Here is a 72,089-nt window from a genome sequence, read left to right on the forward strand (position 1 = left end):
ATTGTATATTTTTTATGATTCTGATGATCATGATGATGGAAGCAATATAAATGAGATAATTGTATTTTAATTCCATCTCAGTGTCTCGGACTCTGTTGATTTAGCAGAACTTTGAGCTCATTCACCTCTGTATTATATCTTATTGTTTCTAAAGCAGGGGTCTCCAACACAACACTCTGAGTAGCTCACCTAAAGGTTCATAGAACATGTAGAAAATGGATAAAAATCAAATGAACTCCGTAAAATAAAGTATTGTTAGTTTTTTGAACTGTGCCTGTCCTCTGACCACGATTTTAGCTTCACATTTTCACATTTTCTATCATGCAGCACAAAGACACAGGATGAGTGTATTGTAGACATTTATTATTAGAGCATGTGGAGTTTAGTAAAGTACTGATTATTATGGTTTAATACAATTGTGTGTTTTATACATTGGGGAAGAACCATATATGAGCGTGATGGTCAGACATCCACAGTCTTTTGTTCATATAGTGTATAGACAGTCATTTCCTCTGCAGTCTCATTATTCACACTCGCCAGTTTATTAGTAATAAGTAATACCTTAGTAATTAATATAATTAATAAGTAACCACAATCTTCTCAGTCCTGAATATTGCTGCAGTTGTCAGTGTGTACTTTTTATTTTGTGAAATATAGCAGGTGTTAATGCTGATCTTAGATCAGTGGACCATGTGTCATTCAGTCTCAGAGTGAAGCTGCAGTGTTTCTCAAAATGTAAATGTACAAATAATTTCATATCTTCTGCAGGAACATGTAACTGAATTCACTGATCATATTTAAAATGATCTAAATATATACCTCAGTCTTAAAACAGGTAAAAAGTCTAATCGCTTTGTGTAATGATGTTATGAGGAAGAAAAATATGATGAAGGTGCAATGTTCAGAATTCTTTGTAGCAGGGTGGGAGGAGCTTTGTCTCCACAGCTGCGTTAAATTGTTAATTAGTGGCTCTTTGTTCAGTGTGGTATCCATACAACTCTGGTCTCATGATTGCTTGAAAATAAAATGATAAGGATCTGGATTATTTGGAGCTTCTGTGTTTTAATGGGCACACCATCCTGGTAGCACTTTGCCTGAACTAGTCTCTATCCTTTTCAGTAGTTTACAAGGTCCTTCGAGCCGGATCCGGTTGCTAGTATGGATAAAGATGATGTGGTGAGACCTAAACGGAGGGTCAGACCTCCTAAATGGCATCAAGATTATTTACTCACTCATCCAAGTGTACCAGCCTGTACAGAAGGACAAATGCATTCTGATCATGTGTCTGTGGAGAGGACAGAAGGAGCTTCCATATCTGATACTCGGGCTGAGATGAGAATTCTGTCTGAGGATGTCCAACAAATTAAGGGAATGTTATCAGAACTGGGACAGTCAATGAGATCTATGCAGCTAAGATGCCAAAGTTCTTCCTTTTCTATTAGTTCAGATTACAGTTCTACTAAAGCATCTCCTGTGATTAACCAGACTAAGGAGGATGATACTAATCAAGTTCCTCTTGTCCTTGAATTGGGTGAATGTCTAAAACAACATGAGGCAAATAGAGATATTGATCCATCCACATTACCTCCTTGACTTACTGTAGTAGACAAAGTACTCTCCCTCCTCCACCACAATCTATGTTGCCTACACCATTGCCACCATATGGAAGAGCGACATTAGAGACTGGTTCCTCACAGTGTCTTAATTTACCTATGGTAAATGAGTCTGCTAATTCTGTTCACTTAAGGGCACAGCCTTCGGCGAATCCTGTTGTCATGAATACAAGTCAAGTTCAGTCTGGTAATGGTCTCCCTTGGCCATCTTTACATCAACAGCCATTAAATCCAGTTCATCTGTGTAATGATCAAGCAATACAGAGATATGGGCCTATTTCTAGTCTGATGCAGAGTAATGCATGTTTTCCATGGATGCTCCCAAATTATCCGGCCCCCTTTCCTTATTTTGTGTTGTATCCACCTTATGGTTCATTTGTCCATCCAAGTCATGCTTTTCCAATGTCAGTACCCTCATATAGTCAAGCTCCTTCTATGCCACCAGCTCAGATTACAGCAGGTGCTCCTTTTCAGGGGCTTCCACAGACGGCTACTAGCAGTAATAATCCCCTATCTCAGATGTTGTCAGGTCCTCCACAATAGTCCAGATTGGACATTCAAATACAAGTCAACCTATATCAGCATGTGTTCAGACATCTTCAGCAGTGGGCCCTCCAAGAGTCTCTGCAGTGGAAAGACCATCATTTCCGTATTTCAAAACGGATGATCCTCAAGAATTTGTAATGCTAAATATGGCATTGAAAAATTTGCTGCCTGTTGAACACTAGTTGAAACTGAACAATATAAATATCATATTCTTTTGGATCACTTAAAGTTGGATTCTGCTCGTCATTTAGTTATTGCATATGCTCATGATCCTCAGCCTTACACCACCGCCCTAAAAGCCATTCAAAGAAAATATGGTCAGCCTCAACACTTGGTGTTACGGGAGATAGCTTCTATTCAGAGCTTACCAGCCATTCGTTCTGGAGATTCTACTGGATTCAGTCAGTTTGCACTACGAGTCCAGGCCTTAGTAGGCATGCTTCAGTCATGGGGGCAGAATGAAGGAGCTAATGAATTGGCATGTGCTTCTCATGTTCACCAACTTTTAAGTAAACTTCCAGCAAATCATGTGTCCAACTTTGCTAGACATGCTCGAGCTGTTTGGCCAGATGTCCCTTATAATTTGGTGGATTTTGCAAAATGGCTAGAGGAAGAAGCAGAATGCCAAAGCTTGGTGGTTCAAGTATCTGACCAGTCTAAAGGAGCAACAAAGTTTCAAAGTAGAGATGGGAGACCATTGAAATCTTTATCTTCTACAGCTACCTTCTTGCAGGGTATTAATCAGGAGGGAAATGGGAAGCCGTATGGAATAGTTCATCAACTTGACAATTCAGATAGCAAGCAACCAGTAGAAACCAAACCCTTTTGTGCCTTTTGTGGAAGAAACCATCATTTGAATCTGTGTCCGGAGTTCTTACAGTTTGATGTAAATGCAAAGAGAAAATGGATCTTGGATAACAATCGTTGTTGGAGATGTGGACGGACCCATCATTCCTCTAACTGTAATTTGAAGAGATATTGTCCATCCTGTAAAGAACGTCCTTTAGGAGTCCTTCATGAAGTTAATGCTGGTAAATCTGACTCAGGCATATTCTACTTAAGTAAACCGAGTGGCTTAAGTTCTGTGCTTTTGAAGGTGGTGAAAATCATTCTGAGTGCTCAAGGAAAGACTTTAGAAACGTATGCCATTCTTGATGATGATTCAGAAAAGACCATGCTTTTGTCTCCTGCTGCTGAGATGCTGGGCCTGAATGGGGCGGCTGAGTGTTTGAAGCTGCGAACAATTCGACAAGGTATTGAAGAGATTGATGGAGCTAATGTTACCTTTTCTATCTCTCCAGCAACTCTGAAGCACAGGAAATATCAGATTAAGGCAGCATTCACAGCTAAGATGTTGGACTTACCTGAACAGACTTATCCTATCCATACTCTTCAATGATGTTATCAACATCTTAAAGACATCCCTCTGGAAGAATTCCATCAAGTTAAGCCTCTGTTACTTATAGGTGCAGATCATCCGCATTTGTTATGCTCTACAGAAAGAGTGGTGCTAGGCCCTCCCGGAAGCCCAGATGCATTGCATACTCGTCTAGGATGGGTATTACAAGGACCCATTTCATTAGTGTAAGAGACAAATTCTGTCTCTCAGTGTCACTTCTTAGCTTCTTCATCTAAGGATCAGCTACACATGGATGTAGAAATAATGTGGCAAGTGGATGTAATTCCATATGTCCAGATGTCAAAGAATACTCACAGGTCAAGGCAAGATCAGGAGGCTCTTGAGTGTTTGGAGAAGAGAACAGAACGAGTGCTACTCCCTTACTTCGAGCTAAACATGCACCTAAATTGAATGCCCCTTTGCAATCAGTTCTGCCAGCATTACGTCGTACAGAGAACCAGCTCATAAGAAATCCAGAACAGGCTGCAATATATAACCAAGAGATTCAAAGGTTAGAGCAAGCTGTTTATGTGAAGAAACTGACCAATGGAAATAACTTCTTCTGATGAATCTTGGTATATTCCACATCATTTAGTTGAACATAATGGAAAACATTGTTTAGTCTTTGACTGTTCCTACAAATACAAAGGTGAAAGTTTGAATTCTAACTTATTACCTGGTCCTACCTTGGGTCCTTCTCTTCTGAGAGTTCTGCTTCGATTCAGAGAACATCAAATTGCAATTAGTGGTGATATTCGGACCATGTTTCATCAGGTTCGATTATTGCCATCAGACAAGCCCCTGTTACGCTTTCTATGGAGGAATATGAACAGAGATCTTCCAGTTGAAGTGTATGAATGGCAAGTTTTACCATTTGGTACTACATCTAGTCCTTGTTGTGATATTTATGCCCTTCAAAGACATGTCCAGAGCCTATCAAATACCCATCCAGAAGTTCAATCTTCAGTTCTTACCTCCTTTTATGTGGATAATGGTTTGCAGAGTTTCCCTACTGTCTGTGAAGCAAAGGAAATGATCACAAAGCTGTGTTCTGTGCTGCTTGAAGGAGGCTTTGAGATCAGACTGGCAAATCTCCTAATAAAGGAGCTTTCTGTGCCCATTCAGTCCAAGTCACCCTCTGGTCTGAATCGACTACAGTTTTAACCTGGATCTTCTCTGAGTCTTGTCGTTATAAGGTGTCCGTGGCTAACCGTATAACAGGGATTTTGGAGAATACTACACCTGAGCAGTGGCAATATATGGATACTGGAAATAATCCAGCTGATGACATTACTAGAGGGAAAAAACTTGTAGAGCTAACTCCCACTAGTAATTGGTTCCAAGGTCCCCCTTTCCTTACATTATCTCCTCATCAGTGGCCAAAGTCCTTATGTCTATATTCCGATGATGTGTCAATTGAATTGAGAAAATCTTTGTTTTTTGGCCAAACCCAAGTTGACTTGACTCTTTTTAAGTTGAATCCCTCTTAGTTTAATACTTGGGCAGAGCTGATCACACATACAATCAAGGTCTTCTCACCTGGCTCATCGTCAGAAAACAGACTGAGTCAGACTCAGGCAGAGATATTACTCCTTCGTTTTGCACAACAAGAGGATTTTTCTGAGTAGTACAAGTTACTCAAATCAGGTCAGGATGTTCCTAAACAGAGTCGAATTGCTGAATTAGCCCCTGAATATGACCCTGTTGTACGCCTTATAAAAGTGGGAGGTCGTCTTCGTCAAAGTAAGGAGTTGGAGTTAGATGTGATCCATCCCATCATTTTGGATCCAATTACTTAACTTTTAATTTAGATTTAGATTCAATTCTGTGCCATCCAGGACCACAAAGAGTCTTTGCCCAACTTCGAAGGAAATATTGGGTTCTACGTGGACGGCAGGCAGTAAAATCAGTCCAATGGTCATGTCAAGAATGTAGGAAGTGGAAAGGTTCTCCTTCAATCCCTAGAATGGCTGATCTTCCTCCCTCTAGACTCCGTCTCTTTAAGCCTCCATTTTGGTCAACAGGAATGGACTGCTTTGGACCCTTTAGTGTTAAAGTGGGCCGTAGACATGAGAAACGTTGGGGTCTTCTATTCAAATGCCAAAAAGCACAATGTATTCATCTTGAGTTGCTGTCTGGTTTGGATACAGATAGTTTCTTATTAGCCCTCCAGCGTTTTATAGCTCGCAGAGGTAGGCCCTACGAACTCATATCAGACCAAGGAACTAATTTTCGAGGAGGGGAGAGAGAACTTAGAGAGGAGTTTAATCATCTCTGCCCGGCCCTTCAGGATTTACTTTCAAAGCAGCAGGTTCTGTTTCGTTTCAATCCTCCATATTCTCCACATTTTGGAGGTTGTTGGGAAAGAGAGGTCTATTAAAGCAGCTCTACGAGTAACACTGGGTACACAAGTGTTTCCAGAAAAGGTTCTACATACTGATTGAAGTGGAAGAGATATTAAACTCTAAACCTCTTGGATATGTCTCTTCTAATATTTCAGACCCTGATCCAATAACTCCAAATATACTCTTAATGGGGCGGCAAGATGCTACCCTTCCTCAGGTGATTTATGCAGATTCTGAGCTTCTCACACGTAGGAAATGGAGGCATAGCCAAGTTCTTGCTGACAGATTTTGGGCAAGTTTTATTAGAGACTACCTACCTGGTTTACAGACTTGCCAGAAGTGGAAGGAAGATGGAAAGTCTATTCTGTGTGATGCTGTAGTGATGGTAGTTGATCCTCAACTCCCACAAGGACTTTGGCCTATAGGAACTGTCACAAAGGTCCTACCAAGTTCTGATGGTAGAGTAAGAGTTGTGAATGTGCTTATTGATGGTAAACACTATGTACGTCCAGTCAGCCATTTGGTAGTTTTAAAGGAGTATTTAAATGATTTATGACTGTACAGAATTCTCTATGGCCAAATATGTTTACATATTTGGAGGCGGCTGTTGAGAATTCTTTGTAGCAGGGTGGGAGGAGCTTTGTCTCCACAGCTGCGTTAAATTGTTAATTAGTGGCTCTTTGTTCAATGTGGTATCCATACAACTCTGGTCTCATGATTGCTTGAAAATAAACTGTTAAGGATCTGGATTATTTGGAGCTTCTGTGTTTTAATGGGCACACCATCCTGGTAGCACTTTGCCTGAACTAGTCTCTATCATTATCAGTAGTTTACATGCAATGTATACACCATTATAAATCCACAAGGTTATTTTGATATTTAATAAAAATGCTGGACTCTAACAGGAACATCTACAGGATGTGTAAGAAGCACAGCTCAAAAGTCTTCACAGTTTCACCACAAGAAGCCATTGATGTCCCCTTTGCTCTATGACAGACTTCCATCACTGATATCAGCACATTTTATTCTTCACACAGAGCCACAGACTGTCAGTCACAGTCCATACAGAGACGCAGTAGTTTCGTGTTTTTTGCTAGTTTTATAGTTTAAAGATGCTTCAACGTTCATCTGAACGAGTGGAGATGGTGACGGTTATCTACAAGATTGCAGAAACTGTTAGAGGTCACGACCCTGAGACAGAGAAGGACAACTGTGACACAGAGAGACACCTAGAAGAACAACACACAGGTACAAATTTTAAAGTTTGTAAATTTTAAATTTTAAAGCAAAAGTGTTTTATAAAGTATAGAAGCGTTCATTTAGGATTTTATATGTTCCAGTGAGTGGAGATGATGGTTGATATCTGTGAGAATGTAGACATGGTGAGAGGAACACAGAGAGAAATGAGTAACTTCCTCTCTTTATTCAGCTTGTTTTTAGCCTTACTTGCCTTTGTATTTAATATCACGTTTGTGTTACTTTATCTGCATGTGTTTCGACACAAGACATAATCATTTAAATCTTTTTAATCATTTAAAACGGACCCAAATGCAGGATAGCGTAAATAAAGGGATTTATTAAATAAAACAAAACAGGAACACGGACTCAGGGCAAGACCACAACAAAAGACACCAGAACAAAACCAAGGATTCCGTGCTGCCTTAGGCAACGTGGCTTAACTAAATACTAATAATAATTTAGACACAAGAGCGCACCATCACCTGCAGGGGGCTGTCAGGTGCCAGCAACAGCAGGCGGATGTTTGTCGTGCCCTGACACTCAACATCAAGGTCAGGGACAGAGTCTGGCTGTCTACGAAGAATATCCACCTATGCCTACCCTGCAAAAAGTCCCCGGTTCATTGGCCCATTCATTGTCGTGAAGGAGGTCAATCCGGTAACCTATGAGCTCCAACTCCACTCGCACTACAGGATTCACCCAGTTTTCCACGTTTCATCTCTCAAATTATATCACTCACCTGTCTCTCCTTCTCCCCTCACAGGACCTGGCGAAGAAGCCCCCCCTCTCAAAGAGGATTACACCCTGTATGCCGTCCAGCAGCTCCTGGAGTGGCAGGGTTAGAATACCATCTGGGTGGCAGGTTAGAATATCTTGTTGACTGGGAGGGATTCAGAGGAACGTTCATGGGTCCCCAAGGACGACATCCTGGATCCCGAACTCCTCCGTGACATCCACACTGCCCACCCCGGGAGGGGGGGGGGGCTGTCATGGATTTGCCTGGTTCTCCCCACACACAGCAAACCAGATCCTCAACACCTGAATTCTAATCACCAGCACCTGGCACCCCTCAAAACTACTAAAACTACACCCCTCGCTACTACTACATGCTGTGTCTACTAACCTGACTCTCTCTTTTCTATCAGTAGTTTCCCAAGTTCGTTGTCCACCAAAGGGTCTAGATATCGTTGGTTTGCAACCTGTGATCCGGCGTGTGGAGCTTCACCTGGACTTATCCACCCTCACTCACTTCATTCACTTCTGCTTTTCAATAAACTCTGTTATTTTACTTTATATCTGCCTCCGTCTTCTGTCCCTGACATCGTGTTCCTCCAAGATCTTAGAATGAGGCGAATCGCTGTAATATTGCTAAACTTTACAATAGAAAAAAATGAATGAATAATTCTTCATTAACACTAAGCTACTAGCACTAACTACTAGTTAATTACTTACATCTAGGTAAATCCTAAGTCTGAAGAGGTCTCACAGTCTAGTGGAGAACTAATATGGCCCTTTTCCACCTAAAAGAACCGGGTACTGGTTCAGAGCTAGTGCTGGTGCTGGTTCTTAGTTGGTTCCACTGGCCAGCCTTCTAAGAACCGTTTTGCCTTTCCATGGGCTAGAGAGCAATCACAGAGCCAAGTCTTATGTCACTGTTTACGTCTCATATTTTCCAGCAACTTTAGCGCAGCAGCAGCAAACACAAACACAACATCAATAATGGCGGATGTTGCTTTATTGTTAATGCTCATGGCTTTGCGAACCTACATTGGCATCCAAACGCGGTGAATCCAACTTGTACGTGCAGCTCCATGTAATCTGTATAAACAGAGGTTGTAATCAAGAATATCGTAAAATACCCCAGCCCTGCCCCCAGTCCCTACTTAAGGTACATTATCAAAGGTGCTAACAGTAACCCCGCCCCCAGTCCCTACTTAAGGTACATTATCAAAGGCACTAACAGTAACCCCACCACAGTCCCTACTTCAAGTCAAGTCAAGTCAAGAAGCTTTTATTGTCATTTCAACCATATATATATGTTGCAGTACACAGTGAAATGAGACTTTTCTCCAGGACCAGGGTGCTACATAAAACAAAACCGTAAAAACGTAAATAGCACCGAAGTGGCCGTTGCGTGCTACTGCCGCACTGCCATCTTGGATACACCAATGTATATTAAGGTACATTATCAAAGGCGCTAACAGTAGATTGAATTCCAGTTTTTATATCATGAGTGATAAGATGAAGAGCTGGGAGGAGAGCAGAAAAGACTGCAAGGCCAAAGGAGCAGACCTGGTGATCATAAACAGTAAAGAGGAACAGGGGCCTGTTTCAGAAAGGAGGTTCAACCAACTTTGAGTTTAAACTTGAACTCTGAGTTGATTTACCCTGAGATGGGAAACTCTGAGTTTTTGGTTACAGAACAGCTGAAATGAGTTAGTTTTTTCAACTCTAAATTGATTGACTCTGAGTTAAGCGCGTGCACCACAACTGTAAAAACCATTATCAATGGAGCACAGATATAACGAGTCACCATGGCAACAGCGTCAGACAAAAAAAAAGTCTGCATATTTCTCACCAGCAGAACTGGAAGTGCTTATGCAAGCATATGGAGAATATGAACACGTATTTATGAAAAAAACCTTTATAAAAAATAAAACCCTATATACCTTTAAAAGGTATATTTTTAATGTAAACTTCTCCCACTAGTTACACACTTTGTTCAATTCAAGGATAATTCATGCAATTGTATATTGTTTATTTGAAAGCATTAGAAATGCAGTTTCTTGTCTCTCCTTATTGTTCAAGTGGTTGAGGTTCATTTGGGATTTAGAAAGTAATTAATAAGTGAGTAGAACAAATTAGTAAGTAGACCAATACTTTCTAGAGATAGTAATTATTACATTAATCTAATTAGACTTGTTGGAGATGTCAGTTGTAGTTAGTAATTAAGAACTAATTTAGAGTAAATTCCCAACTATTATAACATTAGAGGTGAAACCAGAAGAACAGTATTTTATTTTATCAGGAAACACAAAAATGGTCAAGCGCTTAAGAGCGAGGCACACTTTCCTGTCCGCTCTGCAAACAGTAGCCTTACTAATATGTTCTGCATCCCCGATGTTATACACAAAACTACAATTCGCAAAGAAATATAAGGCAACGCAAAGCATCTATTCGGATGTAAGAGCACAGCCGCGATGGCTGATGTTTCTGATGTAAGGATGGATGAGATTATGGACTGTATTAGTGAGTGAGTGAGTGAGAGAGATAACAAGGGATAACATGTATACAGTAGCAGTGGCGCAACAGGATCCTGGATTCTTAGCAGTGGGATGGTGAACTGGCTGATCTCCTTTTACCTAAGCAGAGAAAAACAGGAAATAGTATTTAAGGTGACTAACAAAAAAAAAAAAAAAATCTCATCATATTCAGTAGCGGTCACGAACGCAGGATAAAAGGGACCCAAACGCAGGATAGCAAAATACACAGGGTTTAATAACGAAAAACATGAACCATAACACAGACTAGACCAGACAAAGACAAACAGTTGATTCCGCGCTGCACAAGGCAACGCGGCACAGTTAAATAGACAATGATGATGACGATAGAAAGGAGGAGCAGACAAAGGCGGGGCAGACACGTGACGAAGTACATAAACAAAAGGCACATGGCCGAAGTCTGGGCTAAGTCCTGACAGTGCCCCCCCCCAAAAGCGCGGCTCCCGACGCCCCAATCAGTCTTAATAGTCCCAACGGAGTCTTTTGGGGGGCGTCCACAGCCGCCAAGGGATAGCCGAGCGACGTCCACAGCCGAACAGGGCGGCCGAGCGACGTCCACAGCCGAACCGGGCGGCCGGGCGCAACCCCCGACGCACCGCGGCCAGACCCACCTCTCGGGAACCAGGAAAAGGGGAGGGAGGGCAGGGAGAAAATAAATCCTCCACAAAACAGAAAAATCCACAGAAAAAAAAATCCATGGGACGGGCCTGCAACACCCCCTGCGAACAGGAAGAGGTGCGACGTCCTCCATGGAAACCAAAAGTGAAGCGACGCACCCCACCGGACAGATGCGGGACGATGTCGCAGGACACCGAAAAATAAACAAAACTCAGGCTGGTGACATAGCCTGCAAACAGGAAGTGAGGCGGCGCCCCCTGCGGAGAAACCGGAAGCGGAGCGGCGTCCCTCACCGGAAAAATGCGGATTTTTTTTTTTCAAAATTTTATTTTTTTTTTCTGACCCTCCCCCCTGCACTCAGTGGCAGATGAGTGCTTCCAAAATGACTCATGAAAATAAATAAACTTGATTGGATAAAGTACACAAAGCCCCACAACATATCAGATGCTCTAAAACGTTAAGCATCCAGGTACATTGACTTAAATTCAGAAAATAACACATACGGCAATATTTCAATACAGTGTAATTTCAATACAGTGTTATCCATACCCATTTAGTTTACAGGCTCTAACATGTACTTTGGGGAAGAACCATATATAAACCTGATGGTCAGACGTCATTTCCTCTGCAGTCTCTCATTATTCACACTCTCAGTTAGGAAAAAAACACTCAGCTTGTCAGTTTATTAGTGAGTAACCACAATCCTCTCAGTCCTGAAGATTGCTGCAGTTGTCAGTGTATACTTTTTATTTTGTGAAATAGAGCAGGTGTTAATGCTGATCTTAGATCAGTGGACCGTGTGTCATTCAGTCTCAGAGTAAAGCTGCAAATGTAAAAACTAACAATTCCAGATCTTCTGCAGGAACATGTAACTGAATTCATATTCAAACTGATCTAAATAAATAGCTTTGTGTAATGACGTTATGAGGAAGAAAATATGATGAAGGTCAATGTATACACCATTATAAATCCACAAGGTTATTTTGATATTTAATAAAGCTGCTGGACTCTAACAGGAACATCTACAGGATGTGTAAGAAGCACAGCTCAAAATTCTTCACAGTTTGACCACAAGAAGCCAATGATGTCCACGTTGCTCTATGACAGACTTCCTTTACTGAGAGCAGCACATTTCATTCTTTGCACAGAGGTGCAGACTGACAGTCACGTCTATACAGAGACGCAGTAGTTTCATGTTTTACTGCTAGTTTTATAGTTTAAAGATGCTTCGACGTTCATCTGAGCGAGTGGAGATGGTGGTGGAAATCTACGAGACTGCAGACAGTGTTAGAGGTCACGTCCCTGACACAGAGAGACACCTAGGTACAAATGTTAAAATTTGCAAAAGTGTTTTATAAAGTAGAGAAGCGTTCATTTAGGATTTTATAAGTTCCAGTGAGTGGAGATGATGGTGGATATCTGTGAGAATGTAGACATGGTGAGAGGAACACAGAGAGAATTGAGTAACTTCCTCTCTTTACTCAGCTTGTTTTTTAGCTTTGCTAGTCTTTCTGTTTCATATCACCTTTGTGTTACGTTATCTGCATGTGTTTTAACACAAGACATAAACATTTAAATCTGATTTCTGCAATTTATAAACAGATTATACTGTCGATAACACGTAAACCATTGAGACAACTGTGAAACCAATTTATCTTATAGCTGTAAACTGTAATCAAAGGCCTCAGCAGACAGGAACATTTCCTTATTTTTGTACCATTATAAAATTATTATATTATTACACATACATGTTTTCGTAAGCCAGTCAGCTTATTCAAAACCAGCCCAAAGCTCCGCCTATCACTGCATGCATTAGTGGAAAAGGAGGAGTTTCATACCGACGGCAGGATAGAGTTACTAAGATGTTCTCCAGCTCAGTGTTTATGTTAGACTGTAAATGTTAGATAAGTTTGAGATACTAAAACCTGAGCCTTTGGTGTTCATGTACCTGTAGGAGGAGACACTGCATGGAGCAGGTGTTGCAGACTGACTGCAGTGTGGTTGGTGCTGCTTCTGTTTGTTTCCTTGCTGACTGCTGTCACAGTTCTGTGGATCAAATTCAGCATTCTGACTAAAGACAGAGACCAGTTACAGTCCAGTTACAATAACCTGACTAATGACAGAGACCAATTACAGTCCAGTTTCAATAGCCTGTGTAACACAGGTCAGAGTTGAACTGCTGGTGGAAAATAAAATGTAATTTGCATTAATTATATTTTCAATTTAAACACTAACAAAAGTAATATAATTTATTTTAAAAGTTGTTCTGTTGCACTATTAACAAAGGAAAAATAGTTTAAAAAATAAATAAGGAAAAAACCGCTAACATTATAGTCTATTATGACTGGCGCCGTGCATGACGTCACAGAGGTAAGACGGAAGTAATTACACGGAGAGCACACGCATCGCAGGTCGCGGGTGTTTTAATGTGGATTAAAAGTGTGATGATTGGCAAGATTGAAGTGGATGTTAGTCGATTGTGGACTGAGTAGCATCCGATGTGATTTAGTGAAATTTCCCGGATTTGGTCGAGTTTTTTGAGGACTAGGAAAAGCTGTGATCCTGAGACGGCGAGCCGTCCAGTTTGAGAACCCTAAGGGAGACGAGAGAGAATTCACGATTCATCAAGTGATCCGTGCCTTATCTGCTCTTACGAGGGGTATTCACCCAGCTTTGTCGGTATCTCTCAGTAATTACCTCATTGCATATAACTGATTGCTGCACTATTGAACATTTACAGCATCAACAATTGCACACATTACACCAAGACTTTTGCATTTGTTGGATTTGTCATTTGGATTCAAAGGACTATTTTCCTTACACACATTCATATATTTTTGTTCCATGGGTTGAGAACTATTCACTCAGGATACCATTTGACATGTTTGAATAATTTCCATGTATATCTTTATTTCACTTGATGTAATCGGTTGTGTATCTGAAATTGTAAATTCCTTTGTGGGTAAAATGTTCTAATTTAACAAATTTTGTAGGGAACAAAGCTCCAAAAAAATATACTAGATTATAAAATAACGTTAAGTTTGAATTACTTTAGTTGTACATTAATATCCAAAATAGCAATTGTAATACAAATATAAACAAAAATAAAATACAATTAGGTCAAGTAACCATAAAGGAGCTCAAGACCTTTAAAGTTATTTAAAGGAAAGAAGGGAAAAACTATTTTTTTTGTTATACTGTTATTGTTTCATTGTCATTTTATTTTTGTTTACATTCCAGATTTATACCCATTTAAACTTTTTTTCTTTAAGTAAATCAAACCATCTTGGTGAAAGTGATTTTCCTGGTCTGTCTGTCTTTGTGATTCGCATTCACTTTTCCTTGCCCTCCTTAGCGAACCTAGCAATCTGGCCTATAACTGTGTGATCCTAACATTGATAGCCTTACCGGCTATAGTAAGTGGCGAGCCAGCCAGGAGGGCATTATACTCAAAATTTTTCAGAAACCCTAAAGACACGAGACCAGGAGAATAACTTGGTATTTGAAAGAGGTGCAAATAGTGTCAACATGGAAGTAGTTGAGCTTGAAAATGTCATAATTGAAAACTCAGTGATAATTAGTGGACTGACAAACTCAGAAATTGATGAAGACCTGACTGAATTCTTAATCAAGTATGGTCGTGTTCATAGACACATTCGCATAGACAATCCCAAATCGCCCTATCATAAAGAAGTTGTTGTAGAGTACAGCAGTAGTTCTGCATTAGTGACTCTTAAACCACTTTTGCCTTACACTTTTGTGAGTCCCCACAACGTTGCTTACCACATAAGGCTTCTGTCAAATGTCTATACGTTAGCAGTAACTGAACATGCAACCGCCCATTATTTTGATGAACTGAAGAGAATAGCGAAGCTCAGTGGCAGAACTTTTGATGAACTTGTGAAAGAGCAGCTTCTCTCAGCCACTGTCTCCGTTGCTGACAATCTCACTGATTCATCCAAAATGACCAATCCTTCTTCCTCCGACATTCCTTCTCCACCAAACCAAACTGATTATTCAGGAGAACGCAACTCTGATACAGTCCACAGAGTGGTTACAGGAAACTTTTCACCAACATTGGAAGCAAAGGATGTGAACCCAACTGAAGTCCAAAGGATGGTTGTAGAGCACATTGTGAAAAGTGATTGCGTTTCACCCTCTAATGCATCGTTCAGGCTAAGGGTATTCTCAGGCAAAGTTCCCCGTCCTGCTGGTGAAGTTGATTACGATACTTGGCGGTACAGTGTAGAGTTAATTCTTCAAGACCCTTCACTTTCTGAATTGCATCGGTCTAGGAGGATATTAGACAGCCTATTGCCGCCAGCATCAGAAATTGTCAAGCAGTTAGGTGCAAAAGCCTTACCAGTTGCTTACCTTGAAATCTTAGACTCAGCTTTTGATACGATAGAGGACGGTGATGATCTCTTTGCAAGGTTTCTGAATATGCTGCAAAACGCGAGTGAAAAGCCGTCCTTGTACTTACAACGGTTGTACACTAACCTTCTCAAAGTGATAAAAAGAGGCGGTATTTCTGCAGATGAAGCTGACCGACAACTTCTGAAACAATTCTGTCGAGGCTGTTGGGATGACACCCTAATAGCAAATCTTCAGCTTGAACATAAGAGGAACAGACCACCCCCATTCCCTGAGTTACTCTTGCAGTTGCGCAGTGAGGAGAACAAACACTTTGCCAAGGAAAGTCGCATGAGACAGCACCTAGGTGCACAGAGACAAAAAGCCAGTTCCCATATTGTCACTGCTAACCCTCTTGAACAAAGTGAGAATGAAAAGTCAGAAGGGACTGAGGTTGCTGAATTAAAACGGCAGGTTGCCAAGCTCCAGAGCCAGCTCGCTAAACAAAGGAGTAAACAGACAGGACAAAGCGTATCGCAGTCGAACACTGTCCTTGAGCTCAAGCAGCAAGTCACAGAGCTCCAGAGTCAAATGTCTAAGCTCAAAGTGCAAAAGAACCCAGAGCCAAAGAATAATCCAAGCAGAATGAAGCACACAACAATGAGATCTGCCAGAGAGAACCCCCATATAGCTGACCACAGGCTACATCACAGGCCCAGGCCAGGCTATTGTTTTCAATGTGGTGAGGATGGGCATGTCGTTTCAATTTGCGAAAATGATCCAAATCCGTTTCTGGTAGCTGATAAGAGGAAGCAGTTGAAGGAACGCCAAGCCCTGTGGGACATTCAGCATGGTCCCAGTGTTTCGGAAGCTTTAAATGCCAGCCAGTCCTTGTAGCGAGACGTACAAGGGCTGTCAATTGTCAAGCAAGTCTCAAGAAGCCAAACAATGTGAGCTATCTCAAGTCTTATGGAAAACGCCATCCGGTTGGCCTACCCAAAGGATTAATTGGCACGAAGTGCACTGCTCAAGTGAACATCGAAGGGAACCCTTGTTCTTGTCTACTTGATACAGGGTCCCAAGTAACGACCATTTCCCAGTCTTTTTATGAGCAAAATTTACCTGGATTAAGCATAACCTCCTTGGATAATCTGTTAGAGGTAGAAGCAGCAAATGGTCAATCAGTACCTTACCTGGGTTATGTTGAGGTGAAGGTCACATTTCCCAGAGACTTCCTTGGGTCTAATGTTGAAGTCTTGACCCTTGCTTTAGTAATTCCAGAGACTGGTGGTATTGCCCAGCCAAAGGTGCTAATAGGCACGAACACCTTGGATCTTGCATACGACAAATATCTTGAAGCCAATGGTTCAGTCTGTAAAGCCATTCCATTTGGCTACAGAGCTGTGATTCAGACCATCGAACACAGGCGCCAACAGAAAGAAAACAGTAACATGGGAATTGTTAGGCTGCCTGGTGCTGACCCTGTTGTTGTTCCTGCCGGTCAAAATGCTGTTCTTGAAGGAGTGGTGAGTGTAAGAGGACAAGTAGCAGAGAGGGGGGCTGTGATGGAACCTCCTTCGTGTTCACCTTTTCCTGGAGGGCTGCTAGTTGCCAGCTGTTTACTAAACCTACCTCAGCACCCATCACAGAAAGTTCCAGTGGTGGTAAAGAATGAGACAGAGCATGACATCATCATCCCTGGCAAGAGTGTGATTGCAGACATTCATGCTTTGCAGAAAGTGATGCCGCACAACTTTGTGCAATCTGATTGCTCAGCGTCAAGTGCTCGTATAAAACCCATTGAAGACCTCTGTTTTGACTTCGGTGATTCCTGTCTGCCAGAGGAATGGAAGAGGAGAATCACTCAGAAACTGTGCGCTATGCCAGACGTTTTTGCATTGCACGACATGGACGTTGGACAGACAAACAAAGTAAAACACAGCATCAAGTTACATGACGAAACCCCCTTCAAGCATAAAGCCAGACCGATCCATCCCAATGATCTTGAAGCTGTCCGCCGACATCTGGAGGAATTGCTTGAAGCCGGTATCATTCGTGAGTCAGAATCATCTTTCTCTTCCCCTATCGTTGTAGTAAGGAAGAAGAACGGTGACATAAGGCTTTGCATTGATTATCGGAAGCTGAATATGCAAACCATCAAAGACGCATATGCCTTACCCAATTTAGAAGAAACTTTTTCAGCACTTCGAGGTTCAAAATGGTTCTCAGTGCTTGATCTCAAATCTGGGTATTACCAGATTGAACTAGAAGAGAAAGACAAACCCAAGACTGCCTTCGTATGCCCGCTGGGTTTTTGGGAGTTTAATAGGATGCCGCAGGGCATCACTAATGCTCCCAGCACATTCCAAAGGCTGATGGAGAAGTGCATGGGTGACATCAACCTTTCAGAAGTCCTAGTGTTCTTGGACGATTTAATTGTCTTTTCAGATACTCTAGAAGAGCATGAGCGACGTCTTCTTCATGTCCTGGGACGTTTGAAAGACTATGGGCTAAAGCTTTCGTTGGAAAAGTGCAAGTTTTTCCAGCAGTCAGTGAAATATCTTGGTCACATTATCTCAGAAAATGGTGTGGAGACAGATCCTCAAAAAATAGAAGCCATTAAGACCTGGCCAAATCCAAGGAACCTGAAAGAGTTGCGTTCCTTTCTGGGTTTCTCCGGTTACTACCGACGATTTATTAAGGACTATGCGAAGCTGGTGAAACCACTGAACGAGCTGACTGTGGGGTATCCTCCTCTTCAGAGGAGTTGCAAGGTGCAAAGAAAGGAAAAGACCTACTTTGATCCCAAAGAGCCTTTTGGAGGGCGATGGACAGCTGACTGCCAGCGAGCATTTGAAACACTCATTACGAAACTTACAGAAGCGCCGATATTAGGATTTGCAGACCCTGGTTTGCCATATGTGCTGCATACAGACGCGAGCACTACCGGGCTTGGGGCAGCACTCTATCAGGAGCAAGAGGGAGTGCTTCGAGTAATCGCATATGCTAGTCGAGGGTTGTCAAAGAGTGAGGCCCGATATCCTGCCCACAAGCTGGAATTCCTTGCTCTGAAGTGGGCTGTTACTGAAAAGTTTTGTGATTACCTTTATGGAAGCAGTTTTAAAGTGATCACCGACAGCAACCCCCTCACGTATGTTTTAACATCAGCCAAGCTGGATGCAACCAGCTACAGGTGGCTGTCTGCTTTGTCCACTTTCTCCTTCACCCTCCAGTATCGCCCTGGGAAGAGCAATCTCGACGCAGATGCACTCTCAAGACGACCTCATGGTGATCTGGTGAATGATTCTGTATCGCAGAAGGAGCAAGATCGCATACGGCAGTTCACCTTGTACTATTCATCTGAAGCGGCTAATTCCACCCTGGTTCCCACTGATGTAATCCAAGCAATCTGTGACAAGCACTCATTATGTCAGGTTGGTAACAACAGTTGTATCACTCTTGTCGAGTCACTCTCTATGTGCCCAGAAGCGATTCCCAAAGATTATGAGCTGATGGAAGGATCTTCAGTTGTTCCCTGTATGTCAGAACAGGAGTTAAAGGAAAAGCAGAGAAATGATCCAGCCATGCGAGAAGTAATTTTTTACTTGGAATCAGGAGACGCTATCCTACCTGCACTGAGACATGAGCTCCCAGAACTTACTTTCCTGTTGAGAGAATGGAGAAAACTTGAATTGAAGGATGGTGTTCTCTACCGTAAAAGAACTGTTGGAGATTGTACAACTTACCAACTCGTCCTTCCACCGGAGTTGAGAGCCATGACCATGGAAAGCCTGCATGACAACATGGGTCACATGGGAATAGAACGGACCCTTGATCTCATCCGGTCCCGATTCTATTGGCCCAGGATGGCTAGTGATGTTGAAAACAAAATCAAGACCTGCAGTCGTTGCGTATGTAGAAAAGCTTTGCCAGAAAGAGCAGCACCCCTAGTGAACATTCAAGTTACCCGGCCACTAGAGCTAGTGTGCATGGACTTTTTGTCATTGGAACCCGACCGGAGCAACACCAAAGACGTCTTGGTGATAACTGACTATTTCACCAAGTATGCGGTTGCGGTTCCAACTCCAAATCAGAAAGCTAGAACAGTCGCCAAGAGCCTGTGGGAGAATTTTATAGCTCATTAAGGTGTGCCTGAAAAGCTCCACAGTGATCAAGGACCTGATTTTGAGTCCAAAACCATTAAAGAACTCTGTGACATTGCTGGAATTAAAAAGGTCCGAACCACACCGTACCACCCAAGAGGGAACCCAGTTGAGCGTTTCAACCGCACACTGTTGGGGATGCTTGGTACTTTAAAAGCTCAGGATAAAGTTCACTGGAAAGACTTTGTTAAACCCCTTGTGCATGCTTATAACTGCACAAAGCACGATACAACGGGTTTCACACCATACGAACTTATGTTCGGACGGCAGCCAAGACTGCCGGTAGACTTGATTTTCAACACCACGATGAACCGTGACAGTCCTAAGTTCCATTCTCAATATGTTCAGTCACTAAAAAGTCACCTACAGGAGAGCTACAAGCTAGCTCAGAAGAATGCGGCCAAAACCGCAGAAAGGAACAAAGTCCGTTTTGATCGCAGAGTGACTGAGTCATCTCTTGAGGAAGGTGACCGTGTGCTGGTCAGAAATGTGAGGTTACGTGGAAAACATAAACTGGCTGACAGGTGGGATCCTGTAGTGCACGTTGTAGTAGGTCGTGCTGGTGAACTACCTGTCTATACAGTGAAACCTGAGAAACAAGAAGGTCCCTTACGAACATTGCACAGAGATTTATTGTTACCTTGTGGGTTTTTGCCTTCATTTCCAGAAGATGAGGTCGGCATGACGAAACCTCAGGAAAAACGTTTAACCAGACGAAGCAGAGTTGAGGACACTGATGAATGTTTAGAGAACTGTCAAAGCTCTGATGAGGATGACTATGCACCTCAAATCTCTGTAGTTCCAACCATTACCTCAGAAAGGTTCATCCAGGAGTACGATGTTATAAGGAAACCTACAGAGGTCCCTCTTAACTGGGATTCTGCAAACCGAATCTCACCTAACGTAGCACTTGTCCCACGTGATGATTCAGAGCCTGTGAATGCAGGAGATGTGTCGTTGGGGAATCCATCTGAACTTGAATACCTTCCCGGCACTGAATGCTCACCTGAAATGCAGAACTTACCAGAAGTTGAATCCTCATGCAGTCCTGCAGAACCTGTAAAGGAAAACCTGAAAGAAAGAAAGCAAGTACCTCAAGTAGAAGAGCCGACACTTGATGTACTTAATGAAAACCAAAGGAAACAAGACAATGAAACGCATTTGCAAACTGAAGAAACTACACCCGATGTTTCAGTGCAGAACAGCAGACTGAGTTCACCTGACCCTGATGAGGATGAAACAGATCAAGATGAGAGTGAGGATGAAAGTCATCTAAGAAGGTCTAAAAGAGTGAAGCAGAAGTCAAAAAGACTAACTTATCCAGAGTTGGGAAACCCAATGATATCAATCATTCAGTCTTTGCTTCAGGGGTTGAACACTGCTTTCGTCGAATCACTTACAGAACAACCCAGATCAATTAGACACTCCAAACCCTAAAACTTTAGGTTACAGCCATGCAAAGGGACTTGCATAGACTAAGGGGGGAGGGTGTAACACAGGTCAGAGTTGAACTGCTGGTGGAAAATAAAATGTAATTTGCATTAATTATATTTTCAATTTAAACACTAACAAAAGTAATATAATTTATTTTAAAAGTTGTTCTGTTGCACTATTAACAAAGGAAAAATAGTTTAAAAAATAAATAAGGAAAAAACCGCTAACATTATAGTCTATTATGACTGGCGCCGTGCATGACGTCACAGAGGTAAGACGGAAGTAATTACACGGAGAGCACACGCATCGCAGGTCGCGGGTGTTTTAATGTGGATTAAAAGTGTGATGATTGGCAAGATTGAAGTGGATGTTAGTCGATTGTGGACTGAGTAGCATCCGATGTGATTTAGTGAAATTTCCCGGATTTGGTCGAGTTTTTTGAGGACTAGGAAAAGCTGTGATCCTGAGATGGCGAGCCGTCCAGTTTGAGAACCCTAAGGGAGACGAGAGAGAATTCACGATTCATCAAGTGATCCGTGCCTTATCTGCTCTTACGAGGGGTATTCACCCAGCTTTGTCGGTATCTCTCAGTAATTACCTCATTGCATATAACTGATTGCTGCACTATTGAACATTTACAGCATCAACAATTGCACACATTACACCAAGACTTTTGCATTTGTTGGATTTGTCATTTTCATTCAAAGGACTATTTTCCTTACACACATTCATATATTTTTGTTCCATGGGTTGAGAACTATTCACTCAGGATACCATTTGACATGTTTGAATAATTTCCATGTATATCTTTATTTCACTTGATGTAATCTGTTGTGTATCTGAAATTGTAAATTCCTTTGTGGGTAAAATGTTCTAATTTAACAAATTTTGTAGGGAACAAAGCTCCAAAAAAATATACTAGATTATAAAATAACGTTAAGTTTGAATTACTTTAGTTGTACATTAATATCCAAAATAGCAATTGTAATACAAATATAAACAAAAATAAAATACAATTAGGTCAAGTAACCATAAAGGAGCTCAAGACCTTTAAAGTTATTTAAAGGAAAGAAGGGAAAAACTATTTTTTTTGTTATACTGTTATTGTTTCATTGTCATTTTATTTTTGTTTACATTCCAGATTTATACCCATTTAAACTTTTTTTCTTTAAGTAAATCAAACCATCTTGGTGAAAGTGATTTTCCTGGTCTGTCTGTCTTTGTGATTCGCATTCACTTTTCCTTGCCCTCCTTAGCGAACCTAGCAATCTGGCCTATAACTGTGTGATCCTAACATTGATAGCCTTACCGGCTATACCTGACTAAAGACAGAGACCAGTTACAGTCCAGTTACAATAACCTGACTAAAGACAGAGACCAGTTACAGACCAGTTACAATAACCTGACTAAAGACAGAGACCAGTTACAGACCAGTTACAATAACCTGACTAAAGACAGAGACCAGTTACGGGAAGATAGAGACAGATACCTGAGAACATTTTGTAGTTCAAGTAAGTAGCTGAATTTTGTTTTAAATTTTCTGTTCAACAGTTAAATGCCCTCAGTGGAAATCTACATACCATCTTGAATCTGTAGAATAATGATTTAAACTCACATCCTCTCACATGTTCCTCCAAGATCTTAGAATGAAGTGAATCTCTATAATATTGCTAATACTTTACAATACTTTACAAGTCCCTGAACTTGTAGGTTACTTTGAAATAAGTAACAATAGATAAATACTAATAGATAACTGATATCTGTTATAATGTTATTTACGGCTGATTAAATGTTTTCCTCATATACTATTGTCTACGTGGACAAAACGAAATCATGACTTGATAATAAACATGATAATAAAATAATGTGTTTTGATCTGTAAATCTTCTCCACTGGTATCTGTAGGTAAACAGAAGTGTTTCAGTTTTAGTTCCAGTTTTTATGTTATATCTAATGAGACGAAGAACTGGGAGGAGAGCAGAAAAGACTGCAAGGTCATAGGAGCAGACCTGGTGATCATAAACAGTAAAGAGGAACAGGTGAGAGAGAGAGAGAGAGAGAGAGAGAGAGAGAGAGAGAGAGAGAGAGAGATACTTGATTTTTTTTTTTTTTTGCTTTTTAACTCAGCTTTATTAAATAACCAATAAGTTACAATAGACAGTTAAAAACCAGCAGCATTTTTAAAAAAGTTTTTTTAGTGCAAAAGGGTGTTAATAACCAGTTCAGCTTCATCAATAAAACAGGTAACATTTTTTATTGTAAATCGGGATTTTTGCTTCTCCGACAATAAAATTAGTCACTTCCAATTTCTGTTTTTCATAAATAAAACATACTTTGGAACATACTCTCAGGTTTATCATCAATAATAAAATCAGTTGAACAGTGACCGTAGCCCGATCACTGCTCTCATGTCTTTGAAATCCAGTACTGCAGCGTCCACTAGTCTCCTCAAAGTTGTGACATTTTGGGACAGTGTGAGGACTGCAGAAGTGTCTTTAATGTCCAAAACCCTTTTATAAAAATAATACATTTTAAAAACATTTAAAACAGTTGGATCCATTAAAAATAAAGTGAAATCACAACCAAAGCCACTGATTTTTTGCAGAACAAAACTCATAAAATCTCTCCATATCAGCTAATCAGATTCTATAAGGTATTTTTGTATTGTTTGAAAATGAAATGAGGCGATTCTGCTCCTAATGTCAACTAAGCCCTGAACTCCTTCTTCCTTAGGGAGGAAGAGAACACTGAGGAATCCAGTGTAATTTTTCCAATACAAAGCTGAATAGTGCTGCTTGAATTTTTTTCAACAAGGCCCGTAGGGGGCTCCAGGCAAGCTAGGCGATGCCACAGTGTTGAGGCTACTAGACTGTTGGCCACCAGTACCCTTCCACTTAGTGACATGTTTGGTTTAAGCCATTCCCAGTTTTTTAGTTTACTTTCTATTTTTCCTAATTATCCTACCAAGTTTTTCTTTTCATCATTTAAATAAATCCCTAGGTATCTGAATTCTTTTAACCAATTTAGTCCACTTGGTAGTTTTGTTAAGCCTAGGGTCCAATTTCCTAATGCAATGGCTTCACATTTTCTCCAGTTGATTTGTGACGAGGAAACTTGGCTAAAATCAGAAACAATTTTTTCTAAAACCTTAATTCCGTTTTGATTCTGTACTAATACCATAACATCATCTGCCTACACAGATAAAACATGTGGAGCACTAAAACCATTAAGAATAAAAACATTTAAAGACATTTGTAATCTGTGTAAAAATTGTTAGTTGAGAAAGTGTACAACACCTGATAAAGAACAGCCTTGTCTGATTCCCCTATTTACATTAAAGGGAGCGCTTAACCCTCCATTGATCTTGAGTACACTTTCAACATCCTGGTACATCAACTTTATCATTGCTATAAGACTGGGCTTGAGACCAAAAGCCTCCAGAGTTTTCCAGAGGTATTGATGCTCAACCCTGTCAAAAGCTGAATCAGTGAAATCAGACCAATTGCCAATGAGCTGGAGACGTCCAAAATGTCCCGAATCAAAGAAACGTTATCAATCATGGATCTATTGGGCACACAGCATGTTTGGTCAACGTGTATTATAGAGTCCATGTCATCTCTGAAACGGTTGGCCAGCGCTTTGGACATTATCTTGTAGTCTTTGCAGAGCAGTGACACTGGAGGCCAGTTCTTAATGTCCTGTAGATCCCCTGTCTCGGGGAGAAGTGTGATTACCGCTCTTCGGCTGCCCAGGGGTAGAGACATTTCTTCACAGCTTTCAGTGAGAACCTCCAGCAGATCTTCTCCCAGTTCCTGCCAAAAGAACTTGTAGAATTCTGCTGGTAGGCCGTCTATTCCAGGTGCTTTTCCCCCCGGCATGGTGTTCAAGGCGGCCTGCAGCTCTTCCAGAACCATGGGACCTTCCAGTGCAGCATTGTCCTCTGGGGAAACCTTTGGGAGTCCTCTGTGAAAGCTCTCTAACAGCTCTTCATTGTCTCTGTATTCACTCTCGTACAGATCTCTGTAGAAGTTTGTGGCATACCGTCTGATGTCATTACTGTGTGTTATGTGTTGCCCATCCGTTGTGCATAGTGTGTGCATGAATCTGCTCTGTCCGTTCTTTTTCTCCAGTCTGAAGAAGAACTGTGAGGGGGCGTGTAGTTCATTGCTTCCTTTAAAACGTGAACAGACGAGAGCTCCATGTGCCTTTGTGCCCAATAGATCCACCATAAATGCTTTTTTTGCTTTGAGGTTCTCAAAATGTCCTCGACTTGGTGATGACCCTTGTGACGTTGGCAGCGTACTACTGACAGAGCTTCTGGTTCAAAACCTTCCCATGGTCCCACCATTGTCTACAGGAGGAGAAATCTCTCTTTTCTTTTCTAAAAAGAAGTCCAGAAAAATCTAAAAGACTCAATAAAATTATCATCATTCAGTAAAGAAACATTAAAATGCACTTCTAGGTTTACGATTTGCAATAAAAACTCTGGTCTGAAAAGGTCTGGTCTGAAAAACTAACAGGTGTTATTTCACTAGCTTTAAAAACATTGAAATTATGTTTTAAACAATAAAATCTGTTAAATAAAATTTAGCTAACGAAATAAAATTGATATTAATTTTAATAAAATTATGGTTGTGGCTGAGTCCACAAAGCTTTGTTTATCAGGGAAGTGCTGGTTTATTCTAACTCCTTTCATATTCTTTGTCTTTTGGAGAAACCTTTTGATTTCTTTTGCTTTATATATACCTGTTTGTTCGCTATTTTGTCTTCATCTCTTTCTGTTTCCTTGTTAGTATCTTGTTCACTGCCCGACTCCATCACTGCTTACTGACTGCTTATGATTTGTTTTTCTTGTCCCATTTCAACTAGCCCTTTCTTCCTGGTCTGTGGGCCACTACTACCTGCTTTAGATTTTCTCTTGGATTTGACCACAGTGAAACTAAATCTTCTGTGATCAGATCTGTGTTGTCTGTAGCTACAGACTCATCAACATGATTATTGATGGTCTTTGGGTTCTGTCCTGTATTGTCATTAATGTCAACTTTTGGATTCTCTTTTCCTGTCTCCATCTGTTCTGCTTCTGGCTCAGTTATTTTCTCTTCTTCTTCTTGACTTTCTGTGTTACTTTTTTGCTGTTTTATTTCTTCCTGACGTTTTTCCTGTACACTGCCCTCTTCATTGTCTTGTTTGTTTTTTCTTTGTTTGCTTTTAGCATTTCTGTCTTCTGGTTACCTTTAACCTCTTTCTCAGGACAGTTCCTGATTACATGTCCCTCCTGACCACACAAAACACTTTCTATAAATAACGACTTCCTCTCCATTTACATTTATTTTAAACATGATGTTCAGGTCTTCATGCCTGCTGTTTAAAATCATGTACACGTCTTCTATAAGACATAATGTGCCTCAGCTCGGGGTCTTTACAGCCTGCTGGGATCATTTTTATTGGTGACACGAGTTTTCCAAATCTAGACAGTTGATGGACATTAGACACGATAACTCTTTTTGTGGGGCTACTGAGGAGAAAATCTTTGACCAGAGTGTCTTTTATTACAACCCCTTTTGAGAGAGAGAGAGAGAGAGCGAGAGAGAGAGAGAGAGAGAGAGAGAGAGAGAGAGAGAGATTTGACCACAACCTCAACATCGTGAAGCTCATGCACAAACATTGCTCTTCTCACCGATTAGCCTAGCTACCACTGAAGAGCACTCTACAGTTTACGTGACAGTCGGTAAGAGTTTAAACCCCCTGCTTATGTGTCAGGTTTAAAAAAGCCATGATGCCAGAACCAAAAAAACAAGGCTTCCGCTACAGCGTCTCTCTCTCTCTCTCACACACACACACACACACACACACACACACACACTCTACTCGCTACACACCACTCAATGCTCACTCAAATCACACAACATACTGTACAACATAAAGAAAATAGCAAAAAGACTGAGTTTTCACTCACACCTTCACTACGCGCTCACATGCTCCGTCCACGCTCACACACTCGCTTACACGCGCATGCGCATGGAAAGAGAGAGAGAGAGAGAGAGAGAGAGAGAGAGAGAGAGAGAGAGAAAACCTTTTTTATTCTGCTGTTTTTTATGTCATTTAAAGGAGTTCATCATTAAACAGCTGAACAACCCTGAGACTTGGATTGGTCTGAGTGACACAGTAAATGAGGGAGAGTGGAAATGGGTGGACGATACACCACTGAACACTGGGTAAGAAAATATTTCCCTGTTTTTATCATGTAATACAAATGAAATCATCTTAATAATGTTCTCCTGCTTGAACAAAGATTATTCCTTATTATACTTGTATTTTTTATTGTTCCACTGTGCATTTCAGTAAACAGAGGCTGAAAGGATTCAGTTCAATGTGTGAACTGAAGGAAATTGAATCAGATCTGATTCTCTTAGTTTCAGGTCCTGGGCTGGAGGGGAACCGAATAATGTAGGTGACGAGGACTGTGCTGTGATTTCCGGTTCAAGTTCAACTGGCACTTGGAATGACCAGAAATGTTCTGCTAAATTTCCCTGGATCTGGGAGAAACATGTTTCTCAATGACGTGTATCATTTTAAATGAAAAGTGCTAAATCTATACAATATCAAAGACAATATTAAATGATAATTGAGTTTCAGTCTCTGCTCTTGTTTCCTCTGTAATCATTCACAGATACAGAGTGCACAAATACTTTTCTTTATCTCATAGATGTATTGTATATTTCTTATGATTCTGATGATCATGATGATGGAAGCAATATAAATGAGATAATTGTATTTTAATTCCATCTCAGTGTCTCAGACTCTGTTGATTTAAGTTTGAGCTCAATCACCTCTGTATTATATCTTATTGTTTCTAAAGCAGGGGTCTCCAACACAACAGAGTCATAGGAAGCCTAGTGGGAGCGCTCTCCTGAATACTGACCCACCCACTTCTTGGTTTTTACATTCATAAGCATGCTTACTCAACGATTCAATGCAAATCGTTTGCTATTGTATTGTTAGTTTTTTGAACTGTGCCTGTCCTCTGACCATAATTTTAGCTTCAGAATTTGCTTCTAAGAGTTTCTAATCACATTTCTACTGCTAATAAACATATGGATTTTCTGACATCTGCTTCTGGGGGTTCATTATAATATCATGCAGCACAAAGACACAGGACGAGTGTATTGTAGATATTTCTCATTAGAACAGGTGGAGTTTAGTAAATGTGGCAAAAGCGCAATTTCAGCAAGTCTAATTGGAACAGTACAATATGATAAATGTCATTATTGACCATTATTGACAATGGTATTTTGCCCCAGGAAATAGTTTATTCTTTTGAGTTGTACATTAATCCAAAATAGGATTTATCCAAAATAGACAAGACAAATTTGTTCCCACTGGTCATGCAGGGACAGGATTAACAAAAATAAACCTAAATAAATCTTTATTTATACATAAAAATTTTCCACAATATTAAAAGCACAACATGATAACAAAAACCATAATCTGTTCACTTACATACACATAAACACAGAGGCCTGTGGGCTAAAGCCCAACTCAATGCTATGTCACTAATCCCCAATACAGGGGACAGGCTGGAACTTACCACGATGGCTAAAGGCTGCTCTAAAAGGAGGGAGGGAAAAGTGTTAAACAGCACACCACCAGTGAACACACCAAATACACACGGGAAAATGCCATAGGTTCCGCAACAGCATGAAGATAGGAGAGAGGAACTCCACCACCGAAGAGTCAGCCAGCCACTCGCTTAGCCCCAGAATCTATCCCACCCAAGGGGGGGGTCGAGATACGAAATACGAAATTTACATAAACTTATGGGGTTAACTTAAGGCTTACACTATGAAGTGAAGTCAAAACGAGAGAAAAGTGAAGAAAATAATCCATGAGAACTTAGGTGGAAGATCCACGCATACACACACATCTCTTGAGAGTCAGGAACAAATTTTGTGCAATGTTAAAAGACAGGAAATCCATAAAAGGGAAAAGAAAAAGAGAGGGTAGTGTAAAAACTAAAAATTATAGGAAACTGGGAGGAGCTATGCAAAACAGGTAGGAGGGTATTAAAATCTTCAAACCAGAAATAATAAGAAATTGGCTAAACTATGTAAATTAAGTAACGGGGCATAAATAGTGATAGCCTGACTGAGATTTTGTGTACTCGACTGCAGCATGCCTGGATGTTGGATTGTTTGGCTGACTTTGATGCTGAGGAAATATTTCTGAGAAGTTTACTTTGAAGATCTCTGTTTTGGCTGCATTAAAGTTGGGACTTTCCTGATCTCATTCAAGCTGGAGAAGTCTGTTTTATTCATCTAATTTTGACTCTGTTTAGCAAGAAAATGTTTTATTGGTAATTGGCAGATCTTAGAAACCACCTAGTTGATGTGTCACCTCAGAGGAGGACTCTGAGTTCTGACAAAATCCACGGATTATCTTGACTCTGTGGAATAATGATTTAAATTCACATCCTCTCAAGTGTTCCCCAAATTTCTTAGAATGAGGCGAATCTCTGTAATATTGCTAAACTTTACAGTACTGTCCCATAACTTGTAAGTCACTAAGAAAGAATTAAGAAAGAATGAATGAATAATACTTCATTAACACTAAGTTACTAGCAGTAACTACTAGTTAACTTCTTACAACGAGGTAACTCCTGAGTCTGAAGAGGTCTCACAGTCTACTGGAGGAACAATAGATAACTAATATCTGTTTTAATGTTAATTACGGCTGATTAAATGTTTTCCTCATATACTATTGTCTACGGGGACAAATAGAAATCATGATTATACAATAACAATAATAATAAAAAGTATGCATTTTGATCTGTACATTTTCTCCATTGGTATCTGTAGGTTAACAGAAGTGTTTTAGTTTAGTAGTTTAATTTTCAAAGTAACGTTTATCACAGATGGCCACAGTTCATCTTTGAATAGATAACATTTCCATTAAAAAGAAAAAAAAAAGAATAAAAACAAACAAACAAAAAACATTAAGACAGCGTACAATGTACAAATTGCAATTGGTCATCAGTAAGCAAACAAAGTGCTCTTTGATAACACCAAATTTTCTTTAAAGTTGCTAGGTTTTTCATTTTCTTATAAAAGAGAAAATCGACCACAATTTTGAACTTTAGTAGTGCTGTGGTTACCATAACAAAATTGTGGCTTCCTTTTTGTTCAACCTTGTTTTTCCTGCTAATGCAAATACCCATTTTTGCTTGTCCTAGGGTGATGTTTAAAAGCTTACATTTGGCTTGCCAATTGCATGTATATTTTACACCAAGGATAAGGTTTGCAGTGAAAAGGATGTGTCAAAACAACCAAAAATCTTTTGTACAAAAGTAAAAAGAGGCTGTAGTCTGGAACATTGCATAAAAGTGTGAAAGACAGTTTTATCTCAAGGCAAAAAAAAGAAAGATACTCAAGACTGGTCTCTGGACACAAAATAGAGACAAAGGAATTGATGGAGACAATTCTATGTAAAATTATCCATTGTAAATCTTTATTTCTTTTATGTATTGGTGGCTTTCCACTCTGGTTGCTCCTCCTAAGTGAGGCAGAGGACCAGAAACAACATAACAACATTCTAATCTCTAAAAAGTGACCAGTGATTTCCTCAAGGTCTGGAGACAATACGAGTTCAGGAAAACGATCCTTATTGTCCAGCACATCCTTCTCCTCATCTGAATGAACAGAATTCCACCTTTACAGTAGTCGTGGTTATGGTTAAATACTATTGTGTGTTTTGTATGTAACCCCTTTTTCACAGGTGGGAGTCACCTGAAACCTAGACCACCACGGCCCATAGCTAATACCACCTGACTAGCTAGTTACTAAGGGATAACATATAATATGTATAGCAGTGGTGCAACAGGATCCTGGATTCTCAGCAGTGGGATGGTGAACTGGCTGATCTCCTTTTACCTTAGCGTAACAACACAAAAAAACGAAATAGCATTTAAGGTGACTAACAAGAAAAAAATTAATCATATTAATTATGTTCTGCAATAGTTAGGCTGCAGTTTCAACAACAAATTCTCAGAAATATAACCCCCGAGCAGCGAACATAACATTCGTAAGGCTTACAAATCAAGGTAAAAAAAAAAACAACAGTGATGTTTATGTCAATAAAACAACAACCTCAACAGTACTCAAAGCGATTGTTGGGGCCCGTTGGTGCACTTTATCCAACTCACTTAGCTGAAGAGTTCGGGCAGTAACAATGATGACGTAGCTTCCTCTCACTACTTATGATCCCCAAAATGTCTGTCCACAACATACATATACGTGTATATATATATATATATATATATATATATATATATATATATATATATATATACACGTATATTTATATATATTTTTTTTTTTTTTTTTTTTTCTGACCCTCCCCCCTGCACTCAGTGGAAGATGAGTGCTTCCAAAATGACTCATGAAAACAAATAAACTTGATTGGAACACAAAGTACACAAAAGCCCCACATCATATCAGATGCTCTAAAACGTTAAGCATCCAGGTACATTGACTTAAAAGCAGTAAATAACACATAGGGTAATAAAACTGACAAAGTTTAATACAGTGTTTTCATACCATACCGGCTCTTACATGTACTTTGGGGAAGAACCATATATAAACCTGATGGTCAGACGTCATTTCCTCTGCAGTCTCTCATTATCTCCTACTGTCATGGATTTTCCTGGTTCTCCCCACACACAGCAAACCAGATCCTCATCACCTGAGTTCTAATCACTGGCACCTGGCACCCCTCATTACTTCACCACATAAAATATGCTCTCTAACACACACATTGTCCAGTCTCATAAATTCTAGCTACTACTACATACTGTGTCTACTAACCTGACTCTCTCTTTTCTATCAGTAGTTTCCCAAGTTCGTTGACCACCAAAGGGTCTAGATATCGTTGGTTTGCAACCTGTGACCCGGCGTGTGGAGCTTCACCTGGACTTATCCACCCTCACTCACTTCATTCACTTCTGCTTTTCAATAAACTCTGTTATTTTACTTTATACCTGCCTCCGTCTTCTGTCCTCCAAGATCTTAGAATGAGGCAAATCTCTGTCTTCTTCTTCTTTCGGCTTTTCCCTTCAGGGGTCGCCACAGCGAATCATCTCTCTCCACCTAACCCTATCTTCTGCATCCTCAACACTTGCACCCACTAGCTTCAAATCCTCATTAATTACATCCATATACCTCCTCTTTGGCCTTCCTCTTTGCCTCCTGCCTGGCAGCTCCATGTCCAACATTCTCCTACCAATATACTCACTCTCCCTCCTCTGAACATGTCCAAACCATCTTAATCTCGCCTCCCTAACTTTGTCCCCCAAACGTCCCACATGGGCTGTCCCTCTGATGTACTCGTTCCTAATCCTGTCCAATCTTGTCACACCCAAAGAGAACCTCAACATCTTCAGTTCGGCTACCTCAAGCTCTGACTCCTGTCTCTTCTTCAGTGACACTGTCTGTAAACCATACAGCACGGCCGGTCTCACCACTGTCCTGTACACCTTCCCCTTTATTCTTGCTGATATTTTCCTATCACACAGAACTCCTGACACCTTTCTCCACCCACTCCAACCTGCCTGCACTCGCTTCTTTACTTCTTTCCCACTCTCTCCATTACTCTGGACTGTTGACCCCAAGTACTTAAACTCCTGTACCTTCTTCACCTCTTCACCCTGTAACCTTACTGTTCCACTTCCCTCCCTTTCATTCACACACATGTACTCAGTCTTACTATGACTGACTTTCATTCCTCTTCTCTCCAGCGCAAACCTCCACCTCTCCAGGTTTTCCTCCACCTGCTCCCTGCTCTCACTACAGATCACAATGTCATCTGCAAACATCATCGTCCAAGGAGACTCCTGTCTGACCTCCTCTGACAACTGGTCCATCACTATAGCAAACAGGAAGGGTCTCAGAGCCGATCCCTGATGCAGTCCCACCTCCACTGTGAACTCCTCTGTCTGACCTACAGCACACCTCACCACTGTCCTGCTCCTCTCATACATGTCCTGCACCACTCTGACATACTTCTCTGCTACTCCTGACTTCCTCATACAGTACCACAGCTCTTCTCTTGGCACCCTGTCATACGCTTTCTCTAAGTCTACAAACACACAGTGCAACTCCCTCTGACCATCCCTATACTTCTCCATCAACATTCTCAGAGCAAAAATTGCATCTGTTGTGCTCTTTCTGGGCATGAAGCCATACTGCTGCTCACAAATTTCCAACACCTTCCTTAACCTAGCTTCCACTACTCTTTCCCACAACTTCATTGTATGGCTCATCAACTTTATCCCCCTGTAGTTGCTGCAACTCTGCACGTCACCCTTATTCTTAAAGATCGGCACTAACACACTCCTTCTCCATTCCTCAGGCATCCTCTCACTTTCTAATACCCTGTTGAACAAACTAGTTAAAAATTCCACTGCTGCCTCTCCTAGACACTTCCAGACCTCTACCGGGATGTCGTCAGGACCAACTGCCTTTCCACTTTTCATCCTCTTCAAAGCCTTCCTGACTTCATCCTTTCTAATTTTATCTACTTCCTGTTCCACAGAGTTCACCCCTTCTACTCTTTTTTCCCTCTGATTTTCCCCATTCATCAGCTCCTCAAAGTATTCCTTCCATCTCCTCTGTACACTCTCCTCACTTGTGAGCACCCTTCCATCTCTATCCTTAATAATTCTAACTTGCTGCACATCCTTCCCATCCCGATCCCTCTGTCTAGCTAACCTGTACAAGTCCTTCTCTCCTTCTCTAGTGTCTAACCTAGTGTACAACTCGTCATATGCCTTCTGCTTGGCCTTAGACACCTCCCTCTTCACTCTGCGCTGTAACTCCTTGTATTCCTGTCTATTCTCTTCAGTCCTGTCCATATCCCACTTCTTCTTGGCTAATCTCTTCCTCTGGATACTATCCTGAACTTCCTCATTCCACCACCAAGTCTCCTTATCTTCTTTCCTCCTTCCAGATGACACACCCAGCACCTTTCTCCCTGTCTCCCTGATCACTTCTGCTGTAGTTTCCCAGTCATCCGGCAGCACTACCTGACCACCCAGAGCCTGCCTCAACTTCTGTCTAAATTCCTCACAACATTCCTCCTTTTTCAGCTTCCACCACTTAGTTTTCTTCTCTATCTTTGACCTCTTCCTCTTACAGACCATCAGAGTCATCCTACACACCACCATCCTATGCTGTCTGGCTACACTCTCTCCCACTACCACTTTACAGTCACTAATCTCTTTCAGATTGCCTCTTCTACAAAGGATGTAGTCTACCTGTGTTCTCCTACCTCCACTCTTGTAAGTCACTCTATGTTCCTCCCTCTTCTGAAAATAAGTGTTAACCACAGCCATGTCCATCCTCTTAGCAAAGTCTACCACCATCTGTCCTTCAAGGTTCCTTTCCTTAACTCCAAACTTGCCCATCACCTCCTCATCACCTGTGTTCCCCCACCAACATGTCTATTAAAATCCGCTCCTATCACCACTCTCTCACCCTTGGGAATACTCTTAATCACCTCATCGAATTCACACCAGAATAACTCACAACCTACCTGCGGGGCATAACCACTAACAACATTCAACATCACCCCTTCAATCTCTAACTTCAGACTCATCACCCTGTCTGACACTCTCTTCACCTCCAGAACATTCCTCACAAACTCCTCCTTCAGGACCACACCTACCCCATTTCTCTTACTATCCACACCATAATAAAACAGCTTGAATCCTGCTCCTATACTACGAGCCTTGCTATCCTTCCACTTGGTCTCCTCAACACACAGTATATCCACCTTCCTTCTCTCCATCATATCAGCCAGCTCTCTACCTTTCCCTGTCATAGTACCAACATTCAGAGTCCCTATTCTCAGTCCTACACTCTTACCTTTCCTCTTCTCTCTCTGTCTGTGCACTCTCCTCCCTCCTCTACTCCTTCGACCAACAGTAGCCCAATTTCCACCGGCGCCCTGTAGGTCAACGGCGCCGATGGCGGTCGTTGTTAACCCGGGCCTCGACCGATCCGGTATGAAATTCTTACTGACAATTCGCATGGTTAGATTTGGCAATGTTTTATGCCGGATGCCCTTCCTGACGCAACCCTCTCTATTTGTCCGGGCTTGGGACCGGCACAGAAGTCACTGGACTGTGACCCCCATGGCTAGATTAATGAGGCAAATCTCTGTAATATTGCTAAACTTTACAATAGAAAAAATGAATTAATAATTCTTCATTAACACTAAGCTACTAGCACTAACTACTAGTTAATTACTTACATCTAGGTAAATCCTAAGTCTGAAGAGGTCTCACAGTCTAGTGGAGGAATAATATGCCCCTTTTCCACCTAAAGGAACCGGGTACTGGTTCAGAGCTAGTGCTGGTGCTGGTTCTTAGTTGGTTCCACTGGCCAGCCTTCTAAGAACCGTTTTGCCTTTCCATGGGCTAGAGAGCAATCACAGAGCCAAGTCTTATGTCACTGTTTACGTCTCATATTTTCCCGCAACGTTAGCGCAGCAGCAGCAAACACAAACACAACATCAATAATGGCGGATGTTGCTTTATTGTTAATGCTCATGGCTTTGCGAACCTACATTGGCATCCAAACGCGGCGAATCCAACTTGTACGTGCAGCTCCATGTAATCTGTATAAACAGAGGTTGTAATCAAGAATATCGTACAGTAAATTACCCCAGCCCTGCCCCCAGTCCCTACTTAAGGTACATTATCAAAGGTGCTAACAGTATCCCCGCCCCCAGTCCCTACTTAAGGTACATTATCAAAGGTGCTAACAGTAAACCCAGCCCTGCCCCAGTCCCTAATTAAGGTACATTATCGAAGGTGCTAACAGTAACCCCGCCCCCAGTCCCTACTTAAGGTACATTATCGAAGGTGCTAACAGTAACCCCGCCCCCAGTCCCTGCTTAAGGTACATTATCAAAGGCACTAACAGTAACCCCGCCCCAGCCCCTATTTAAGGTACATTATCAAAGGCGCTAAAAGTAACCCCACCCCAGTCCCTACTTCAAGTCAAGTCAAGTCAAGAAGCTTTTATTGTCATTTCAACCATATATATATATATATGTTGCAGTACACAGTGAAATGAGATTTTTCTCCAGGACCAGGGTGCTACATAAAACAAAATCGTAAAAAACGTAAATAGCACAGAAGTGGCCGTTGCGTGCTACTGCCGCACTGCCATCTTGGATACACCAATGTACATTAAGGTACATTATCAAAGGCGCTAACAGTAACCCTGCCCCCAGCTTGCCCCCAGTCCCTACTTAAGGTACATTATCAAAGGCGCTAACAGTAGATTGAATTCCAGTTTTTATATCATGAGTGATAAGATGAAGAGCTGGGAGGAGAGCAGAAAAGACTGCAAGGCCAAAGGAGCAGACCTGGTGATCATAAACAGTAAAGAGGAACAGGGGCCTGTTTCAGAAAGGAGGTTCAACCAACTCTGAGTTTAAACTTGAACTCTGAGTTGATTTACCCTGAGATGGGAAACTCTGAGTTTTTGGTTACAGAACAGCTGAAATGAGTTAGTTTTTTCAACTCTAAATTGATTGACTCTGAGTTAAGCGCGTTCAACACAACTATAAAAAACCATTATCAATGGAGCACAGATATAACGAGTCACCATGGCAACAGCGTCAGACAAAAAAAAAATCTGCATATTTCTCACCAGCAGAACTGGAAGTGCTTATGCAAGCATATGGAGAATATGAACACGTATTTAATAAAAAACCTTTATAAAAAATAAAACCCTATATACCTTTAAAAGGTATATTTTTTAATGTAAACTTCTCCCACTAGTTACACACTTTGTTCAATTCAAGGATAATTCATGCAATTGTATATTGTTTATTTGAAAGCATTAGAAATGCAGTTGCTTGTCTCTCCTTATTGTTCAAGTGGTTGAGGTTTATTTGGGATTTAGAAAGTAATTAATAAGTGAGTAGAACAAATTAGTAAGTAGACCAATACTTTCTAGAGATAGTAATTATTACATTAATCTAATTAGACTTGTTGGAGATCTCAGTTGTAGTTAGTAATTAAGAACTATTTTAGAGTAAATTCCCAACTATTATAATATTAGAGTTGAAACCAGAAGAACAGTATTTTATTTTATCAGGAAACAACACAAAAATGGTCAAGCGCTTAAGACGAGGCACACTTTCCTGACCGCTCTGCAAACAGTAGCCTTACTAATATGTTCTGCATCCCCGATGTTATACACAAAACTACAATTCGCAAAGAAATATAAGGCAACGCAAAGCATCTATTCGGATGTAAGAGCACGGCCGCGATGGCTGATGTAAGGATGGATGAGATTATGGACTGAGTGAGTGAGTGAGAGTGAGAGTGAGAGTGAGAGTGAGAGAGAGAGAGAGAGAGAGCCCACCACGGCCCATAGCTAATACCACCTGACTAGCTAGTTACTAAAGGGATAACATATGTATACAGTAGCGCAACAGGATACTGGATTCTTAGCAGTGGGATGGTGAACTGGCTGATCTCCTTTTACCCAAGTAGAGAAACACCACAAAACAGGAAATAGTATTTAAGGTGACTAACAAAAAAAAATCTTATCATATTCAGTAGCTGTCACAAACGCAGGATAAAAGGGACCCAAACGCAGGATAGCAAAATACACAGGGTTTAATAACGAAAAACATGAAACATGAACCATAACACAGACTAGACCAGACAAAGACAAACAGTTGATTACGCGCTGCACAAGGCAACGCGGCACAGTTAAATAGACAATGATGACGACAATAGGAAACAGGTGTGTGGAAACAGGAGGAGCAGACAAAGGCGGGGCAGACACGTGACGAAGTACATAAACAAAAGGCACATGGCCAAAGTCCAGGCTGAGTCCTGACAGTGCCCCCCAAAGCGCGGCTCCCGATGCACCAATCCGTCTTAATAGTCCCAACGGAGTCTGGGTTGTTGGGGGGGTGAGGCACACTGCGATCCAGGTGGGGGAGCGAGGCACACAGCAAGGCAGGTGGGGGGAGTGAGGCACACAGCAAGGCAGGTGGGGGGAGTGAGGCACCCGGCGGCACAGCCAGAGGGGGCCGAGCGACGTCCACAGCCGTACAAGGGGGCCGAGCGACGTCCACAGCCGAGCAAGGGATAGCCGAGCGACGTCCACAGCCGAGCAAGGGATAGCCGAGCGACGTCCACAGCCGAGCAAGGGATAGCCGAGCGACCTCCACAGCCGAGCAAGGGATAGCCGAGCGACGTCCACAGCCGAGCAAGGGATAGCCGAGCGACGTCCACAGCCGAGCAAGGGATAGCTGAGCGACGTCCACAGCCGAGCAAGGGATAGCCGAGCAACGTCCACAGCCGAACAGGGCGGCCGAGCGACGTCCACAGCCGAACAGGGTGGCCGGGCGCTACCCCCAACATACCGCGGCCAGACCCACCTCTCGGGAACCAGGAAAAGGGGAGGGAGGGCAGGGAGAAAATAATTCCTCCACAAAACAGAAAAATCCACAGAAAAAAATTCATGGGACGGGCCTGCAACACCCCCTGCGGACAGGAAGTGGTGCGACGTCCTCCACGGAAACCAAAAGTGAAGCGACGCCCCCCACCGGACAGATGCGGGACGATGTCGCAGGACACCGAAAAATAAACAAAACTCAGGCTGGTGACATAGCCTGCAAACAGGAAGTGAGGCGGCGCCCCCCTGCGGAGAAACCGGAAGCGGAGTGGCGTCCCTCACCGGAAAAATGCGGACCGATGTCACCAAAACCGCGAAGTCCAGAGGGAGAAAAAAAAAGGTCCAATAAAAAAAAGGTGCTCCCAATCGGCCGGTCCAGGCTACAGCTATCCTGCTGGGTCTTAGTATGGCGGAATCATCTGTCACGAACGCAGGATAAAAGGGACATAAACGCAGGATAGCAAAATACACAGGGTTTAATAACGAAAACCATGAAACATGAACCATAACACAGACTAGACCAGACAAAGACAACAGTTGATTACGCGCTGCACAAGGCAACGCGGCACAGTTAAATAGACAATGATGATGACGACAATAGGAAACAGGTGTGTGGAAACGGGAGGAGCAGACAAAGGTGGGGCAGACACGTGACAAAGTACATAAACAAAAGGCACATGGCCGAAGTCTGGGCTGACAGTAACGCTGTGCCTCCACTGGTGATTATTACACTTAATTTAAAAATAGTGCGTAATGTATATCACCAGAACATAAAAATGCAATAACAGTACGATGTACTAAACTCCTTTTGTTTGTCTGTGTGTATGAATGAGTTGCCACTACAACCAGGTTATAATAAAATAGAAAATAAGAATTTATTAATTATTTCCTGCAATAGTTAGGCTGCAGTTTCAACAACAAATTCTCAGATATATAACCCCTGAGCTGCGAACATAGCATTTGTAAGGCCTTCGAATCAAGTAAAAAAAAAGTGTATATATATCTTTTTTTTTCTGACCCTCCCCCCTGCACTCAGTGGCAGATGAGTGCTTCCAAAATGACTCATGAAAATAAATAAACTTGATTGGATAAAGTACACAAAGCCCCACATCATAACAGATGCTCTAAAACATTAAGCATCCAGGTACATTGACTTAAATTCAGTAAATAACACATAGGGCAATAAAATTGACAAATTTCAATACAGTGTTATCCATACCCATTTAGTTTACAGGCTCTAACATGTACTTTGGGGAAGAACCATATATAAACCTGATGGTCAGACGCCATTTCCTCTGCAGTCTCTCATTATTCACACTCGCAGTTAGGAAATAAACACTCAGCTTGTCAGTTTATTAGTGAGTAACCACAATCTTCTCAGTCCTGAAGATTGCTGCAGTTGTCAGTGTGTACTTTTTATTTTGTGAAATAGAGCAGGTGTTAATGCTGATCTTAGATCAGTGGACCGTGTGTCATTCAGTCTCAGAGTAAAGCTGCAAACGTAAAAACTAACAATTCCAGATCTTCTGCAGGAACATGTAACTGAATTCATATTCAAACTGATCTAAATAAATAGCTTTGTGTAATGACGTTGAGGAAGAAAATACGATGAAGGTCAATTTATACACCATTATAAATCCACAAGGTCATTTTGATATTTAATAAAACTGCTGGACTCTAACAGGAACATCTACAGGATGTGTAAGAAGGACAGCTCAAAATTCTTCACAGTTTGACCACAAGAAGCCACTGATGTCCACGTTGCTCTATGACAGACTTCCTTTACTGACAGCAGCACATTTTATTCTTCACACAGAGGTGCAGACTGTCAGTCACGTCTATACAGAGAGGCAGCAGTTTCATGTTTTATTGCTAGTTTTATAGTTTAAAGATGCTTCAACGTTCATCTGAGCGAGTGGAGATGGTGACGGTTATCTACAAGATTGTAGAAACTGTTAGAGGTCACGACCCTGAGACAGAGAAGGACAACTGTGACACAGAGAGACACCTAGAAGAACAACACACAGGTACAAATGTTAAAGTTTGTAAAAGTGTTTTATAAAATAGAGAAGCGTTCATTTAGGATTTTATATGTTCCATTGAGTGGAGATGATGGTGGATATCTGTGAGAATGTAGACATGGTGAGAGGAACACAGAGAGAAATGAGTAACTTCCTCTCTTTACTCAGCTTGTTTTTTAGCCTTGCTTGTCTTTCTGATTCATATCACCTTTGTGTTACGTTATCTGCATGTGTTTTAACACAAGACATAAACATTTAAATCTGTTTTCTGCACTTTATAAACAGATTATATTGTCGATAACACGTAAACCATTGAGACAACTGTGAAGCCAATTTATCTTATAGCTGTAAACTGTAATCAAAGGCCTCAGCAGACAGGAGCATTTCCTTATTTTTGTACCATTATAAAATCATTATATTATTACACATACATGTTTTCGTAAGCCAGTCAGCTTATTCAAAACCAGCCCAAAGCTCCACCCATCACTGCATACATTAATGGTAAGGGAGAAGTTTCATACTGACGGCTGGATAGAGTTACTAAGATGTTCTCCAGCTCAGTGTTTATGTTAGACTGTAAATGCTAGATAAGTTTGAGATACTAAAACCTGGGTCTTTGGTGTTCATGTACCTGTAGGAGGAGACACTTCATGGAGCAGGTGTTGCAGACTGACTGCAGTGTGGTTGGTGCTGCTTCTGTTTGTTTCCTTGCTGACTGCCGTCACAGTTCTGTGGATCAAATTCAGCATTCTGACTAAAGACAGAGACCAGTTACAGACCAGTTACAATAACTTGACTAAAGACAGAGACCAGTTACAGACCAGTTACAATAACCTGACTAAAGACAGAGACCAGTTACAGTCCAGTTACAATAACCTGACTAAAGACAGAGACCAGTTACAGTCCAGTTACAATAACCTGACTAATGACAGAGACCAGTTACAGTCCAGTTACAATAACCTGACAATGGCATATTTATTAACAAATAAATATTTTTCAATGTACAGCAGATGCCAAGAACTTCAAGAGTTCAAGAAATTCAACTTTCTGGTAATAAAGCCATCTTATAATGCAGAAAATGCAGAGAAATGGTGCAAACTTGCAACTCAACTACCTGTCTCAAAATTCAACTATTCAACTAGCTGTGTCACAATAACAGTGAAAGACATGGCAAGATAAGAGAGCAAGGGAGAGAGCGATGAAGGAATGTCGTAAAGGGGTCAGGCGCTCCTCTCAGTCTCAAACATTATTATGAGTCCACACTCAACAGCATTGTGTAAAAATCTTGTAGTGCAAAGTTGTCTTGAAAAATTACAAAAAGAACAAGGCTACTCAAAACTGAGCCTGACAACTACCGTTGAAAAAAAACTATGATGCCCACTCAAAGTCAATAAGTTTCCTCAAAAGGGTGCTCACATGAGGGTTCATTGTTGTCCGCTTTTGATCTTTGAGCCTCTTTCAGGATTGATGCCCAGGAAGCACCTGTTAATAAGCAAAGATAGTTTCAGTTTTAAATAGACTTACAGTAAGTATTGCAGACAGCATTTACCAAGGTGTGCTTTTTGCTGTGCTTTTTCCCCAGATCAAACCCTAATAGATTTATAATCAAAACTTAATTTCTTTTGCCATTTTTAGCCAAGGTGCCTCAGGTTAGGTTTGCCTGAGGCAAAGTGGTTGATTTTCTACTATGAGAGGCCATATCAACATGCGCCGCCACTGAAATGCATCTTCACGCAATTGGCCAGTTGGTAAATTAAAACCAAACCCATGTTGAAAGTATGACAAACATCCTTTTCAATTAAGGGCCTGAGAGCATTTTTTATTTTTTTTGGGGGGGGGCACGGTGGATTAGTGGTTAGCACGTTCACCTCACACCTCCAGGGTCCCGCCTCTGCCTTGTGTGTATGGAGTTTGCATGTTCTCCCCGTGCCTCGGGGGTTTCCTCCGGGTACTCCGGTTTCCTCCCCCGGTCCAAAGACATGCATGGTAGGTTGATTGGCATCTCTGGAAAATTGTCCATAGTGTGTGAGTGAATGAGAGTGTGTGTGTGTGCCCTGCGATGGGTTGGCACTCCGTCCAGGGTGTATCCTGCCTTGATGCCCGATGACGCCTGAGATAGGCACAGGCTCCCCGTGACCCGAGAATAGTTCGGATAAGCGGTAGGAAATGAATGAATGAATGGACCGGCAGGTATTTGTCAGCATAACGTGTAGAAACCCAGACTGATCTGCAGAGCGAAATTGAATGAGTTCGCGAGATCAGGATAATCTCATCAGGCTAGCCTCAAGTACCTCATTTGTCAGCATTTTCGACCTCAAGACAATCATTGAGTTGGAAGCCTGTACTATATAATGTGCATTACAAGATTAAATGCGATCTTTACAAAATACCTTTGAATGAACTCCAGTGTCGAAGATCCAGTGACAGGATACTCAAGGTTGAATACGAAATAGCTGCTGAAGAAAGCAGCTACTCCGTGTAAAAAGAAAGGGTGTGGGCCCATCACGACATGTCCCTCGATGGATATAAGCCATCCAGAGGGCTTCATCATGTCACCTGAAATGAACAGATACAACATTATGTGTTATGAGCACTTTGTGATCTGCTTAAGATACAAAGGGCTATACAAATGTAATTATAATAAGAATTACATTTGTATAGCCCTTTGTATCTTAAGCAGATCACAAAGTGCTCATAACACATAATGTTGTATCTGTTGTACACAGATACAGCTCATTTTGCATTTTAAATATTTGAATAAAAAAATATTACATCAACTTCAAGCATCAAACTCTTTCGGCTCTTTGAAGTACAACATTAGGAGCAGCAGGATGCAGGCAGCCTTGTCAGAGTCTGGATCATAGCAGGCCAGAACATCACGTATCTTGGGGTTGTCCAGTGTTGCACAGTAATCCAGGATGGTCTGTCCTCGTCGACTAATTGCCTCCTGTAGCTTCTGAAGGACATCAACGTCCGTCAGGAGGCCAAAGTGTGAGAATAGGCATTTCTGAGAGAAGAGAAATGGCCATTCCTGTTTGATCTCAGACATCGCTGCAGCATTGTTAAGATATTTTCGCAGGATGACGTATGTCTTTTCCATCATTGGTTCTGCTCTCTCTGCCCCACTCATGCCTTCCTCTGTGTATACAGACCTACAAATGTATTGTTAGTACCCAAGTAACAATTTGGTCTTGTAGCCGCCCAACACACACAGTGTTCAGATCTTGACCAATTACTAAAGTCTAAACAAAATGATCCAAAAAGACAGTAGATCGCATGCCTGAGTAGATGTTCAGCAGATCCCTCTTTATATTCTCCAACGTTGCCTCTGTCTCCCCCTCTGGCAAATCTGCTGGGCCCCACCTGACACACCTGTGGGCATCACAGGGTAACAATACTATTGGGGACGGTTATAGCTCAGAAGTTGGAGCAAGTCGTCTCATAACTGAAGGGTCAGCAGTTTGATTTCCTGTTGTGACTGTCTAAATATACCTATCCCACAGACGTTATGTTACAGTGTAATAGTGTTGTAAACACAGGTGTATTTTATCAAACTAATTAAAGGGATATTCCACCATTTGGGGAATTAAGCTCATTTTCCACCTCACCTCGAGTAAAACAATTGATTTTTACCTTTCTCCCGTTCATCCAGCAGTTCCCTGACTCTGGCGATACCACGTATAGCTCCAGCCTATTTTACAGCAGAAAAAAGATGTTTACAGGCTGGTGCAAAAAATGATTTTGGTCTATATAGCTAATTTTGCCCTTCAAGGGGGTGAATTTTTTTTTTAGAACTCATCCGTTTAAATTATATTAAGCCTTAAAGTTCTGCATAATTAAGGGCGTGGCCACGTGAGTGACAGGTAGATTGCCGCTGTTGACAATGCACACTTTGAGCTCTTCACACTTTGAGCTTCAAAACCGCTCTTGAGGAGTCTATGGGTGACGTCACGGACACTACGTCCATGTTTTTATACAGTCTATGGTTCAAAACAGTTCGGTTATGTCATGTGACTACCCAGGGCATATTTCAATACAATATTTCACTGTAATAATACTGATTAATGCTGTGAAATCCTTAATGTTTTTCACTGTGTTGCTGTGATATTACAGACCTTGTTGTGATATAACAGCAGGTGTTAGATTGCAAGATTTTACTGTAAAATAAGAGTTAAATGCTGTAAAATCCAAGGATACTGTAGTTTTTACAGGTATTCATTGGGATATATTACAGGGAAACTTAATTACAACAAGTTACTGTAAAATAATACTGTTAATTATTGTGAAATGCTGGTAATTTCTAACAGTGAAGATTATTCCTTATTATACTTGTATTTTTTGCATTTCAGTAAACAGAGACTGAGAGGATTCAGTTCAATGTGTGAACTGAAGGAAATTGAATCTGATCTGATTCTCTTAGTTTCAGGTCCTGGGCTCGAGGGGAACCGAATAATGCAGGTGAAGAGGACTGTGCTGTGATTTACACTTATCCTTCACATTTGACTGCCACATGGAATGACCAGAAATGTTCTGCTAACTTTCCCTGGATCTGTGAGAAACATGTTTCTCAATGACGTGTATCATTTTAAATGAAAAGTGCTAAATCTATACAATATCAAAGACAATATTTAGATGATAATTGAGTTTCAGTCTCTGCTCTTGTTTCCTCTGTAATCATTCACAGATACAGAGTGCACAAATACTTTTCTTTATCTCATAGATGTATTGTATATTTCTTATGATTCTGATGATCATGATGATGGAAGCAATATAAATGAGATAATTGTATTTTAAGTCCATCTCAGTGTCTCGGACTCTGTTGATTTAGCAGAACTTTGAGCTCAATCACCGCTGTATTATATCTTATTGTTTCTAAAGCAGGGGTCTCTAATAGCTTTGTGTAATGACGTTATAAGAAAGAAAAATACGATGAAGGTGCAGTGTATACACCATTATATATCCACAAGGTTATTTTGATGTTTAATAAAACTGCTGGGCTCTAACAGAAACATCTACAGGATGTGTAAGAATCACAGCTCAACTGTCTTTACAGTTTGACCACAAGAAGCCACTGATGCTCTCTGGTCTTTGACTTCCTTTACTGACAGCAACACATTTTATTCTTCACACAGAGGTGCAGACTGTCAGTCAGTTACAATAACCTGACTAAAGAGAGAGACCAGTTACAGTCCAGTTACAATAACCTGACTAAAGACAGAGACCAGTTACAGTCCAGTTACAATAACCTGACTAAAGAGAGAGACCAGTTACAGTCCAGTTACAATAACCTGACTAAAGACAGAGACCAATTACGGGAGGAGAGAAACAGATACTGGAATAATAATTTAAACTCACATCCTCACGTGTTCCTCCAAAATCTTAGAATGAGGTGAATCTCTGTAATATTGTTAACACTTTACAATAGACTAAATGAATGAATAATTCTTGTTACGACTGTCTAGGGGTCAGTCGCAACAGAATGGGCAAATGAAGGTCTTCATTCAAAGATATTACAATTCACAATCTTATATTACTAGTTAACAAGGGTTTTACAATCTTCCTCAAAACACCTCTCTCTTACTAAACCAAAAATGAAAGAAAATAAAATACAAAATTTTTCTTACCCAACTTCCTCTCAAAAAAAAACAATATAATAAAAGGTATTCAAAATAACTGGCGTCGATCCCCCTACATACCTTGTCACCATAAGTTGGTATGTTTTGAATAAAAGTGTTTTATGAAATTGGCTGGCTAACAAGTCAAAAACAGAGTCCGTAATCATAGTCAGTATCAGGCATGGGTCAAGAACAAACAAATCTATCAGTTGAAATCAGTGTTGTAATGTAACGAAGTAAAAATACTTCGTTACCGTACTTAAGTAAAAATTTCACGTATCTGTACTTTACTTCGCTATTTAAATTTTTGTCAACTTTCACTTTTACTCCACTACATTTCCTAGATAAAATTTATACTTTTACTCTGTTATATTTCCAATAAGCAGCTTCGTTACTCGTTACTACAAAATAAAATCATAAGAAATGTGTGCGACTGCAATAAGGGAGGTTTGGCGAATCACTGCTCCTAGTTTGCATTACGCACGTCCGCACGAATCACTGCACGTCCGCACGCTCTATGGAGAAGCACAGACACGCGCAGCGTGCACGCGCAGTCAGAGCTGGAGGCATTTATCTATAACGGTGGCAACCAAAAGCAACCAAAAGCAGTGAAATGTCACTATTCTTATTACCAGAGTTGATAGCACAAACTAAATATTAATGCAATATCAATACTAAATAAAAATAACATTTATTGATTTGGTCTTTGTTTTGTGAATATTTGTTTATTAATGACTGCATTCATTGGACACACTGTTTGTAGAGAATGCACACATACATGAACTGATCTGATTCAAGACCGACATCATTACATCATGCATAAAATTTTAGTGTCCACTTTTGCCATTTAATAATACCATAAGTTTTGGCTTACTATTTAGTCATATAATATATAATATAAAACTCTTCTTGTTTTAAATTCTCACTGAGGACTAAAACCCCCTAAAGATGAGACCCTAGAACTGCCCCTGATCTTATACCTACTGAAAATCACTGAAATTTTACTTTTTACTTTTACTTCAAATACTTAAGTACATTAAATATCAGAAAATGACTTTTGATACTTAAGTACAGTAAATATCAGATACTTTAAGACTTTTACTTGAGTAATATTCTAAAAGGTGACTTTCACTTCTACCAAAGTCTTTTTCTAGTACGATACTTGTACTTTTACTCAAGTATTGCTTTCGAGTACTTTATACAACACTGGTTAAAATAATAAACAGAATAAAACAATACAAAACTCAAAAGCTCGACACACTCTGAACATAAACTTACAAACTTTCTCTCTCAGACGGGACAATCAACAATAAATGAAATGGATTAACATTTAGAGAATATAGTAGTGATGTTAGCAGTGACACCGAAGCTCTGAGGCGTGTGTCAAAAAAAATGAACCGATTTTCATTGAAGCTTTGTATCGAAGCTTGAGTCGTTCTGGCAAAATCACGTGACCAATGACGCCCGAAGCTTCGTTATCTGATTCCAACTTTTAAAATTGTGCGCGACACGCGGCGCCCCCTTGTGTTGTATTGGAGTATTACATGGAATCTATTACTGTTTAGGAGAGCTTATTGTTGCGAGTTGTCAATGGAGCCTGTTACAAAAAGATCGCGTTCTGAAATGTGGGAACACTTTCATTTGATTTCGCCCAATAAGGTGGATATATATGGTTTTGTTGTGAAGCCTATATTTATAACTTCACTCATCATTGGGCAGTTATATGATTCAGTGTAACATTTAATGTCGTATATTTTGTCATATATATATATATATATATATTTATTGGATAGTAATAAGTTAAAGAAAAATGAAAAGGAATGCAAGAAAAGCCTTTTGTGCACCGCTTAATGCCATGATCTTATTTTAAATGGTTCAGACTTTATACTTTTGAGACAAGGTCTATCCTTAATCTGTTTTTAGGTCCAGTGTTTGATTTGCTCCCAGCAGCTGGACTATAATAATAATAATAATAATAATAATAATAATAATAATAATAATAATAATAATAATAATAATACATCATCCATGTTGAAGCATTTTCGTACAAAGCATGACAGTGTCAGATCCTCTGTCCAAGATGTAGCCAACAGCCAAGGTTAAAGCCTACTTCTAATTTTATTCACTTATTATTAGAATAATTAAGTGGTTTAAAAGTGCTACTGTTATTTTATTATTGTCAAAATCGGAACAATCTCTCTCTCTCTCTCTCTCTCTCTCTCTCTCTCTCTCTCTCTCTCTCTCTCTCTCAATTTTAATTTAAGTGTGCTTTATTGGCATGACAAAAACTGTACATTTGTATTACCAAAGCATTTGCAGCTGTGCTGCATACAAATAGTACAAAAAGTAAAATTTAAACAAAGTACATTGTGCATAATTAAAAGTAAAACAGTAAATTATAGAAATACAATAAGAACGTACATTATTGTATTTAATATATTGATTCATTTATTTATTAATCTATCCATAATTTGTCAATCCATTAATTTTTGCTTCTAAAATGAATACGTTGTTTGGTTGTGGAACTTTCTGTGATAGCACGTTCACCAGCAGAGGTCCTCATCGAGCGCTGATTTGAAAAGCTTCGAGTAATGAACCTTTTTCCGATACAATTGGGTTGAAAGCGTCACTGCTTCAAGAAAGCTTCACTTCGCCATCACTAGAATATAGCATACGAATGAGCAATGTTAAAGCACACTGCAAACAAAGCAATCACAATGGCACGAAAAGACAAAGAGGCCTCAATCAGGGATCCAGGCAGTCCTTTTATCCAGAACAGGTGGAGATGATAACCAATCGGAGCCTTCATCATATTAACTCCGGAACCGCCTTCCTGTAAACAAATGACAGGTACAAGAGAAGACACCAGGGGCAGCACAGAAACAAAACAAATGACTGAATGTCATTCATTCATTCATCTTCTACCGCTTATCCGAACTACCTCGGATCACGGGCGTCATCGGGCATCAAGGCAGGATACATCCTGGACGGAGTGCCAACCCATCGCAGGGCACACACACTCATTCATTCACGCAATCACACACTAGGGACAATTTTCCAGAGATGCCAATCAGCCTACCATGCATGTCTTTGGACCAGGGGAGGAAACCGGAGCACCTGGAGGAAACCCCCGAGGCACGGGGAGAACATGCAAACTCCACACACACAAGGTGGAGGCGGGAATCGAACTTCGACCCTGGAGGTATGAGGCGAACGTGCTAACCACTAAGCCACCGTGCCCCCTACTGAAGGTCATAACATTCTTCAATAAACACTAAGTTACTAGCACTAACTACTAGTTAATTACTTACAACTAAGTAACTCCTGAGTCTGAAGCAGTCTCAAAGTCTAGTGGAGGACTAATAGATAACTAATATCTGATTTAATGTTAATTAAGGCTGATTAAATGGTTTCCTCATATACTATTGTCTATGTGGTGAAATTGAAATAATATAATATAATAATATAATAATAATAATAATAATAATAATAATAATAATAATAACACAGGAAAGAATGTGTATTGATCTGTAAATCTTCTCAACTGGTATCTGTAGGTAAACAGAAGTGTTTCAGTTTTAGTTCCAGTTTTTATATCATGTCTAATGAGACGAAGAGCTGGGAGGAGAGCAGAAAAGACTGCAAGGCCAAAGGAGCAGACCTGGTGATCATAAAGAGCAAAGAGGAACAGGTGAGAGAGAGAGAGAGAGAGAGAGAGAGAGAGAGAGAGAGAGAGAGAGAGAGAGAGAGAGAGAGAGAGAGAAAGAGAGAGAGAGAGCGAGAGAGAGAGAGAGAGATTAAAGCCTTTTTTATTCTTCTGTTATATTTGTTTTTTATTTTTGAAATTAAATCTGATCTGATTCTCTTAGTTTCAGGTACTAGGCTCAAGAGTAACTGAATTATCAAGGTGAAGAGGACTGTGCTGTGATTCACGCTTCAAATTCAACTAACACCTGGAATGACCAGAAATGTTCTGCTAAGTTTCTGTGGATCTGTGAGAAACATGTTTCTCAATGACGTGTATCATTTTAAATGAAAAGTGCTAAATCTATATAATATCAAAGACAATATTTAGATGATAATTGAGTTTCAGTCTCTGCTCTTGTTTCCTCTGTAATCATTCACAGATACAAAGTGCACAAATACTTTTCTTTATCTCATAGATGTAGTGTATATTTCTTATGATTGTGATGATCATGATGATGGAAGCAATATAAATGAGATAATTGTATTTTAATTCCATCTCATTGTCTCGGACTCTGTTGATTTAGCAGAACTTTGAGCTCAATCACCGCTGTATTATATCTTATTGTTTCTAAATCAGGGGTCTCCAACACAACACTCTGAGTATCTCACCTAAAGGTTCATAGAACATGTACAAAATGGATAAAAATCAAGTGAACTCTATAAAATATAGTATTGTTAGTTTTTTGAACTGTGCCTGTCCTCTGAACACGATTTTAGCTTCACATTTTCTAGAATGTTGTATTGGACTCTACTGCTAATAAACTCTGCATACGGATTCTCTGACATCTGCTTCTGGGGGTTTATTACAATATCATGCAGCACAAAGACACAGGATGAGTGTATTGTAGACATTTATTATTAGAGCAGGTGGAGTTTAGTAAAGTACTGATTATTATGGTTTAATACTATTGTGTGTTTTATACGTTGGGGAAGAATGTAGGAGAAAACCGACTCCAACCTACATTGGCCCAGGCTAGCTCCTGCAATCTGACTATAAGTTTAAACAACTGTTCTAAGTAAAAATTCAAAGAAGAAATGATCAGCCAAACTCACGAAGACTGGATTCAGTTGAGGTAGGTTTATTGACAGTCGTATAGACAGCAATTAACCAGCTGGTACCAGGGATACAAGTTTGTCCAGTAGACGATACTTGCACCGAAGCACTGCTGATTGCAACAAGCTTATATACAGTTCTGACATGCCCCCCCTTTTGCCATACCCCCTTCGTTATCCAATCATAATTCCGCTCACGTACACAGTTTCGCCCGCTTCAGAAATTACCATTATTTCCACATTGGAAAGTTTTGCCCGTGCTTTAGGCCCTCTCAATTTTCCATTATTTTCCATCCGGAGGGCCCCGGTCTCATGGACTTTGGACCTACGTCATCAGGCCATGGAGTTTATAAGTTGGTTTCATGTGCTTTTTGACTTATTCTCTTTTTCTGGGGTCTTCTTCAACACAACTCAACATAACACACTTATTCATGGGTATGTATGGATTTTCCTTGTACTCTAGCACTTTTTCTCTTCTATATGATTAAAACCTGTTCTTCTACTGTTCAGTCTCTGTGAATATGGTGTGCAGTGGTCATTGGTTTACTCATTACCCCAATGGCCATGTATTGCATATGCTTACTAAGGCCCTGTTTGTGGTGTGTTCTAGCTTCAATCTCTGCATGGGTCGCACACCTTCTGGATGAAACCGACCCTTCCACACCTTCACCTACTGCTGATCTTTTTACTGAGGTCATTACTCATTATATCCAGGATATGGAGAGTCGTGGTCAACCCAGCGACACGTCTGCTGTTAAGGGGGTTGATGTCTCAACACAGACTGCTACAGTTGTTACCAAGTCTACTCAGACTCTTCCACCTCCATCTACACATACTCAGGCTACTCAAGCTCCATGGCGTGTCAATAAAAGGACTCAACACCCTCCTCGCTATGCTGTCAAACCTTTTTATGTTAAGAAGTGACTCCTTATGATTTTGCATTTCTTTATTAAAACCCTTCTGCTCAGTTTTTCCTTAATGCTGTGTGCGCGTGTCTTTTCTGCCTGTGTGTGTGTGAGTTGGTTTCTGTGTATTCTTAGCCTATAGGGGTGGTTAATCAATCACTGACCTCGACGACCTGCTTGCTTCCTGACCTATGCACAGTATAACACTTGACTCTTGATGTACGTTTTTCTCATCTCATCTTTCCCCTGGGCCGTTGTGTATCTTTATCTTATAAAAATCCCACAAGAACCATATATGAGCCTGATGGTCAGACGTCCACAGTCTTTTGTTCATATAGTGTATAGACAGTCATTTCCTCTGCAGTCTCTCATTATTCACACTCTCAGTTAGGAAATAAACACTCAGCTTGTCATATTAGTGAGTAACAACAATCTTCTCAGTCCTGAAGATTGCTGCAGTTGTCAGTGTGTACTTTTCACTTTGTGAAATAGAGCAGGTGTTAATGCTGATCTTAGATCAGTGGACCGTGTGTCATTCAGTCTCAGAGTAAAGCTGCAGTGTTTCTGATAAATAAGTAAATGTACAAATAATTTTATATCTTCTGCAGGAACATGTAACAGAATTCATATGATTATATTCAAACTGATCTAAATATATAAATCAGTCTTAAAACTGGTAAAAACTCTAATAGCTTTGTGTAATGACGTTATGAGGAAGAAAAATACGATGAAGGTACAATGTATACACCATTATAAATCCACAAGGTTATTTTGATATTTAATAAAGCTGCTGGACTCTAACAGGAACATCTACAGGATGTGTAAGAAGCACAGCTCAAAAGTCTTCACAGTTTGACCACAAGAAGATACTGATGTCGCCTTTGCTCTATGACAGACTTCCTTTACTGACAGCAGCACATTTCATTCTTCACACAGAGACTCAGCCTGTCAGTCAAGTCCATACAGAGATGCGTTAGTTTCATGTTTTATTGCTAGTTTTATAGTTTAAAGATGCTTCAACGTTCATCTGAGCGAGTGGAGATGGTGGTGGAAATCTACGAGACTGCAGACAGTGTTAGAGGTCACAACCCTGAGACAGAAAAGAACAACTGTGACACAGAGAGACACCTAGAAGAACAACACACAGGTAAAAATGTTAAAGTTTGCAAAAGTGTTTTATAAAGTAGAGAAGCGTTCATTTAGGATTTTATATGTTCCAGTGAGTGGAGATGATGGTGGATATCTGTGAGAATGTAGACATGGTGAGAGGAACACAGAGAGAATTGAGTAACTTCCTCTCTTTACTCAGCTTGTTTTTTAGCCTTGCTTGTCTTTCTGTTTCATATCACCTTTGTGTTACGTTATCTGCATGTGTTTTAACACAAGACATAAACATTTAAATCTGATTTCTGCACTTTATAAACAGATTATACTGTCGATAACACGTAAACCATTGAGACAACTGTGAAGCCAATTTATCTTATAGCTGTAAACTGTAATCAAAGACCTCAGCAGACAGGAACATTTCCTTATTTTTGTACCATTATAAAATCATTATATTATTACACATACATGTTTTCGTAAGCCAGTCAGCTTATTCAAAACCAGCCCAAAGCTCCACCCATCACTGCATGCATTAGTGGAAAGGGAGGAGTTTCATACTGATGGCTGGATAGAGTTACTAAGATGTTCTCCAGCTCAGTGTTTATGTTAAACTGTAAATGTTAGATAAGTTTGAGATACTAAAACCTGGGTCTTTGGTGTTCATGTACCTGTAGGAGGAGACACTGCATGGAGCAGGTGTTGCAGACTGACTGCAGTGTGGTTGGTGCTGCTTCTGTTTGTTTCCTTGCTGACTGCCGTCACAGTTCTGTGGATCAAATTCAGCATTCTGACTAAAGACAGAGACCAGTTACAGTCCAGTTACAATAACCTGACTAAAGACAGAGACCAGTTACAGTCCAGTTACAATAACCTGACTAAAGACAGAGACCAGTTACAGTCCAGTTACAATAACCTGACTAAAGACAGAGACCAGTTACAGTCCAGTTACAATAACCTGACTAAAGACAGAGACCAGTTACAGACCAGTTACAATAACCTGACTAAAGACAGAGACCAGTTACAGGAAGATAGAGACAGATGCCTGAGAACATTTTGTAGTTCATGTAAGTAGCTGAATTTTGTTTTAAATTTTCGGCTCAACAGTTAAATGCCCTCAGTGGAAATCTACTTACCATCTTGAATCTGTAGAATAATGATTTAAACTCACATCCTCTCACATGTTCCTCCAAGATCTTACAATGAGGTGAATCTCTGTAATAATGCTAAACTTTACAATACTGTCCCTGAACTTGAAGGTAAATGTGAATGAAGTAAGAAAAAATAAATGAATAATTCTTCATTAACACTAAGTTACTAGCACTAACTACTAGATAATTACTTACAACTAGGTAACTCCTGAGTCTGAAGAGGTCTCACAGTCTACTGGAGGAACAATAGATAACTAATATCTGTTTTAATGTTAATTACGACTGATTAAATGTTTTCCTCATATACTATTGTCTATGTGGACAAATTGAAATCATGACTATACAACAACAACAACAACAACAACAACAACAACAATAATAATAATAATAACACAAGAATGTATGTGTTTTGATCTGTAAATCTTCTCCTCTGGTATCTGTAGGTAAACAGAAGTGTTTCAGTTTTAGTTCCAGTTTTTATTTTATATCTAATGAGAAGAAGAACTGGGAGAAGAGCAGAAAAGACTGCAAGGCCAAAGGAGCAGACCTGGTGATCATAAACAGCAAAGAGGAACAGGTGAGAGAGAGAGAGCGAGAGAGAGAGAGAGAGAGAGAGAGAGAGAGAGAGAGAGAGAGACTTTTTTATTCTGCTGTTTTTTATGTCATTTAAAGGAGTTCATCGTTAAACTGCTGGACAAACCTGAGACTTGGATTGGTCTGAGTGACACAGTAAAAGAGGGAGAGTGGAAATGGGTGGACGATACACCACTGAACACTGGGTAAGAAAATATTTCCCTGTTTTTATCATGTAATACAAATGAAATCATCTTAATAATGTTCTCCTGCTTGAACAAAAAGTATTCCTTATTATACTTGTATTTTTTGCATTTCAGTAAACAGAGGCTGAGAGGATTCAGTTCAATGTGTGAAATTGATGGAAATTAAATCTGATCTGATTCTCTTAGTTTCAGGTCCTGGGCTCGAGGGAAACCGAATAATGCAGGTGAAGAGGACTGTGCTGTGATTTCCGGTTCAAGTTCAACTGGCACTTGGAATGACCAGAAATGTTCTGCTAAGTTTCCCTGGATCTGTGAGAAACATGTTTCTCAATGACGTGTATCATTTTAAATGAAAAGTGCTAAATCTATACAATATCAAAGACAATATTTAGATGATAATTGAGTTTCAGTCTCTGCTCTTGTTTCCTCTGTAATCATTCACAGATACAGAGTGCACAAATACTTTTCTTTATCTCATAGATGTATTGTATATTTCTTATGATTCTGATGATCATGATGATGGAAGCAATATAAATGAGATAATTGTATTTTAATTCCATCTCAGTGTCTCAGACTCTGTTGATTTAGCAGAACTTTGAGCTCAATCACCTGTATTATATCTTATTGTTTCTAAAGCAGGGGTCTCCAACACAACAGAGTCAGAGGAAGCCTAGTGGGAGCGCTCTCCCGAATACTGACCACCCACTTCTTGGTTTTTACATTTATAAGTATGCTTACTCAACGATTCAATGCAAATCGTTTGCTATTGTATTGTTAGTTTTTTGAACTGTGCCTGTCCTCTGACCATAATTTTAGCTTCATAATTTACTTCTAATAGTTTCTAATCACATTTCTACTGCTAATAAACATATGGATTTTCTGACATCTGCTTCTGGGGGTTCATTACAATATCATGCAGCACAAAGACACAGGACGAGTGTATTGTAGATATTTCTCATTAGAACAGGTGGAGTTTAGTAAATGTGGCAAGAGCGCAATTTCAGCAAGTCTAATTGACCATTATTGACAATGGTATTTCGCCCCAGGAAATAGTTTATTCTTTTGAATTGTACATTAAACAATTTATCCAAAATAGACAAGACAAATTTGTTCCCACTGGTCAGGCAGGGACAGGATTAACAAAAATAAACAATCTTATTTAAACATCAAAATTTTCCACAATATTAAAAGCACAACATGATAACAAAAACCATAATCTGTTCGCATACATACACATAAACACAGAGGCCTGTGGGCTAAAGCCCAACTCAATGCTATGACACTAATCCCCAATACAGGGGACAGGCTGGAACTTACCACGATGGCTAAAGGCTGCTCTAAAAGGAGGGAGGGAAAAGTGTTAGGGAAAACAGCACACAAGTGTTAAACAGCACACCACCAGTGAACACACCAAATACACACGGGAAAATGCCATAGGTTCCGCAACAGCATGAAGATAGGAGAGAAGAACTCCACCACTGATGAGTCAGCCAGCCACTCGCTTAGCCCTAGAATCTATCCCACCCAAGGGGGAGGTCGAGAAACGAAATACGAAATTTACATAAACTTATGGGCTTCACTTAAGGCTTACACTATGAAGTGAAGTCAAAACAAGAGAAAAGTGAAGAAAATAATCCATGAGAACTTAGGTAGAAGATCCACGCATACACACACACATCTCTTGAGAGTCAGGAACAAATTTTGTGCAATGTTAAAAGACAGGAAATCCATAAAAGGGAAAAGAAAAAGAGAGGGTAGTGTAAAAACTAAAAATTATAGGAAACTGGGAGGAGCTATGCAAAACAGGTAGGAGGGTATTAAAATCTTCAAACCAGAAATAATAAGAAATTGGCTGAACTATGTAAATTAAATAACGGAGCATAAATAGCGATAGCCTGACTGAGATTTTGTGTACTCGACTGCAGCATGCCTGGATGTTGGATTGTTTGGCTGACTTTGATGCTGAGGAAATATTTCTGAGAAGTTTACTTTGAAGATCTCTGTTTTGGCTGCATTAAAGTTGGGACTTTCCTGATCTCATTCAAGCTGGAGAAGTCTGTTTTATTCATTTAATTTTGACTCTGTTTAGCAAGAAAATGTTTTATTGGTAATTGGCAGATCTTAGAAACCACCTAGTTGATGTGTCACCTCAGAGGAGGACTCTGAGTTCTGACAAAATCCACGGATTATCTTGACTCTGTGGAATAATGATTTAAACTCACATCCTCTCAAGTGTTCCCCAAATTTCTTAGAATCTCTGTAATATTGCTAAACTTTACAGTACTGTCCCATAACTTGTAAGTCACTAAGAAAGAATTAAGAAAGAATGAATGAATAATACATCATTAACACTAAGTTACTAGCAGTAACTACTAGTTAATTACTTACAACTAGGGAACTCCTGAGTCTGAAGAGGTCTCACAGTCTACTGGAGGAACAATAGATAACTAATATCTGTTTTAATGTTAATTACGGCTGATTAAATGTTTTCCTCATATACTATTGTCTACGGGGACAAATAGAAATCATGATTATACAATAACAATAATAATAAAAAGTATGCATTTTGATCTGTACATTTTCTCCATTGGTATCTGTAGGTTAACAGAAGTGTTTTAGTTTAGTAGTTTAATTTTCAAAGTAACATTCATCACAGATGTTCACAGTTCATCTTTGAATAGATAACATTTCCATTAAAAAGAAAAAAAAAGAATAAAAAACAAAACAAACAAAAAACATTAAGACAGCGTACAATGTACAAATTTCAATTGGTCATCAGTAAGCAAACAAAGTGCTCTTTGATAACACCAAATTTTCTTTAAAGTTGCTAGGTTTTTCATTTTCTTATAAAAGAGAAAATCGACCACAATTTTGAACTTTAGTAGTGCTGTGGTTACCATAACAAAATTGTGGCTTCCTTTTTGTTCAACCTTGTTTTTCCTGCTAATGCAAATACCCATTTTTGCTTGTCCTAGGGTGATGTTTAAAAGCTTACATTTGGCTTGCCAATTGCATGTATATTTTACACCAAGGATAAGGTTTGCAGTGAAAAGGATGTGTCAAAACAACCAAAAATCTTTTGTGAAAAAGTAAAAAGAGGCTGTAGTCTGGAACATTGCATAAAAGTGTGAAAGACAGTTTGCTCTCAAGGCAAAAAAAGAAAGACACTCATGACTAGTCTCTGGACACAAAATAGAGACAAAGGAATTGATGGAGACAATTCTATGTAAAATTATCCATTGTAAATCTTTACTTCTTTTATGTATTGGTGGCTTTCCACTCTGGTTGCTCCTCCTAAGTGAGGCAGAGGACCAGAAACAACATAACAACATTCTAAACTCTAAAAAGTGACCAGTGATTTCCTCAAGGTCTGGAGACAGTACGAGTTCAGGAAAAGGATCTTTATTGTCCAGCACATCCTTCTCCTCATCTGAATGAACAGAATTCCACCTTTACAGTAGTCGTGGTCATGGTTAAATACTATTGTGTGTTTTGTATGTAACCCCTTTTTCACAGGTGGGCGTCACCTGAAACCTAGACCACCACGGCCCATAGCTAATACCACCTGACTAGCTACTAAGGGATAACATATAATATGTATAGCAGTGGTGCAACAGGATCCTGGATTCTCAGCAGTGGGATGGTGAACTGGCTGATCTCCTTTTACCTTAGCGTAACAACACAAAAAAACGAAATAGCATTTAAGGTGACTAACAAGAAAAAAATTAATCATATTAATTATGTTCTACAATAGTTAGGCTGCAGTTTCAACAACAAATTCTCAGAAATATAACCCCCGAGCAGCGAACATAACATTCGTAAGGCTTACAAATCAAGGTAAAAAAAAAAAACAACAGTGCTGTTTATGTCAATAAAACAACAACCTCAACAGTACTCAAAGCGATTGTTGGGGCCCGTTGGTGCACTTTATCCAACTCACTTAGCTGAAGAGTTCGGGCAGTAACAATGATGACATAGCTTCCTCTCACTACTTATGATCCCCAAAATGTCTGTCCACAACATACACATACGTATATATATATATATATATATATATATATATAGATATATATATATATATATAATATATATAATATATATATATTTTTTTTTTCTGACCCTCCCCCCTGCACTCATTGGCTGAAGAGTGCTTCCAAAATGACTCATGAAAACAAATAAACTTGATTGGAACACAAAGTCCACAAAAGCCCCACATCATATCAGATGCTCTAAAACATTAAGCATCCAGGTACATTGACTTAAAAGCAGTAAATAACACATAGGGTAATAAAACTGACAAAGTTTAATACAGTGTTTTCATACCATTAAGGCCCTTACATGTACTTTGGGGAAGAACCATATATAAACCTGATGGTCAGACGTCATTTCCTCTGCAGTCTCTCATTTCCTCCTACTGTCATGGATTTGCCTGGTTCTCCCCACACACAGCAAACCAGATCCTCATCACCTGAGTTCTAATCACCGGCACCTGGCACCCCTCATTACTTCACCACATAAAATATGCTCTCTAACACACACATTGTCCAGTCTCATAAATTCTAGCTACTACTACATACTGTGTCTACTAACCTGACTCTCTCTTTTCTATCAGTAGTTTCCCAAGTTCGTTGTCCACCAAAGGGTCTAGATATCGTTGGTTTGCAACCTGTGATCCGGCGTGTGGAGCTTCACCTGGACTTATCCACCCTCACTCACTTCATTCACTTCTGCTTTTCAATAAACTCTGTTATTTTACTTTATATCTGCCTCCGTCTTCTGTCCTCCAAGATCTTAGAATGAGGCAAATCTCTGTAATATTGCTAAACTTTACAATAGAAAAAATGAATGAAGAATTCTTCATTAACACTAAGCTACTAGCACTAACTACTAGTTAATTACTTACATCTAGGTATATCCTAAGTCTGAAGAGGTCTCACAGTCTAGTGGAGGACTAATATGCCCCTTTTCCACCTAAAAGAACCGGGTACTGGTTCAGAGCTAGTGCTGGTGCTGGTTCTTAGTTGGTTCCACTGGCCAGCCTTCTAAGAACCGTTTTGCCTTTCCATGGGCTAGAGAGCAATCACAGAGCCAAGTTTTATGTCACTGTTTACGTCTCATATTTTCCAGCAACGTTAGAGCAGCAGCAGCAAACACAAACACAACATCAATAATGGCGGATGTTGCTTTATTGTTAATACTCATGGCTTTGCGAACCTACATTGGCATCCAAACGCGGCGAATCCAACTTGTACGTGCAGCTCCATGTAATCTGTATAAACAGAGGTTGTAATCAAGAATATTGTACAGAAAATTGCCCCAGCCCTGCCCCCAGTCCCTACTTAAGGTACATTATCAAAGGTGCTAACAGTATCCCCGCCCCCAGTCCCTACTTAAGGTACATTATCAAAGGTGCTAACAGTAAACCCAGCCCTGCCCCAGTCCCTACTTAAGGTACATTATCAAAGGTGCTAACAGTATCCCCGCCCCCAGTCCCTACTTAAGGTACATTATCAAAGGTGCTAACAGTAACCCCGCCCCCAGTCCCTACTTAAGGTACATTATCAAAGGCGCTAAAAGTAACCCCACCCCAGTCCCGTCAAGTCAATTCAAGTCAAGAAGCTTTTATTGTCATTTCAACCATATATATATATATGTTGCAGTACACAGTGAAATGAGACTTTTCTCCAGGACCAGGGTGCTACATAAAACAAAACCGTAAAAAACGTAAATAGCACCGAAGTGGCCGTTGCGTGCTACTGCCGCACTGCCATCTTGGATACACCAATGTACATTAAGGTACATTATCAAAGGCGCTAACAGTAACCCTGCCCCCAGCTCTCCCCCAGTCCCTACTTAAGGTACATTATCAAAGATGCTAACAGTAGATTGAATTCCAGTTTTTATATCATGAGTGATAAGATGAAGAGCTGGGAGGAGAGCAGAAAAGACTGCAAGGCCAAAGGAGCAGACCTGGTGATCATAAACAGTAAAGAGGAACAGGGGCCTGTTTCAGAAAGGAGGTTCAACCAACTCTGAGTTTAAACTTGAACTCTGAGTTGATTTACCCTGAGATGGGAAACTCTGAGTTTTTGGTTACAGAACAGCTGAAATGAGTTAGTTTTATCAACTCTAAATTGATTGACTCTGAGTTAAGCGCGTGCACCACAACTGTAAAAAAACATTATCAATGGAGCGCAGATATAACGAGTCACCATGGCAACAGCGTCAGACAAAAAAAAATCTGCATATTTCTCACCAGCAGAACTGGAAGTGCTTATGCAAGCATATGGAGAATATGAACACGTATTTAAGAAAAAAACCTTTATAAAAAATAAAACCCTATATACCTTTAAAAGGTATATTTTTTAATGTAAACTTCTCCCACTAGTTACACACTTTGTTCAATTCAAGGATAATTCATGCAATTGTATATTGTTTATTTGAAAGCATTAGAAATGCAGTTGCTTGTCTCTCCTTATTGTTCAAGTGGTTGAGGTTTATTTGGGATTTAGAAAGTAATTAATAAGTGAGTATTAATCCCCGATGTTAATACACAAAACTACAATTCGCAAAGAAAATATAAGGGCAACGCAAAGCATCTATTCGGATGTAAGAGCACGGCCGCGATGGCTGATGTAAGGATGGATGAGATTATGGACTGTATTAGTGAGTGAGTGAGTGTGAGTGTGAGTGTGAGAGAGAGAGACCACCACGGCCCATAGCTAATACCACCTGACTAGCTAGTTACTAAAGGGATAACATATGTATACAGTAGCAGTGGCGCAACAGGATCCTGGATTCTTAGCAGTGGGATGGTGAACTGGTGATCTCCTTTTACCCAAGTAGAGAAACACCACAAAACAGGAAATAGTTATTAAGGTGACTAACAAAAATAAAATCTTATCATATTCAGTAGCTGTCACAAACGCAGGATAAAAGGGACCCAAACGCAGGATAGCAAAATACACAGGGTTTAATAACAAAAAACATGAAACATGAACCATAACACAGACTAGACCAGACAAAGACAAACAGTTGATTACGCGCTGCACAAGGCAACGCGGCACAGTTAAATAGACAATGATGATGACGACAATAGGAAACAGGTGCGTGGAAACGGGAGGAGCAGACAAAGGCGGGGCAGACACGTGACGAAGTACATAAACAAAAGGCACATGGCCGAAGTCCAGGCTGAGTCCTGACAGTGCCCCCCCCCCCCCCCCCCCCCAAAGCGCGGCTCCCGATGCACCAATCCGTCTTAATATTCCCAACAGAGTCTGGGTGGTGCTGGTGGGGGGGGGGAGTGAGGCACACAGAAAGGCAGGTGGGGGGAGTGAGGCACACAGCAAGGCAGGTGGGGGGAGTGAGGCACACGGCGGCACAGCCAGAGGGGGCCGAGCGACGTCCACAGCTGAACAAGGGGGCCGAGCGACGTCCACAGCCGAGCAAGGGATAGCCGAGCGACGTCCACAGCCGAGCAAGGGATAGCCGAGCGACGTCCACAGCCGAGCAAGGGATAGCCGAGCGACATCCACAGCCGAGCAAGGGATAGCCGAGCGACGTCCACAGCCGAGCAAGGGATAGCCGAGCGACGTCCACAGCCGAGCAAGGGATAGCCGAGCGACGTCCACAGCCGAGCAAGGGATAGCCGAGCGACGTCCACAGCCGAGCAAGGGATAGCCGAGCGACGTCCACAGCCAAACAGGGCGGCCGAGCGACGTCCACAGCCGAACAGGGCGGCCGACAGGGCAGCCCCAACATACCGCGGCCAGACCCACCTCTCGGGAACCAGGAAAAGGGGAGGGAGGGCAGGGAGAAAATAATTCCTCCACAAAACAGAAAAATCCACAGAAAAAAAATCTATGGGATGGGCCTGCAACACCCCCTGCGGACAGGAAGTGGTGCGACGTCCTCCACGGAAACCAAAAGTGAAGCGACACCCCCCACCGGACAGATGCGGGACGATGTCGCAGGACACCGAAAAATGAACAAAACTCAGGCTGGTGACATAGCCTGCAAACAGGAAATGAGGCGGCGCCCCCCTGCGGAGAAACCGGAAGAATGTCCCTCACCGGAAAAATGCGGACCGATGTCACCAAAACCGCGAAGTCCAGAGGGAGAAAAAAAAAGGTCCAATAAAAAAAAGGTGCTCCCAATTGGCCAGTCCAGGCTACAGCTATCCTGCTGGGTCTTAGTATGGCGGAATCATCTGTCACGAACGCAGGATAAAAGGGACCCAAACGCAGGATAGCAAAATACACAGGGTTTAATTACGAAAACCATGAAACATGAACCATAACACAGACTAGACCAGACAAAGACAACAGTTGATTACGCGCTGCACAAGGCAACGCGCCACAGTTAAATAGACAATGATGATGACGACAATAGGTGTAATAAGTCTGTCTGTGTTTCTTCCTGTTTCTGTCTGCTGTCTTTCCCTGTGGCTAATTGTTTGCTCCGCCCACTCTTTGGTTTCCATGGACATTAATTGTACTCATTCATCTCCTCAGGTGTGTTGTCTTTGTCTCTGATTGTCTCTGCTTTGTCATTGGTTCCTGTCAGCTATATATACTCTGTTTGTTCACTTCCCTGGTGTTGGTCGTTTTTGCATGTTGGATGTTGGTGTGCCTGTTCCTGTTTCCTGTTTAGCCCTGTTTGTTGCCTTGTTCTGTCTGCCTGTCTGTTTAGCTGCATTTGTGTTTTGGATGATTAAAAACTCTAAAATCTGCATTTGGATCCTCACTCGCCTGTGTCCTGCATCGTAACAGAACGACCAACCACAACATGGATCCAGCAGAAATTTTGTTTTGTGTTTGTCAAGACAATTCCCCAATCGAGGAATATGTTGAGGTTTTTTTGGACCTATGTAATCGGGTGGACTTCGGCGAGAAGGAGCTGAAGGACATCTTTCGGCATGGTTTGGAGGACGGGCTGCGCTACCTAGTGCCATTGGGCCGAGAGGTGGGGCCTTTCACGGACCTGGCCAACGTAGCATTGCTCCTGGGCGGGTCCTCCCTAACCGTGCACAGGACAGAGTCAAACACCGGCCCTAAATATTTTTTGGGGGGGGCAGTAGGCATCGGGGTCCGTCGGCTGTGGAGCCAGGCCAGCCACGGACGCCCGAGGCCCCTACGGTACCTCGGCCCGGCCCAGGCCTGTGTACACCGGTGACCGAACCCGTCCACATGGGTGCCAGACTGGAAAGCTCAGGCGAGGCCCGGGGGAACCGGCTGATCGCCAAGCTGGCAGACACCCCGATGGTGCCGGTTCGGGCGGCCGACATCCCTACGGCACCGGCTGAAGCACCTAAGGCACCTGAAGCATCCGAACCCGCCGACGCACCTGAACCTGCTGAAACGCCTGAACCTGCCGACGCACATGAATCTGCTGAAGCACCCGAACCTGCTGAAGTGCCCGAACCTGCTGAAGTGCCCGAACCTGCTGAAGTGCCCGAACCTGCCGAAGCGCCCGAACCTAGTGCCACCTTTAGTGCTGTCTTTACTGCCGAAGCGGCCGAACCCGACAAAGCGCCCGAACCCGCCGAAGCGCCCGAACCCGCCAAAACGCCCGAACCCGCCGAAACGCCCAAACCCGCCAAAGCGCCCGAACCTGCTGAAGCGCCCGAACCCGCCAAACCCGTTGAGACACCGGATCCGACCGGGCCGACGGAACCGACCGGGTCGACAGAACCAGCCGGACCGACCGGGTCAACGGAGCCGACTGGGTCAACAGTACCAGCCGGGCCAACCGGGTCGACAGAACCAGCCGAACAGAACGGGTCGATGGGTCCGACCGGGTCAACCGAGCCAGCCGGGCCTACCAGGTCGACAGAACCAGCCGAACCGACCGGGTCGACGGAACCAGCGAGTATGGTTGCGCCCAAGCCCCGTAGACTCTCTGTCCTGCCTGAAGTGCTTGATATCGAATGGCTCTGCCTATCTGCTCTATCAGTCCCTAGTTTTGTCTCCCTGCCTCTGTCAGTCTCTCCCTCTCCTGTCCATCCTTATAGGTTCAAAGCGCCTCCAGCACCACCCTGGCCGCCAACTCTTCTCTGGTCGCTGGCTCTGCCTGCAGCACCACCCTGGTCTCCAGTCCTGCTCTGGTCGCTGGCTCTGCCCGCGGCACCACCCTGGTCTCCAGTCCTGCTCTGGTCGCTGGCTCTGCCTGCAGCACCACCCTGGTCTCCAGTCCTGCTCTGGTCGCTGGCTCTGCCTGCGGCACCACCCTGGTCTCCAGTCCTGCTCTGGTCGCTGGCTCTGCCTGCAGCACCACCCTGGTCTCCGGTCCTGCTCTGGTCGCTGGCTCTGCCTGCGGCACCACCCTGGCCTCCAGTCCTGCTCTGGTCGCTGACTCTGCCTGCGGCGCCACCCTGGTCTCCAGTCCCGCTCTGGTCGCTGGCTCTGCCGGCTCCGCCTTGGCCTCCTGCTCTGCCGGCTCCGCCCTGGCCTCCTGCTCTGCCGGCTCCGCCCTGGCCTCCTGCTCTGCCGGCTCCGCCCTGGCCTCCTGCTCTGCCGGCTCCGCCCTGGCCTCCAGCTTCGCCGGCTCTGCCCTGCCCTCTGCCGCCACATGGACCTGTTCCGCCTTCCAGCCCCCTGTTCCGCCTCCGCTCCACCACCCTCCGGTTCTGCGTTGGAGTGTCTGGAATCCACTCCTGGGGGGGGGCTCTGTAATAAGTCTGTCTGTGTTTCTTCCTGTTCCTGTCTGCTGTCTTTCCCTGTGGCTAATTGTTTGCTCCGCCCACTCTTTGGTTTCCATGGACATTAATTGTACTCATTCATCTCCTCAGGTGTGTTGTCTTTGTCTCTGATTGTCTCTGCTTTGTCATTGGCATTGGTTCCTGTCAGCTATATATACTCTGTTTGTTCACTTCCCTGGTGTTGGTCGTTTTTGCATGTTGGATGTTGGTGTGCCTGTTCCTGTTTAGCCCTGTTTGTTGCCTTGTTCTGTCTGCCTGTCTGTTTAGCTGCATTTGTGTTTTGGATGATTAAAAACTCTAAAATCTGCATTTGGATCCTCACTCGCCTGTGTCCTGCATCGTAACAATAGGAAACAGGTGTGTGGAAACGGGAGGAGCAGACAAAGGTGGGGCAGACACGTGACGAAGTCCATAAACAAAAGGCACATGGCCGAAGTCTGGGCTGACAGTAGCGCTGTGCCTCCACTGGTGATTATTACACTTAATTTAAAAATAGTGCGTAATGTATATCACCAGAACATAAAAATGCAATAACAGTACGATGTACTAAACTACTTTTGTTTGTGTGTGTATGAATGAGTTGCCACTACAACCAGGTTATAATAAAATAGAAAATAAGAATTTATTAATTATTTCCTGCAATAGTTAGGCTGCAGTTTCAACAACAAATTCTCAGATATATATAACCCCTGAGCTGCGAACATAGCATTTGTAAGGCCTTCGAATCAAGTAAAAAAAAGTGTATATATATCTTTTTTTTTCTGACCCTCCCCCCTGCACTCAGTGGCAGATGAGTGCTTCCAAAATGACTCATGAAAATAAATAAACTTGATTGGATAAAGTACACAAAGCCCCACATCATAACAGATGCTCTAAAACATTAAGCATCCAGGTACATTGACTTAAATTCAGTAAATAACACATAGGGCAATAAAATTGACAAATTTCAATACAGTGTTATCCATACCCATTTAGTTTACAGGCTCTAACATGTACTTTGGGGAAGAACCATATATAAACCTGATGGTCAGACGTCATTTCCTCTGCAGTCTCTCATTATTCACACTCTCAGTTAGGAAATAAACACTCAGCTTGTCAGTTTATTAGTGAGTAACCACAATCTTCTCAGTCCTGAAGATTGCTGCAGTTGTCAGTGTGTACTTTTTATTTTGTGAAATAGAGCAGGTGTTAATGCTGATCTTAGATCAGTGGACCGTGTGTCATTCAGTCTCAGAGTAAAGCTGCAAACGTAAAAACTAACAATTCCAGATCTTCTGCAGGAACATGTAACTGAATTCATATTCAAACTGATCTAAATAAATAGCTTTGTGTAATGACGTTATGAGGAAGAAAATACGATGAAGGTCAATGTATACACCATTATAAATCCACAAGGTCATTTTGATATTTAATAAAACTGCTGGACTCTAACAGGAACATCTACAGGATGTGTAAGAAGCACAGCTCAAAAGTCTTCACAGTTTGACCACAATTGACCGCCAATGATGTCCACGTTGCTCTATGACAGACTTCCTTTACTGAGAGCAGCACATTTCATTCTTTGCACAGAGGTGCAGACTGTCAGTCACGTCCATACAGAGACGAGTTAGTTTCATGTTTTTTTGCTAGTTTTATAGTTTAAAGATGCTTCAACGTTCATCTGAGCGAGTGGAGATGGTGACGGTTATCTACAAGATTGCAGAAACTGTTAGAGGTCATGACCCTGAGACAGAGAAGAACAACTGTGACACAGAGAGACACCTAGAAGAACAACACACAGGTACAAATGTTAAAGTTTGCAAAAGTGTTTTATAAAGTAGAGAAGCGTTCATTTAGGATTTTATATGTTCCAGTGAGTGGAGATGATGGTGGATATCTGTGAGAATGTAGACATGGTGAGAGGAACACAGAGAGAAATGAGTAACTTCCTCTCTTTACTCAGCTTCGATCATCGATACATCGATACAAATGCACACATACCTCTCCCCATAGAAACTGTGTCTGTTCCCCGAGCAGTGAGATTAAAAAGTAATTATGTAAGACGTTCTCGAAATAATCTTACTGTAATTAGACCAGAAAAATGCCAAAGAAACAAACAAAAACAGTTCCTAAAATTTGGGCTTCTGAACATTAGATCACTTACACCCAAAGCACTTATCATAAATGAAATAATCTCAGACAATAGCCTTACTGCATTATGCCTCACCGAAACCTGGATTAAACCAAATGACTACATCGGTCTAAATGAGTCTACACCATCAGGTTATATCTATAAGCACGAGCCTCGACAGACTGGTCGTGGAGGTGGTGTCGCCACTATCTTTAACGATTGCCTTACTGTTACCCAGAGAACACAGTATAGATTTAAGTCTTTTGAAGTGCTTGTCCTTAATGTTACACTATTGCACACGCACACGAAACAAAAATCCCTGATGTCTCTTGCGCTAGCGACCGTGTATAGACCACCAGGGCCCTACACCGATTTTCTTAGAGAATTCACAGATTTTCTTTCTGACCTACTGGTTAGCTTTGATAAAGCATTAATTTTAGGAGATTTTAACATTCATGTTGACGACACAAATGATGCGCTAGGACTCACATTCATGGACTTACTAAACTCACTTGGGCTCAAACAAAACGTCACTAGAGCAACTCACCGTCGTAATCATACACTAGATTTAATAATATCACACAGAATAGATGTCACTGATATAGATATCATTCCTCAAAGTGATGATATCACAGACCATTATCTCATAATGTACACACTACCTGTAGAACAGGCTAACTGCGTTTCACCACGTTATCGTCTCGGTAGAACTATTATTCCGACCACTAAAGACAGATTCACAAATAACCTGCCTGATCTGTCTGGACTTCTTACTGCACCCTTAAACACAGACGACCTAGATGAAATTACTAACAGCATAGGCGCTATATTCACTAGCACACTAGACACTGTTGCCCCAATCAGATTACAGAAGGTTAGAGATAAAACGCTTGCACCATGGTATAATAGTCATACTCACACCCTCAAGAGAGAGACCCGTAACCTCGAGCGAAAGTGGAGAAAAACTAAATTAGAGGTTTTTAGAATTGCATATAAGGAAAGTATGTCCAGCTATAGACAGGCTCTAAAAGCAGCCAGGGCTGAGCACCTGAGCAAACTCATAGAAAATAACCAGAACAATCCCAGGTTTTTATTTAGCACAGTAGCTAGACTAACAAAAAACCAAAAATCTGAACACACAATTCCATCACAGTTCAGTAGTGACGATTTTATGAGATTCTTCACTGATAAAATCGAAAGTATCAGGAATAAAATAGGTGACGCTCAACACATAAGAGCAACTAGCATCCCGGTCTCACCTAAGGTTCTAAACACACAACTACATTGCTTTACAAGTACAGGCCAGGAAGAGTTAGTTAAACTTATTACTACAGCTAAATCAACAACTTGTTCACTAGACCCCATTCCAACTAAACTACTGAAAGAAGTGTTACATAAAGCCGGTGAGCCTCTTCTTAATATTATTAACTCCTCGTTATCTTTAGGTCACGTCCCTAAATCCTTCAAGTTGGCAGTTATTAGGCCACTCATTAAGAAACCTAATTTAGATCCTAATGGACTTTCAAATTACAGACCGATTTCACACCTTCCGTTTATGTCTAAAATACTAGAAAAGGTTGTGTCTGTTCAACTGAGCTCCTTCTTACAGGAGAACAATATCCTCGAAGAGTTTCAGTCAGGTTTCAGGCCCCATCATAGCACAGAAACTGCACTTGTTAAAGTTACAAACGACTTGTTCTTAGCTTTGGACAAAGACTGTATGTCACTATTAGTTCTACTTGACCTTAGTGCTGCATTCGACACTATAGATCACAACATTCTCCTAGATCGCTTACAAAATTACACAGGTATTCATGGACAGGCTTTAAGTTGGTTTAGATCCTACCTGTCTGATCGATACCATTTTGTAGAATTAAATGGTGAATCCTCCAGCTTATTACCAGTTAATTATGGGGTCCCTCAAGGATCAGTTCTAGGACCTCTGCTTTTCTCGATATACATGCTTCCATTAGGGAACATTATTAGAAGACATGGGATTAGCTTCCATTGCTATGCCGACGACACACAGTTATACATCTCCTCAAAACCAGATGAAATAACTAAATTGTCGAAATTAACTCAATGCCTTAGAGAGATAAAAGACTGGATGAGCTGTAACTTTCTGTTGTTAAACTCTGATAAGACAGAAACACTACTTATAGGCCCAAAAACTAGTACACAGAAACTCTCACAACTTAATTTCCAATTAGAGGGATGTACTGTTACTAGTAGCTCGACAGTGAAAGACCTGGGTGTTATATTAGACAGTAACTTGTCTTTTGAAAATCACGTCGCCCAAACCACAAAAACTGCCTTCTTCCACCTCAGAAATATTGCCAAGCTGAGAAACATCCTGTCTGTATCTGATGCTGAGAAGCTAGTTCACGCTTTCATGACCTCTAGACTGGACTATTGTAATGCATTACTAGGTGGTTGTCCTGCATCTTTAATAAATAGGCTACAGTTAGTCCAAAATGCAGCGGCCAGAGTTCTCACTAGGACAAGAAAGTATGACCATATAACCTCAATTTTATCATCTCTACACTGGCTACCTGTTAAGTTTAGAATTGATTACAAACTGCTGCTACTTACGTACAAGGCTCTTAATGGTTTAGCTCCCATGTATCTAACTAGTCTTCTAACACGTTACAATCCTTCACGCTCTCTGAGATCACAAAACTCAGGACTCCTGGTAGTCCCCAGAATATCTAAGTCTACTAAAGGCGGAAGAGCGTTCTCTTATTTAGCTCCCAAACTTTGGAATAGTCTTCCTGATAGTGTTCGGGGCTCAGACACACTTTCACAGTTTAAATGTAGATTGAAAACTCATCTCTTTAGTCAGGCGTACACGTAATACATCCCATAAATATTGTGCACTATCACACTAGACTTGCACATTCTTATGAACAGCAGATATGTTAATCCCTCTGCACTGCTCTTCTCTTCTCTTTTTCTACCCATGCTGAGACACCCATGCTAAGATCGTCTTCCGTGCGTTGAAATTTCTGGACCTCCACTGAGACAAGGCTGACTCTGTGAGAACCCTGAGACATCTACAGATCTACCGGCTCCAGTTGGACTCTGTGATACTTGTATATTTGTAACCACACCATCTAGTGTCACCCATATGAGGATGGGTTCCCCTTGAGTCTGGTTCCTCTCAAGGTTTCTTCCTTTACCAATCTAAGGGAGTTTTTCCTTGCCACTGTTGCCTGAGCCCTCAGACTTGCTCATTGGGGACAAATACACATACACACATACATACATACATACACACTGTGAACTGTATATATCTTGAATTTTTATTATATTAATTCTTTATACTTCTCCTTATGTTTATCTTTTGTTTTATGTTTATGTTCTGTAAAGCTGCTTTGTGACAATGTCCATTGTAAAAAGCGCTATACAAATAAACTTGAATTGAATTGAATTGAAGCTTGTTTTTTAGCCTTGCTTGTCTTTCTGTTTCATATCACCTTTGTGTTACGTTATCTGCATGTGTTTTAACACAAGACATAAACATTTAAATCTGATTTCTGCACTTTATAAACAGATTATACTGTCGATAACACGTAAACCATTGAGACAACTGTGAAACCAATTTATCTTATAGCTGTAAACTGTAATCAAAGGCCTCAGCAGACAGGAACATTTCCTTATTTTTGTACCATTATAAAATCATTATATTATTACACATACATGTTTTCGTAAGACAGTCAGCTTATTCAAAACCAGACCAAAGCTCCACCCATCACTGCATGCATTAGTGGAAAGGAAGGAGTTTCATACTGACGGCTGGATAGAGTTATCAGTGCACGTGTTACAGGTAATGGCTGGCACCACATAAACAGTTTATATGCTCGCTCTGGAAACAGGAGAAATAAATGAGACAGGGCAAACTCTGCATCCGTAACCCCACAAAGGAAACCCACAAAGCAGACCAAACTTATGTAAAGCCCTCTGGAGAACAATAAGCGCTCCACAATTACTCCTGACATCTATATAAAATATTTTAGTGCAAGGATGGTGGAACCAGGTTTATTACCCCTGAACAAATATTCAAAAACATTAATTAAAAATTACAGAAACAATCACAAATGTGATAACACTTTAGTGGGCATCACACATGCATTAGTAGACAGGGAGAAGTTTCATCAGAAGTTAGATCAGTGGACCGTGTGTCATTCAGTCTCAGAGTAAAGCTGCAGTGTTTCTGATAAATAAGTAAATGTACAAATAATTTTATATCTTCTGCAGGAACATGTAACAGAATTCACTGATCATATTTAAACTGATCTAAATATATACATCAGTCTTAAAACTGGTAAAAAGTCTAACAGCTTTGTGTAATGACGTTACGAGGAAGAAAAATATGATAAAGGTGCAATGTATACACCAGAGGCATTCAACTAAAATTTAAAGAGGTCCAGTAAGAGA

General features: G+C 41.1%; 2 protein-coding genes across 2 annotated transcripts; both read left to right on the forward strand.

Moving 5' to 3' along the window:
- Positions 1-21,232: 21,232 nt before the first annotated feature.
- LOC132858356 (CD209 antigen-like protein E) lies at positions 21,233-50,467 on the forward strand. The gene is made up of 7 exons (XM_060888666.1): positions 21,233-21,262; positions 22,295-22,496; positions 22,897-23,030; positions 27,100-27,206; positions 44,919-45,043; positions 49,665-49,798; positions 50,432-50,467. The coding sequence occupies exons 1-7, from the start codon at positions 21,233-21,235 to the stop codon at positions 50,465-50,467; spliced, it is 768 nt and encodes a 255-aa protein (XP_060744649.1).
- Positions 50,468-52,823: 2,356 nt separating this feature from the next.
- Positions 52,824-55,177, forward strand: LOC132858365 (CD209 antigen-like protein E). Its single transcript, XM_060888678.1, has 5 exons — positions 52,824-52,959; positions 53,594-53,818; positions 54,508-54,641; positions 54,737-54,843; positions 55,036-55,177. Exons 1-5 carry the CDS (start codon positions 52,824-52,826, stop codon positions 55,175-55,177), a joined length of 744 nt encoding a protein of 247 aa, XP_060744661.1.
- Positions 55,178-72,089: the final 16,912 nt, after the last annotated feature.

This window comes from Tachysurus vachellii, chromosome 2, assembly GCF_030014155.1.
Source record: "Tachysurus vachellii isolate PV-2020 chromosome 2, HZAU_Pvac_v1, whole genome shotgun sequence".
Classification (NCBI taxonomy): domain Eukaryota; kingdom Metazoa; phylum Chordata; class Actinopteri; order Siluriformes; family Bagridae; genus Tachysurus; species Tachysurus vachellii.

Coding starts and splice junctions, on each gene's coding strand:
- LOC132858356 (XM_060888666.1), top strand. CDS start 21,233: ATGACTGGCGCCGTGCATGACGTCACAGAG. Junction 45,044..49,664: donor TGCTAACTTTCCCTGGATCT/GTGAGAAACATG, acceptor TGGTATCTGTAG/GTAAACAGAAGTGTTTCAGT. Junction 49,799..50,431: donor TAAAGAGCAAAGAGGAACAG/GTGAGAGAGAGA, acceptor TTTCTAAATCAG/GGGTCTCCAACACAACACTC.
- LOC132858365 (XM_060888678.1), top strand. CDS start 52,824: ATGCTTCAACGTTCATCTGAGCGAGTGGAGATGGTGGTGGAAATCTAC. Junction 52,960..53,593: donor CCTAGAAGAACAACACACAG/GTAAAAATGTTA, acceptor TACCTGTAGGAG/GAGACACTGCATGGAGCAGG. Junction 53,819..54,507: donor CAGAGACCAGTTACAGTCCA/GTTACAATAACC, acceptor TGGTATCTGTAG/GTAAACAGAAGTGTTTCAGT.